Genomic DNA, 69517 nt, shown 5'->3' on the forward strand with positions numbered 1-69517 from the left:
CAGATCACTTTGGGGAGCACTGCCATCTTGCAATACTAAGGGAGGGAGGGGCAAAGCCACCTACAGACTGGGAGAACTTACTTCCAAACCACATATCTGATGAGGGATGTGTCAGTCAGCTTTCCATCACTGTGACAAAATACCTGAGAGAATCGACTCAGCAGGAGAAATGTTCATTTTGGCCCACACCTTTAGAGGTTCTCCATGACCACGTTGCCCTGTTGCCTGGCCTGTGGTACGTGGCACATCATGGTGGTAGGACCCGGGAGAAGAGGGTTGTTCACCTCATGGCAGGCAGGAAGGAGAGAGAGAGAGAGAGGAGGAGACAGAGTCCCAACACCTTCGAGGCTGCACTCCAGGGACCTGGCTCCTCCATCACTGCCCAGAGTGACACAGGGAGGGCGGGCCTTCAACACGTGGCCTCTGGGGAATTTCAGATCCAGACCCAAGGACTTGTATGTTGGGTACACAAAGAGCTCCTGAATGTGCACATACACATGAGTTTCTTGGCCACGAAGAACATTGGCGTGATCCTTTGATAGCACCTGAACAAGTTTTGCAAGTTGATCAAGATAGCAGCCTCAGTCAGTGTTGGCTTCCTGAGTGTAGTCATGGCACGGTGATTAGGAGGGAGCACGTCCTTGTTTTGGGAGATGTCTGCACTCAGCTAAGCCCATAGGAGCCTGGAGTGTGGGTGGCACCAAGAGCTGGCTATGGGACAAGGGGACAAGCCACAGTGACCCTGGCCCTTCAGTCACAGCATGGCTGCCTGTGGTCACCACTCCCAGCTCCTCCATCTGAGCTGCCCTTCTCCCAGGCAGCACAGGTGCAAGGCCACAGAACCGCTGAGCTGGCCTGTGCCAGCCTTGTGTGGGCAATGCTAGATGAATCTGCCAGACAGGAGGATGCAGTGAGGCACGACATGGGAGAGGAAGGTGTGATCCATAACTGGATCACAGACCTGCAAACCCAAAGAATCCATGGGAAAACTGCGGGCAATAAAATCAGTGTAAACTGTTATAAAATCAACCCTTGTAAATGAATAGCTTTCCAGGCAAATGGTAACATTATAGTGGAGGAGGTAATCCCATCCATCATGGTAAAGGAGACAGGAAGAGAGAAAAAGGGTAAAATCTGCAGGCCCAAACCCAGAGCAGCCCCAAGCATGGATTGTGTATGAGGAAATGAGAGACTCAGGAGGGACCCAGCCTGAGTGCAGTGAAAGTGCATGCTGTGCCCGGCCTGGCCCTCGCTCTGCCTGGCGAGGCCTGGTGCTGGCCCCAGTGCCGTGTTGGCTTCCATCTGTGGGTGGCACTGGTGCTGTCTGGGAGGTCCTATGCTGTGATTGTATTAGTGGGTGTCTCTGCAGGAGGCCAGGGGCATCCAGCCTTTCTCCCCTCCTTTCTACCAGGAGACAGCTAGACACTAGAGGTGGTCCCCAGGCACCCCATCATAGGGACCCCTGGTCCCTGCTGCCCAGCTTTGACCCTGCAGGGCCTCCACTCACCAGCCTGTGCTCACCGAGGTTCAGAATCCAGGCAGGGAGTGAGGGACAGGTATCAGCCTCCAGCCAGAGCCCCTGCTTCCTGGCCACAGAGTGGAAGGTGACCCCTCATGGGGACATTCTCCTAGGAAGCAAAGAGGACACCTACCCACAGCCCTGGCCAAGGGTCTGGCCACAGAGCTGCATTCGTGGTGGCCAGCAGGGTGAGAGGATGACACCGCCATCTCACAAGGTCACTGGTGAGAACCCAGGGCCCCAGAAGGCCCGTCCCTCCCCCATGCCTGACCCTGGTCCCAGGCTGGAGAGCCCACGAGTGGGCGCTCAGACATCAGGTGCCCACCTGACTCAGAAAGCATCCCCCCATCCTTGGGGTTCCAGCGTGGCCAGCAACTAGAGCACTGGGTGTCCCCACGGTCCAGGGGGCAGGACGCTGTGGGAAGTCCCAGGGCGACTCTCCCCGCTGCAGCTGCTCTGGCCTCAAGCTGCAGGTGGGCCTTGGAGTGGCCGGTGACCCAGAGCTGAGGCTGCTCACCATTCTGTGTCTCTGGGCTGAGCCTGCGGACCGCTGGCCTAGTGGCCTTCCAGATGACATGCACTCTGATGACCCGCAGGGCATGTCACAAACCCATCCCTGTGGAAGCCTCAGCCTGTGCTCTCCTGGACGCGAGTGGGTTCAGGCACTGGGCCGCCAGTGAGGGCTGAGGGAGGTGACCTGGTCCCCATGCCCAAGGGCCTCCGTATGGTCTGGTGCAATCCCCCAGGCAGGCAGAAGAGGGCACCCCAGGCCTGCAGCTCAGCCTGATTTCTGAAGGAGCAGGGGTATGGGGAGAAGAGGACACTGGGGTGGGGAAAGAGAGCCCACAGCTATGTGGGCAAACAGAGAATGGGGACCCCCCGCTCATCTTGCCCCATGCCCTTCGGTGACCCCTGAATGCCCCAACCCGTGCTAGGCCCCCAGTGGACCTTTGCTGGTGGCCGTATCCCTGGGAGTCCCAAATCCTGCCCCCCACTAACCCCAACGCCACCATCAAGGTCCCACCCCATCACTGCAGGGGGTGCCTCCCAAGCTGGGCCTGGACAGCAGGATCCCTGCCCTGCCCTGCCCCCAAGAGTTTCTCGCCTCCTGCCCCAGCTCAGCTTGTAGGCCCTGTGGTGCTGTGTCTCAGGAAGCAGCCCTGAGGTCCTCAGGCTGAGCCCTGGGGCCTCTGCCTCCCTGCCGCTGGGGGCACTGAGGCCTGGTGCCTGGGAGGCCTCCCTCTGGGCCTCCAGCAGGCTGTACCAGCACCCCAGTGACTTCAGATTTGTCCAGAATCAAGGTGACTGTGCCTGGCTTCCTACATGTCCCAGTCCCAGGGAACCCAGGGAGGCATCCATGATACTCAAAAAAAAGGTTTTATGCTGGGTGTGGTGGTACCTGCCTGTAATCTCAGCACTCTGGGAGGCTGAGGCAGGACAACTGTAAGCTTGAGTCCAGCCTGGGCAACTTAGCAACTTAGCAAGACTGTGTCTTAAAATAAATTAAAAGGGGGCTGGATATTTAGCTAAGCGGCAAAAGCGCCTGCCTGGCAAGCGCAAGGTCGTGAGTTCGGTTCCTGGTACCGGAGAAAAACCAAAAAAAAAAATTAAAAGGACTAGAGGCATGGTGGTGCAAAGGTCCTGGGTTCAATCTCCAGTACCCCAAAAAATTCTAGTGGAGGGTCTTGAAGCAGCCCTGGCTACCCAGAAGCCTCACTGCTTTTCCAGGAGTGCTGTGTTCTTCCCAGACTCTCTGGGATGTGATAAGGTGGCAGAGGGAAGGGCAGTGTGGGCTGGGGAAGGTCCCCGAGGACACACAGGGATGGGAGCCGTGTGTCCACACTGAGGCTAAGGTGGGCAGGTCCTTGGCCTCCAGGGGGAGCTGCACCACACACCACCTCCAGTCCTGCCAGTGAGTGGGATTCTTCTGGACACCTTGAGAGACTGGAGCTCCCAGGAGAATGTCCCTGGCCTGGAGTCACACAACAGGATGACGCTCGCTGCCCTGGTGCCGCCAGCCTGGGTGCAGCAGCCGGGTGCCACGGCTTCTCCGCCAGAGCCCCAGGCCTGAGCCATCTGCCCCTACAGACACAGCATGCTGGGCAGAACTATCTGCCCATCTGAGGGGCTGGCACAGTGGCCGGGACCTGGGTGGCTGTGCTCGGCTCCTTGCTGGAGATAGGGTGCCCCCTTCTCTCTGGCACCCGAAGGGGCAAGGGTACCTCTGATATGGGGGCCCTCTCCCCAGGAACTGAGGGGATGGCAGGCATGGGGCGCACCTGTGCCCCACTACTCCAGGGCTGCTGCAGGGGGGTGGCAAGTGGGGGTCAGCAGGCCGCTTAGCAAGACCCTGTCTCAGGATGTGGAAGTAAAACTAAAGAAGGCTGGGGGCGAAGCTGCCGGCTGAGCACACACAAGGCCCTGGGTCCAATCCTGCATCGCAGAGAGTGGAGGTGAGCAGGGTGCACAGGGCCGTGGAGCCCTCAGCCCGTGGCCATGTCCATGAGCAAGCACCAGAGGGGTTCAGCACACAGCCCCGGGCTGAGCACGTGCTCGCCTCGGAGCCCCTGCCTCGAGCAGGAAGCTGCGTCCGGCGGCCGCCCTGGGAATGAGCAGCAAGTGGGCCAGAGGAGGTGGGGCCAGGGCGCACCCGGGGCCTGGACGTCCAGACTGTCCAGCTCCATGCTCACGTCCAGCTCTGTCCCCACGTCCGGCCCCAGCCCTGCTCCACCCACTGCCCCCCCAGGTCGGCAAGGCAGGAAGTGACTCATTGCCAGGAATGCTGGGCGCCTCCCAAACCCTCGGGGCCCTCGGCTGGGCTCTGGGTGTCCAGGTATCCAGCTGATCATGGCTGTCACTTCCTGGGGAGCCCCCTCTTCCACCCTCCCTTCCCCACCGTCACCCCACCCCCCTGGCTGTGTCCTCCTCGTCCAGCTTGGCTCTGTGGAGAGGAGCCAAGCTGCTCCCCAGGCCCAGCAGTGAGAATGCTGCTGCCAGATGTTTGCTCTTTCCGAGGAAACAGAGGCCAGTGTGAGGTAACGGGAACATTAACCCCTCCAGCTCCATGCCCTCCAGGCCTGTGCAGGGCAGGTCTCCTGATGAGCCCTGGGGGCGCGAGCCAAATGTTTTTTTTGGTATCGGGAATCGAACTCAGGACCTTGTGCTTGCGAGGCAGGGGCTTGTGCTGGTGAGCTGTATCCCCAGTCCAGAGGCTGGGACGTGAGGATGACCCTGCCCAGCCATCTTGCTTCCAGGTGCCTTGTCCCCACCCTGGGCTTTCCTGGGGGCCCTGCATTCCCGGCCCCTCTCCCTGAGTCAGGTTCTCAACTCCTCTGGCTATCTCGGGCCACACCCCGGCCTGTCCTTCATGAGACCCTGCCCACCCAGGACAAGGAAGTGGGTGTCATCCCTCCAGGACTGTAGCAATGTATGAGGGGCCTTCGGTAGGAAGGTGTGGCCAGTCCCACCCACCCCACATGGTTTCTCCCCAAGGGCCTAGCAGTGACCATGGCCACCCCTGCAGCCTGTCACCTGCCCTGGACATTGTGTGTCCCCTGACATCTGTAGAGAGGACCAGGAAGGGTGCTCCAGGCCAGGCCCCTGCATGCAAGAGCACTTAAAGCCTCTGTCTGTGACCACCATGTTTACAGTGCCAGCTCCCGGGTGGGATGCCCCAGTGAGTGTGTGTGTCCTGCCTCAGTCTGAGGAGATGACAGGATCATGCTCCCGGGACGATGTGGGCAGTGGGCTCTGAGCTGAGCTGAGCTCCCCCAGGGCCTTAGGGAGGTGCTCGAGCCCATGGCTACATTGAGGGGGTTCTGGGGGAGCCTTCCTTCCTTGCTTAGGAAAAGGAAGGTGCTGGCCCAGTTGGTTCTGGTTCCAAATGCCAGCAGTGCTCCCAAGATCTCTGCTCCTCAGACACATGGACCCCGACCAGCCTGTCAGTCTTGGAGTCTGGGGGTGGAGCAACCATCATGAGGCTGGAGGGCTGTTCCCCACCACAGATTCCGAGGGTCCCTGGGCACCCTGTGCACAAATGCAGCTATTTCCCAGCCAGTCTCCATGTCCGAGTCTCACTGGAAATTAAAACCCTGAGCTTTCAGTCAACAGAACAAAGGGAATCAGGCTAATCTGAGGCCCAGGAAGCTGCCTGCCGGATCGGATCCCACAGCCTGTCAGGCTGAGCCGGGAGGCAGTGGCTGCTGACATCTCCACCGCAGTGCATGAGAGTGACTGGACAGTGAGCACCAGCCCGTGGAGGGCGTCCTGCCACCAGGACCCAGAGATGCCCCCACACAAGCCAACCTTGTTCCTGCACACCTCCCTACTGGCGTCCTCGGCAGGGTATGGCGCAGCCTCAGGCCCTGTGCTTCAGGGAGCCTGGGGCCCCAGGATGGTTGCACAGCCTGGGATGAGAAGCCCCCTGGTGTGAGCCTCTGGGCATCACAGATAATGCTTGAAGAACTTGAATCTGCCACCTGGCACAGGATGGGGAGGCCCTCCTGGCAGGGAACCTGCACACTGACCAGCACGGTCCAGTCCCCTCCCATGCAGTCTGGGTCCTTGTGCTGCCTGGACCTGCACCGGCACCCACAGCAGGCGCCAGGGCCCGGGGCCCTTTCCCCACTGCAGGCAGAGGGCTGGGCTCCAAGACCCCTGCCTCCAGCCAGTCCTGTTGATACAGGAAAATAAAAACTCCCAACCTGAATGATATCTGGGACAAGTTCGTGTTCTCTAAAATCGACGAATGAATTTTAGGAACAGCAGAGGTTAAGAGCAGAATATATTTATTGAGGGAAAGAAAAGAAAGCTTCTGTCCAAGAGAGGGACAGAAGGGGGGCCCGAGTGGGTTACCCGGCGACTCTGTCTTTTCTGGGGACTTTTATAGAGCAAAACTACAAGGTGAGGTGGGTCCAAGGTAGGGGAAAAAATGGACAAAACTATGGTCAGCCAACAAGAATTGTTCAGGTAAAATTGATTAAATTGGGATCAAATGGGGAAGCAAGTCACGTAGCAAGGGGCATGAATATAGAACAGGGGCTTTTCCTGTAAGGGGTTGGGTCAGGGACTCTTTAAGGCGATTGCTACCTATTTAGAATATCAATCCCTGATGTCCATCCCTAGGGAGGTCTGTGGGTGCATTTGTTTAGTCCTTTGTCTTGAGGTCTGGCCCACAGCAAATACGCACCTTTCCTGTTGGCTGCTTCGAGGGCCTGGCCCTGTCTGACCGCCTGTAATATTTCTATCTAACTCAGCTGCCTACAACACTGTGAGCCCCTCCTTCGGTCACCGCTGTCCCTGGCTCTGCTTTTGTTACTAATACGGCGGCTCGTTGCCAGCTAAGAACACGTGGGAGGCCCCTGCAGATGCCGTGGCTTGGATGGACCCAGCTGACAGCGTTAAGGCCACCCACACCCACGCCCTGTGCTACCATCCTGGTCACTGCAGCCTTTGGGTCAGTGGCTCTGGCAGCCCAGGCGGCGGCCCTGCCCGACCCCAGAAGTGGGTCAATGCTTGGCTGCTCCTCAGCAGGTGACTCACTTTTGCAGACTGCAAAAGGGGCAGGGAGACAGGAGCTTCTCTGTCTCCCGTGCCCGGCAGACCTTGGCCAAGCCTGGCCCTGGGCCAGACCACAGGGACCCAAGGAGTGGACCATGGAGACAGATGCCTGGGAGGGAAGACTCCCGCAGCGAGAGGCCGGAGGCCAGGCCGCGCCCTGGCTGGCAGTGTCTGCGCCAGCCCTAACGTCTGAGGGGAGGTCACCATGGAGACTGTGTGCAGCCCCGGGAAAACATTACCTTCCTTAATGAATCATGTTCTCAGTGGGGAAGAAATCCACTCCGCACTCAGGCAGTAAAAAGACATCCAAAATGTCTTTGTCCATCAATGCGAGGAGGACCCGACCTTTGGGTAAGGACGGTGCCTTCCCTACCCATGTCCAAGGAGGAGTAAATGCTCCGGAATCACTGCAGACAAGGATGGGCTCCTCAGCCATCACCACACCCTCTTGGAAGACCCGGAAATTCCCGGGACATCTCTCTTCCCAGCCCCAAGAATGGGAACAAACACCTATCCAGGGCAAGCTGCTCACAGTGAGAGAGCAGCAGGAGGATGACTGGGAGGGGCCTGAGCCCGCCCGCAGGAGGAGGTGTGTGTGGGCCAGAGGCTCCTGGGGTGCACCTGAGGGGGACCAAGGGGACGGCTCGGCCAGGGCTGCGCGTATCAGGAGCCTGGGCCTGCCTGCTTGGGCTGCACCTCAGCCACGCACCTCTGAGCACACTGACCTGACACAGTTTCCCCATCTGGGCTGGGGGTGAGATCCACCTCAGACCTTGGACCCAGACAAGCCCCAGGATGGCTCTGGGGACTCACGCCCCAGCCCAGACTCCAGCCATGCCACAGCTTCCCTGTAGGGTTCAGAGTGAGGCTCTGCGCGGTGGCCAGGCAGGCGATCAGAGCACACGGAGTACGCTCCAACGGGCTCTTGAGCCACTCAGAAGAGCGGGAGGACCAGGCAGGTCTGGGAGGGTCATGGGCACCATCCTGCTGTCAGCCCCCAAGTCCCGGTGCCACACAGGGCTCAGGGGGAATCTCTGGACAGCGCTGAGGCCTTAGGACAGGGAGGGAGCCTTGGCCTGGCTTGGGAACCACACCTAAAGCAGGAGCTCTGGGTCCTGCCCCAGGGCAGATGGGCTCCGTGTGGCCAGGACGTGAGACCTGGCAGTGTCCCTACTGTCCTGTGCAAACTACTTCCTTCCTCAGTGAAGGCCCCTGGTACCCTGGAGAGGACCCAGACATGGATCTGCCTGGCAGAACCTGCACCAGCCTCCCCAAGAGCCATCAGGGTTCTTAGCGCACGGGCGGTGCGGGGGTTCTCTTTTAGAAATGATTTTAACTGATTCATAAAACAAAGCCGCCAACCTTTCAGTGCGGCACACACTGCAACTCTGAGTCAGGCCAACCAGCTCCTCACTCTGTCCTTCCCCGCTTGGAAGAAAACCGCCTCCCTCCAAAAACGCTGGGAAAGGAGGAGGGAAGGGGAGGAAGAGGACCAGGAGACTGGGGGGAGGGGGAGGGGTAGGAGAAAGCGAGAGGGGGCAAGCGGGCACAGAGGAGGAGAGGCGGGGTGCGGCAGCTGCCCCAAAGCTGGCAGTCAGTCCTAGGGGGCCCATCAGTCCTATCCGCTGTGTGCTCAGGGACCGGGGAGGTAGGAGTCCTTCCCTTCCTTTGCGTTCAAGCAGGTTGGGGTCCACCAAAGGGTCTGGGTTTCCTTCCTGCCACGCCCTGGGATCAGGAACCAGAGTGGAGGGTTAGGCCCCGCCCCCGCAGGCCCCGTCCTCCCACAGGCCCCGCCCCGGAGGCTGTGCCTGCTGTGCAGCACCCGGGCCCCCGCTGCGCCCGGACCAGATGGGTTCCCAGCCTTCTCTCTACAGAGGCGTCAGGGATGACAAGCCCTGGTCACGGGTCGCAAGAGCACAGCGGGCTTGCAGCTTCTCCTTCCCCGGATACACACAGACACACGCAGGGACACACATGCACACAAGGACCCAGGCACACCTGTGCACACGCAGGCTGGGCTGCAGGGCTTTCTCACACGCACCCCAGCCCTCTTCTCCAGTGGCCGCTCCCAGGGGCCGAGGTCTCCCTACACTGAGACTCAAGCCTGGGGCTGAGCACAATAGGGATGTGAGTGGGGCCCAGGGGCCCAAATATTGCACCAGAGACCACTGGGCCCGCCCAGCGGGCCCTGAAGTGCTGGGGGCAGCAATGAGGGAGGGAGGGAGGTTAGAAAGACAGAGGCAGAGCAGCCAGCCGGCAGCAGGGGGCGCTCACGCACAGGGTGGCAAGACAGCACCCCAGGGGGTGGGGAGGACTCTGGTCCTCTGTGTTCTCTCCAGCCCAGCCACATCCCCAGAGAGCCCGGAGCGCATGGGAGCAGTGGGGCCTTCAGGTGCCTGCAGCCCACAGGGTGCCCCGGGTTTTGGTTCAGGGAGCTCCAGGCCACAGCTCTGTCTGCTCCAGGGAGTGTGTCCCACTCCACACACTCCAGGGGCACAGACCTCGCTGACCCAGAAGCCTGTCCCTGACGCCCAGAGACGAAAGCCAAGGTGAAGCAAGCAGCCACGTGTGCCCATGGGTGTGTGTAGATGGGCCAAGGCACTGCCCACACACAGTCCTCCCTGGGCACCTGCCGAAGCCTCACCCCTCTTGGGCACACGGAGCAGACCAGGAGGCCCCCTTGCTGCCTCCGCTGCACATCATATGCCATGCCACACTCCCTGGGCTGAGGACCTTGCCTGCCCTCGGGTCCCCATCGCACCCCAACCTTGGGCGCAGGATCACTGCCACCTGCAGATGAGACAGGCTTGGCCAGGGAGGCCACATTGGTGGCTCCAAATCCAGGTGTGAGTGGAAGGCCGCAGTGGCTGGCACTGTGGAAGCAGAAGCAGAAGCAGGAAGACAGGGGCCTTTGCGACCACCTGTAAGGCAGGAGTGGGGAGTCGGGCAAGCCTGGGCCACTGTGGGGCGCGCGGGTGAGTGCGGCTTCTGAAGGCTCCTTTAATAGCAACCATATTGACATTTTCACGCTGCTTTTGAACAGTTTATGAAATTTTTGGCTGATACTGGGCAAGCGTCCACAGCTGTGGTGCTTTTCTGGAATCTTCTGCGGGGCAGGGAGGTGGCTGTCTTCTTCTGCTCTCCCCACCACTGGATTCTGCACACACGCACACATATACACAAGCATGTACACATACTCGTATGCACACGCACTGCCATCCAGTGTGGGACAACTCGTGTCCCCGCAGTAACATCCAAAAGTGATCTTTTGCACCTCTGTGCTTGACTCAGCTGTGAAGAAATATTCCCAGGAAAAGTACTGGGCATCTGAGAGTCCAAAGGGTGTGAAGGCAGCTAGTAGCTGGGGACGGGTTTTGGAGAGAAACAGCCAAAACTGCTGCACAGAGCTTCGAGTCACGAGTCCCTTTCCAGGCATCTTGCTGTCTCCCACTTTGGGCCGGAGCTGTGGTCCACAGAGTCCCCGCAAAGCCCTGGGCGGCAGAGCCCTCAGCGGGGCGCCTCGCTGGGCAGAGGGGCTTCTGATTTCAGAGGCCAGGGAGGGGACGCTGCAGTGACTCAGCGGCTGGGCGCTGCCCGCCCCCCGCCCCGCCCTCCCCGCCTCCCGCCGGCCTGGCTGCAACTGCAGTGAGTGAGCGGCGGAGACAGCCTCGCTCTGCGCTCCCTCCGGCCTCCTCGACGGTGACCCGGGCGGGCCTGCAACATGAGGCTGGCAGGCGTCCTGCTGTCCCTGCTGCTGCAGGCCTGCTGGGCGGCCGCACAGAACGTCCAGGGGGCCTCCAAAGCCGTCACTTTCCAAGGTGAGTGCCGGGCTGCTGCTCCACTCTGCTTTCGGGCCGGGAGGAAACTGGGGCAGGACACAGCCCAGGGCCAGCATGGGGCGTCCCCTCGCCCCTGTCTCCGCCAGGCCTGTGCTCCCGTCACCTCTTGCTGCCAGGGGCCGCCAGGCCGGGAGACTTGGGAGGGACCCTGTGAGGGGACCGATCGCTATGGGCCGGGCCACTTTCCCGTGCTCCGCAGACTGAGTGATGGGCAGACGCTCATTTCCCGGCTCCTCGCCAGGCTAGAAGCGGGCTGACCTTTGCGTCCACCTTGCTGAAGGCCGTGCTTTGGGGGCTTTGCACCCAGCTTGGACACGGAAGGAGAAGGGATCTATGGTCTCCCCCCGTCTGGTCCCGGGATGCTGTTCTCCAGGGTGGGGGCTGGGGTTCGCAGGCCGGGTGGGGCCTCAGCACAGGGCTGTGCTGGCCTCCGGGGTAGGGCCTCTGTCTCAGCCCCTGTCTCAGTCTTCTCGCTGTCCAGCTGTGGTCACCTTTCATACATCTGGGTGCTGGGCTGTGGGGCTGGTTGGAGCCCCACGGGGGAGCTGGGCGAGGGGCCTCACGCAGCCAGGAGGTGCGGCTCACAGAACCGCTTGGCCCAGACTGCCCAGTGGACCTGTTCTTCGTGCTGGACACCTCTGAGAGCGTGGCCTTGCGGCTGAAGCCCTACGGGGCCCTGGTGGACAAGGTCAAGGGCTTCACCAAGCGCTTCATCGACAACCTGAGAGACAGGTAGGGACCCAGCCTGGCAGGCAGAGAGGCTGCCAGGGCCCAGGGACCAGTGGGCAGAGAGGCTACTCAACCTCCACCCACATCCACAAGGGAGAGGCCAGGGGAGGCGGAGGGTGAGGCAGCAGGTTCCTGGTGCCGCCTGGCCAAGGAGCAGGGGGCAATGTGGAGGTGGACGCATGAGCCCCACACAGGGACACTGTGCCCCTCAGCACTCTGGGGCTTGGGAAGTTGGGCCCAGCTGCCGCTGTGCGCAGGGCCTGGGGCCCTCACAGCCTGATGCCCACACGGGTATCAGGGCCTCTGCTGAGACCAGAGCCCCTGTCCCTGACATCCGCAGCCCAGGGCCTAGTAGCCCCAGCCACCTCCATGTTTGGGACCACCAAACATGGTGCGTGTGGGCGAAGTCCCTGGGCCTCCCACCCGCCATGCACCTGTCTGCAGATTCTCTGCACTGGATCCCAGGGAGGGCTGGGATGGGACCTGGAAGGGTCAGGCAGGAGGCCTCTGGGCCCATGTCTCCTCTGTGGTGGGTGGGGGATGGGCTCTGCCAGCACAGGCCCCTCCCCTGGTCCCCCCACCCTGCTGGTCCCCTCTCCCCACTGGCCAGCCTACCCAGGCCAAGCCTCCTGCCCACCAGAAGGGGCCGTGGGATCCAAGGGCACATGTGAGACCAGCATGAACCGTTCACCCTGGGCTGGGCAGCCCCAGGTCCATGGGGAGGAGGAGGGCGATGTGAACAGAGCCTGGGGGAGGAGTACCTGGACAGCTGTGTGGCCTGCGCCCCCTCAGGGTATCCTCCTTCGCTCAAGCTCCTGTGCCACAGTTTCCCACCTGTGAAATGGGGCACAGCCGCCTGCTGTACCAGCCCTGTAGACGCCCAGGGCTGGGCTGGGACACCCCAGCCCGGCAGAGCCACTGGACCCACCCTGGGGGCCCAGGTCCCTTTGGACCTGGCTTCCTGCCCCTGGCTCAAGCTCCTAACGGCCCAGGATGCCCAGGGCTGTGCTGGCCTCCGGGCAGGGCCGCTGTCTCAGCCACAGCCCGGGCTGGGCCTCTGCCCACGTGAGCGCTTGGTGGTCAGCACGTGCTCACAAGCACTCCCCGGCCGGTCTCCACAGATATTACCGCTGCGACCGCAACCTGGTGTGGAACGCGGGCGCCCTGCACTACAGCGATGAGGTGGAGATCATCCAGGGACTCACGCGCATGCCTGCCGGCCGCGACGAGCTCAAGGCCAGGGTGGATGCCATCAAGTACTTCGGCAAGGGCACCTACACAGACTGTGCCATCAAGAAGGGGCTGGAGCAGCTGCTGGTGGGGTGAGCGGCCCCGTCCTCACCCGTCTCCCTCACCCTTCCGCAACACACACTCGAGCACCTTACCTCCTATGAGTACTCAGGTCAAGCGGGGAAATGCTCGCCTGTGTGGCAGAGAGGCCGGCACTGTCCTGAGCTGGCCTGGGTCCCCCTCGGGCCCCCTCGCCTCTGCGGGTCTTTGTGCTGCCAGGCCCCGGGGGAGTCGTAGGGAGGGCCTCACACTGCTGCTCCCCCAGGGGCTCCCACCTCAAGGAGAACAAGTACCTGATCGTGGTGACTGACGGGCACCCCCTGGAGGGCTACAAGGAGCCATGCGGGGGCCTGGAGGACGCTGTAAACGAGGCCAAGCACCTGGGCATCAAGGTCTTCTCTGTGGCCATCACGCCCGACCACCTGGTGAGCGCCACCCTCCCCTGCCCGGGGTGCAGGCTGACCCTGGCCCAGGGGAAGGGGTATCACTGCCCTGGCCCCCCTCACCTGCCACCCCACACCCCAGGAGCCACGCCTCAGCATCATCGCCACTGACCACACATACCGGCGCAACTTCACGGCGGCAGACTGGGGGCAGAGTCCCGGCGCTGAGCAGACCATCACCCAGACCATCGAGACCATCGTGGACATGATTGTGAGCACCACTGCGGGGCGGGGCGGGGCGGGGCGGCCGCAAGGGCCGCGGCTCAGTCTTCCCTCTCATTTCAGAAAAGCAATGTGGAGCAGGTGGTAAGACCCCTCACCTGCCTCTGGGCCTGTGGGGGTGCGGGGCAGGCACTGACTGAGGGCATGCACGTCTGGCTGCACACACACGTGGGAGCATGTCCAGGCACATGTCCTGTGTTCAGCACACGTCCTGTGCATGTATGTGGAAGTGTGTCTGGGCATGTGTCCTGTGTACATGTGTGGGAAAGTATCTGGGCACATGTCCTATATGTGCCTCTGGCAGTTAGTCCAGGTGCATGTCCTAATGCATGCATGTAAAAGCACACGTGTGCAAGCATGTTGGGCATGTGTCACAGAGCACACATGGAAAGCATCATGTCTAGGCACTTGCCCTGTGCACACGTGTAGGAGCATGTCCCAGCATGTGTCCTGTGCCTGTGTGTGGGAGAGGGCCCTGGTACATGCATGTGGGAGCACTTCAGGCATGTGTCCCATGCGCACACGTGGGAGCACGTCTGGGCACCTGTCCTGTGCACGCGTGTGGGAGCGTGTCCAGGCGTGTCCAGACCCCTACCTTCCACTCTGACCGTCTCCTGTGCCCCCCATAGTGCTGCTCCTTTGAGTGCCAGGTGAGTGTGGCCACTGCCCCACCCACCCCAGCCCCGCCCCCCGCCCGGGTCAGGGCTGACGTCCCCCACGTCTTGCAGGCTGCCAGAGGACCTCCAGGGCCCCGGGGCGACCCTGGTTACGAGGTGAGTAGCCGTCCCTGCTCTGTTCGTGGGGACACGTGGGCTCCAGCCTGCAAGCTGGGCATCCTGAGTCCAGCAGAAAGTCCCAGCAGTGGCCGGGGCTGTGGCCTGGCCTGGGTCTGGGACTCCAAGGCCCAGCAGGCTGCCCAGGAACCATGGTCCCCGCAAGGCCCAAGCTCTCCCTGGCGCCTGCTCGGATCTGGGGAGTGGACAGCCTGGCGGGGGCATCAGCTCCCACAGGATGATGGGGGTGGAGCAGAGTCTCCAGATCCTGGTGGCAGAGCTGTGTGCTCCTGAGGATCCGGGCCAGAGGAGTGCTCTGGTCTGAGGGGGACCAAGTGGTCCCCGGGTGAGGACGCTGGCTGGGAACGTGCAGGTGAGAGCTCCAGCACCCAGGACGGGCCTGGAGCCACAGGCGCTGCACATCTGGGCCCCTGCATGAGCAGGGTCCCCGTTCCTCCTTTCTGGAAGTGGACAGAATTGCCCCTGACCTGTCTGCTCTGCCCTGCAGGGAGAACGTGGAAAGCCAGGCCTCCCCGGAGAGAAGGGGGAAGCTGGAGACCCCGTGAGTGCCCAGTGCCCAGAGGGGGTGCTGAGAAACTTCCAGAGCCGTGGCTGGGTGCCAAGGTCCCCTGGCCATGCCTTCAGTGGGGGAGGGGCTGGACCAGGCTCGGACCTCTGCTTTGGACCTGGGCCAGACCCCCCCAAACCTCCTCCCTGCTGCCCCTACCCCCTCTAGCTGCCAGTCCCCTCCCCAGGTGCCGTCTTCTGCCGCTCCTGTCCCCTGTACCCCTCTTTGGACCACCTCTGGGACCCTTGCAGCAGGCCACACTGTGTCCCTCCAGCCAACCAGGCCTGGCCACGGCGACGGAGGCTGGAGGGGGTGTGGGTGTCTGACCATCCCCTCCTCTGTTCCAGGGACGACCTGGGGACCTCGGGCCCGTCGGGTACCAGGGCATGAAGGTGTGTGTCCCCTGCTCCAGGGCAGCCTGTGGGGGGTCCACGAGGTGGGCGCACAGCGCCACAGCCGTGACGCCCTCTCCCGATCTGTTCTGTTTGCAGGGAGAGAAGGGGAGCCGCGGGGAGAAGGTGCGCTTCTCCTCCCTGGACGCTGCTGGGGCAACCGTCTGGGGAATGTGGCCGGGCAGACCCCTCACCGCCACCTCTTACCCTGGAGAACAAGGCTGACCCAGGGATGGGCCCTGGGGCCACTGGGGGCTGGCATGGCACTGTCGCTCCCACAGGGATGCCCCGAGGGCTAAGGGCGCCCTCAACTCAGCAAAGCCTGTACCCTACACCTAGTCCAGACCCCCGGCAGGGGTGGGCACCCTTGGATTTGGGGCAGCTTTGTGTCCATGGGGGCCCTAGCCAGGTGGGCCCTGTCTCACCTTGCTGCTGGGCAGCACAGCTGTGGGGCGGGACCGGGACCAGCCCCTGCCCCAACCCTCACCCTCCTTTCCTGTCTCCATAGGGCTCCAGGGGACCCAAGGGCTACAAGGTGAGTGTGGGACGTGGAGTCCCCGCAGTACTGCCTGACCTTCGTCTGACCTTGGTCTGACCCTTCCGTTTGTCTTGGTGCCTCACAGGGAGAGAAGGGCAAGCGTGGCATCGATGGGGTGGACGGCATGAAGGTAACCCTGGGTGGCTGGTGTGCCGGCCGGGGGCGGCTCGGTGGGCATAGCAGTGACACGGCAGTGTCAAGAAGATGGGCCAGGTCTGATGTCTCCCGCGGGAACTCACTGCTCAGCCCCAGGTCCTCAGCGGGCCCCAGTGGGCCCCAAGCCACCCAGTTGAGCTCCAGGTTCCTGGACGTGGCTTCCCATAAGGGTGTGTGGGTAGAGCTGGGGACTGGCGGCTGCCCGCCTTCTGCCGCCCCGGCCACCCAGTCCTGTCCTTCTCTTCCAGGGGGAGACGGGGTACCCAGGCCTGCCAGGCTGCAAGGGTTCTCCGGGATTCGACGTAAGTCACTTCCGTTCCTGGTTTGGGCGCCGTGGTTTTCAGGAATGTGGCTCTGGCTGTCCCTGTCTGCCAGGCAGTGACTCCGGGGAGGCCCTGGGGACCTCTGCCCACAGTGACCTGACACCGAGTCTTCTCACCAGGGCGTCCAAGGACCCCCTGGGCCCAAAGGAGACGCTGGTGCCTTTGGACTGAAGGGAGAAAAGGTGAGTGGTGCGCAGCTCGAGAGCAGGGGCTTCGCATGCACGGGTCCAAGCGCAGGTGCTCCTGGGGGCCAGGTCTCCACTGCAGGTCCCATGGGGCAGGCTGGGAGTGTCCAGGTCTGGGGCTGCATGCCACCATGGACCCCTGCCACTCGCTGGTCAGAGCTGGGACTGAGCAGCCGCTGACACCCCACAGCCAGGCCTCCACCTGATCCCTGTCCCTGGACCAGGACCCGAGGGAGCAGGAGGCCCTCGTAGCTGCCAGCAGGCAGGGGTCTTTGAGTCCAGCCTGTGGCCATGGCTTCCACTGTGTTTTTCTGGGACTTCTGGGGGCCGGCAGGGAGTGCCGGGCAGGAGGAGTCGGGCTCTGACCCCACAGAGCTGTGGGAGATCCGGCCCTGGGCTTCAGGCCCTGTCCTCAGGCCTGCACCTCACCTCTGGACTTGACTCAGTGGGGCTTCGGGGTTCAGCCTTCCGGGTTTGGGCTGAGGTGCTCCGGGCAGTTTTTGTGCAGTTAAGGGTGGTGGGGGTCCAAGGAGGCCTGGGATTCACACAGCTGTGTCAGAGTGGCCTGAGGCCTGGCGAGGGCTGTGGATACTGGGTCCCTGGACCCCAGGATGACCTCATGGCTGACTACAGCCTCTGAGATCCTGACCTTCCCCAGGGCACAGCTGGAGCCATTGGGGAGCCTGGAAGGCCTGGGAGCTCGGGGCCACCGGGAGACGAGGTGAGGCCAGGTGGGTGGGGGCTCTGAGCACGCGGGGCTTGGTGGGGGCTGCATGGTGATTCTGCCCTTGCTGCCCGCAGGGCGAGCCTGGAGAGCCAGGACCCCCAGGAGAGAAAGGAGAGGCTGGCGACGAGGTGAGTGGGGCTCCATCCCCACCGGGCCCACAGGTCGGTGCACACACTGTGACAGCAGTGACAGCATCTGTCACTCTTCCAGGGGAACGCGGGACCCGACGGCCCTCCAGGAGAGAGGGTGAGTGGGGCAGTGGTATTGTCTCCACCCAGAGCCACAAGGGGGGCTGCCTGGCCTGGGCTGGGCCTCTGGGCTGTGGGTGGCACCTGCGGGTAGGGAGGCCCGACTTCCACCATGATGCCTGGAGGCCCAGCGCGATTCCTGCTTGGCTCCGAGTTCCCGCAAGCCGGCATCACACGGATCCTCTCCACGCAGGGCGGCCCTGGAGAGAGAGGACCCCGGGGGACCCCAGGCGTGCGGGGGCCAAGAGGGGACCCGGTGAGTCTGTCCTGATGCTGGGTGGAGGCAGGGTCAGGACAGGTCAGGCGTCGGGGTCGCGGGCCATGCCATGCAGCGCCCTTGGGTCTGGGCTTCAGCGCCCGCAGCCCCCCAGCACAGCCCAGCAGAGCCCAAGCCCTGGTTCTTGGCCCATCCGCCCTTATAACCCGGACAAGGAGAGCAAAGCCCTGGTCCCCTCCTCCCCTGCTCACCAGGACCAAGGGTTTGGCCTCTCCTACCCTGGCGGCTTTGTCCCTACCTACACACTTTGGTGGCATCCCCAGCAACCTGCCCCGGGCACCCCTGCTCCTGGCCACCTCTGCAGCCACACTGAACTATGGCTCCCTGACCCGATCTACCTGACCATCCCTCACCAGCTGCCATGAGGCCACCTTCCACCCTTAGCAAGGCTCCTCCTTGGAGAAATTTCCAGAGCCAGGACGTTGGGTCGACCTTGGAAGGGGAAGACCTGGGGCAGGCTCCTCAGGGAACCTTGAGGCAGAGACCCCTGCACCTCAACAGGGCCTGTTTGCCTCCCTGCCCAGTCTGTGGGGATGTGGGGATGCTGGGCTTTCTGTCCCCTGACCTGACAGGGAGGTTTTGCTGGACTGGCGGGTGGCTGATGAGGGAAGGAGGTCTGAGCACGCCTGGTGCCTCCTCACACCCCAGCCAGCATCCCAGCTGCCGCCACCTCATGTCCCAGCAAACTCACCCTGGTCTCTCTTGCTGTAGCCAGAGATTCTCCGAATCGGGGCTGGAAGAAGGCCAGGGGCAGCAGGAGTGGCTCTGGCCTCATGATGAGTTCAGCCTGCTCTGTGTGGCCTCTGAGGACAGGGCTGTTCTGGAGGTTGAAACCATGGGCCTCACCTGGCCAGGCCAGGAGTGGGCAGGTTGGAGGGAGGGAAGGATGAGGAGTAGCCTGGTGCCCACAGAAGACAATGGTTCTGCCCGGCCCTGGCCCACCAACTACCTTGCCCACCCACCACAGGCCGCTGTCCGTCCACTCCAGGGAGCATGGAGGGGGCCGTCCTGTGACCTGATCTCTACTCAACGGCTTGTCTCCCCCAGGGCGAAGCTGGACCCCAAGGTGACCAGGGGCGAGAAGGCCCAGTCGGCGTCCCTGGAGACCCGGTAGGGTGCCCTCCATGCTGGGCGAGTCTCTGGCCTGGCAGCTCTCACACAACTCAGAGACACATCGGCCGGCTGCAGTCTTGGGGCCACTTCCCATGGGACACCTCCCACAAGGGCTGCCCCCAGGACACTGGAGTCCTCACGAGAGGACTCTGAGATAAGTGCGCAGACCCTGGCCACCTGAGCTTGGACTCTCAGTCCTGGGTGGAGGGTGCCTGGGGCAGGTGGTAGAGATGAGCGATGCTGGGTGGCCTTGGTCCTGGGGTGAGGCTGCTGGGGGAGATTTGGGAGTCTGCTTTGGAAGGCTGCAAGATTGGGGGTGCAGGCGAGGCCTTCCAGCAACCGCCCCGGGGAGCGGAGGAGAGGCGCCTGGTTCCGAGCAGGGTCGCAGGGGCAGGAGGGTCCCGTGTGGGGGTCCGGGAGCGGGTGGCAGGACGGAGCAGCATGACCTCTGAGAGACTCCGGGGAAGCAGGGGCTTCCGACAACAGCGGGAGGAAGGCAAGAGCCACACAGCGGACTTCCTGGGCCTCCTGAGACTGCAGGTGGGCGGGACGGCCCACCCTGGGATGCGCGTGGCCCAGCTTCAAGACTACGGGCAGCCAGTGGCCTGTCCCCTCAGTGGCCCATGTGGGAGGCTGTGAGGCCTCTGTGCAGCCGGGTGCAGGGCCTGGTAGGCCTGTGAGGGTGGAGGCAGCGTTGGCCATGGGGTGGGGGTGGCCATGCGGCTTCACCCAGCACGGGGGTGGTGTCAGCGAAGAAGCAGCCCTGTGTGGGAGCCCCGCAGCCCACAGCATGGCATCTGGGGACACAGAGGTCCCTCCCTGCCGCAGGCTTCGGCCTTCAGTGTCCCTAGGTTGGCTTCCTTCTGCAGTCTTCCTAGAAGTGCTCCATGAGTGCGTGTGCATGTGCAGCGTGCGTGTGTGAGTGCGTGTGAGGTATGCCTGTGCACAGTGCGTGTGCGGAGTGCGTGTGCGGTGTATGGTGTGCATGTGTGGTGTGTGTGTGCAGAGTGCATGTGTGAGTGCGTGTGAGGTATGCATGTGCAGAGTGCGTGTGTGGAGTGTGGTGTGCGTGTGCAGAATGCATGTGCAGTGTGCATGTGCAGAGTGCGTGTGCGGTGTGTGTGCGGAGCGCGTGTGCAGAATGCATGTGCGAGTGCGTGTGCGGTATGCGTGTGCAGAGTGCGTGTGCCCATCATTCACAGACCACGTCGAGCTGTGACACTCAGTGGGCAGCATGGCAGTGCCTTGCGCGCCGGGCCTCCTGCTCAGTGTCCTGGCACTGTTGAAGGGGGTTCTGAGCACACCTCACCAGGTGCACGAGAACTGTCCTGTGTTCACCTCACAGAAGAGAATCCTGTAAGAGACACTGAGGTCTGTCCCCCACCCACATGTCTGTCCAACACCCGCTTGCCTCACACCTGTCACCACTAGCATCCATCATCGTCTCCCCGTCCACCCACCACCTACCTGTCACCCACAGATCCAGGTCCACCCACCTGCCCACCCCCACCACCCACGACACATCCATGGCTGCACCCCGAGGTCAACTCTCAGCGGCAGCATTTTGTGCAAGGGTGTGTGTGCCTGTGTGTGTGCACGTGAGTGTGCATGTGTGTGTGTTGTGCGTGTGTTGATATCCACCAAATAATTCCACAAGAATGTAGCCCCAGCCTCCTCCCCTCTCCCCAAGAGTGTGAGACACATTTCGCCGCTGACGCAGGATGTCAAGATTTCCAGAGCGCTCCAGGCGCAGCCATGCCCCGTGGGGCTGGCACACCCATCAGGGAGAGCCAGGTGCCAGGCGTGGGCCCTGGATTCTGGGCCCTGGATGTTCCCTAGTGGTCCATTGCATGGTTTGAGGTCTGCCCGTTTTCCGCTGGCCCATTTCTCGGGGTGAAGATCTCAGCCCTGGGTCACACGGCCACACGAGCCGCCCTCCACTTGTCTGTGTGCATCTGGAGTGGATGTCACAGGCAAGAGCGAGGTGAAGCCCGGCCTGCTGCTCAGGAGCTGCAAGCCAGCACTCTGTCCTGCGTCTGGGACTCGCTGCGAGCCCCACCTTCCTGCCCTCCCACCCAGTTCCGGCGACTCTGAGAGCCGTGTCACTGCCACCCGCTCAAAGGGCAGGGAAGCCCAGGGTGTCCCCCGTGGCCAGTGGTCGGCTCTGTGGACGGCTGGGCCTCGCTGCCCGGCACTGGCTGGGCTTGCTGTGCACCCGGTTGTACAGCAGCCGCCCAGGCACTGGCCGCACTGCCAGGGGCCTGGAGCCACAGCACGGGCGATGCCACGTTCCTAAACAGCCCCCACAGCCGTTACCAAGGGGGAGGACATTCCTGGGAAGTGTACGCTCTTTCAAATCCTGCAAAAAAGCAGCTGGGGGGGCCAGGAAGCACAGTGGGGCACAGGCCGCCGCCTCCCCGCAGAGGAAGCTTCGAGTCTCACCCAGCTCTCAGGCCCAGGCTACGGACACCCGCTGGACTCACCTGGCCATGGCACTCAGGCCCCTCTGTCTTCCCCATCCCCCTCTCATGCCTCACACCTGCCCAGGCCCAGGCTGGGAGGGATGCCAGCACAAAGGCTGGCAAGCATGCAGGCCTGGTGGTGTGCGAGTCGGAGGAAGCCCTGGCCCAGGAGCCGGCTGCCTGCGTGTTCTGAGCAGGGACACTGACGTGACCAGCACCTCGTGGCCGGCAGAAGCGGCAGGGCTGGGCTGGTTAGGGGACGGGGTGTTAAGGGCAGGCTGGAAACACTGTGAGAGGGGTGGCCAAGCATGGCCTTCTTGGGACGTGTGCCCGGTGCCAGGCCCCGGGAACAGATATCTGGTCTGGTCACAGCTGGAGGGCACAGGGCCCAGCAGTGATGTGAAGGTGCGCCAGCTCCTCCCTGGGCCCACGGCTGTTGTGTGCTGAGGACTCAGCCACGGGCTGGGCGTGGGGGCTGCAAAGTGGGGGCAGCGCCAGAGGCCAGGGGCTTGGGGACTGTCCGCAGGGGTGCAGCAGCCTTGTGGGACATGAGGGGGCCTCAGCACGCCCAGCCAGGGCCACAGCAGGAGCAGGGGCTGCTGTGAGGGGGCCAGGCAATGGCCTGTCCGCTCCTGGGGTGGTCTCATCCCTGTGTGGCCGAGGGTCTGTGAGGAGGGGCTGAAGGCTCAGGCAGGTAGGCTCCCAGCATGGGGTCCAGGACGGTCTTCGCTCCTGGAGGGACCCTGGGGATGGCACGTGGAGCTCCCACCTGGCCCTGGCACCCAGTGCTGTATGGGGCAGCCCAGCAAGGCCTGCTGGGGACAGCGATCTCCACCTGTGCCCCAGTCCTGGGGACAGGGGGTGGGACAGTGTGGGGACTCTCAGCTCAGGCCTGGGCAGTAGGGAGGGCTGAGCCTAGGGCAGCGAGGCTGGGGGTCCCACTGCATCTCCATCCCTCAGGGTGAGGCCGGCCCCATTGGACCTAAAGGATACCGAGGTGATGAGGGTCCCCCAGGGTCTGAGGTAAGTGCTGCCCCCGCCCCGCCCGTCTGGCCCAGAGGAGTGCACTGGCCGAGGCCCCGGCCAGCACTTCCCTACCCAGAAGGCTCTGTGCCCTACCCCAAACTGCGTGGGACTTGGCTATCACCCTCCCTGTCCTTAGGGTGTCAGAGGAGCCCCAGGACCCGCCGGGCCCCCTGGAGACCCCGGGCTGATGGGCGAGAGGGTGAGTGCGGGGGCACCGCTGTCTTCTGGGAGGGTCTGTGGGCCCAGGGCTGCACAGCAGCGGGGAGTTCCCGAGGGTGAGCACACTTCCGGCAAGCCAAGCCCGGAGGGGAACAGGGCACTGGGGAGGGGGCCGGGTGTGCCCACTGGCTCCTGGTGACAGCACCCCTGCTCTGCTCCCAGGGTGAAGACGGCCCCCCTGGAAATGGCACTGAGGGCTTCCCTGGCTTTCCCGTGAGTGCTTCCAGGCCTCCCTGTGCCCCACATACCCCCGCCACCCCCACCCCGGCCACCTGGCACTCAGCCCTAGACCTGGCGATGCAGCCTCGGCCAGAGTCCGCCAGGCCCCGATGTGACTGGCCCCTGTCCTCCACAGGGCTATCCCGGCAGCAGGGGCCCCCCGGGGCTGAACGTGAGTACACCCCACCTCCCTCTGCCCTGCCACGCTGTGCAACACACACGCGTGCATATGCACGTTGACATTTACACACGCACACGTGTGCCCACACAGTGCTCACACACATGCACGTGTGCAGTCACACACGTGTCGACACTCATACGTGAGCATGGTGTGTGGCATGCAGCACACATGCCCACGTGTCCACAGCGCCCAGCCGTGTGCACAGCGCCTTCTCCCTACCTCCACCCCCCAGACGCCATCACCTGTTCTGTCACCCATAGGGCACGAAAGGCTACCCTGGCCTCAAGGGGGATGAGGGCGAAGCCGGGGATCCCGGAGAGGATGTAAGTGGGATGCAATGGGGTGAGAGGGGGAGCCGTGGTGACGCGGAGCCAGCGGGCTCCCTGGGCAGGGTGCGGCTGCGGCTGGGGGGCAGACGGCGTGCTGAGGACGCGTGACCCTGCACCGTTTCCCTGCAGAACAACGACATCTCACCCCGAGGAGCCAAAGGGGCAAAAGGCTACCGCGGCCCAGAAGGCCCCCAGGTGGGTGGACCCCGAGACCACACAGGGTGGGGGGCTGGTGGGAACTTGGTGGGCTCCAGGGCGTGGAGGGAAGCACCACACCTTGTGGACTGCCATGGAAGGGAGGTCACCAGAGCAAGGGTGACCTCTGCGGGCAGCAAAGCCAGGCCCAGGGTGGCTGCAAGACCCTGGGCCAGCATTCTTATCTGCCATCAGACTGGGCAGCGCTCTGCCCAAGCAGTGGTCATGGCCCCCATGGAGGGAGACAACCAACCTAGGCTGGACAGGTCACTGACCCACAGCGACACCCCCCTCAGCCTCGTCTGTCTTTGCCCTGACAGGGTCCCCCAGGACACGTAGGACCACCTGGACCAGATGTAAGTGTTGTCTGCAGATGTCTCCTGGGATGACCACAGGGCCCTGGCCCATGAGGGGCTCACCTCAGGACAGCTGGGGGGGCCTGGGGACCCCAGGGCATGAGGTGACAACAGGACATGGAATGGTAATGGAGAACATGGCCACGGAGACATAAGATGACCACAAGGACACGGGATGGCCACAGGGCACAGGACAGCCACGGGGACATGGGCTGGTCACAGGGCACTGGATGGCCATGGGGACATGGGCTGGCCACAGGAGACACAGAGGACTGTGGGGCATGGGGTGGCTGTTGGGGACACCGCAGTGGGGACGGGGTGAGCCGTGCATGGGGCTCTGCCCAGTGGCAGGCTCTGGCGGCAGACGCGGTCCGCACACCCTGGGACATGAGATGCCCCTCGGAACCCCAGTCCATGGAGGCCCCAGGGTGACAGGGAGCCCCCGCCCCGAGCCTGCTGACTTCCTGTGTCCCCTACCCAGGAATGTGAGATCTTGGATATCATCATGAAGATGTGCTGTGAGTGTCTCACTGGGAGGACAGGCCCCTGCCAGCCCCTCCCTGCACCCCACAAGGACTTCTGGTCTCCCTGGGACAGGCGGGCGGGCGGGTGGGCGGGCAGGACCCTGGCCCCGGTGCCTTACACAGGGGAGCACTGGGCCACACAGTCCACTGAGCCTGCTGAGCCCGACGATGGGCAGAGCCTGGGGTGGGTAACCGTGAGCAGCCGGCCGCACTGAAGCCCCTCTCTCCCCTCCTGTCCAGCCTGCTGTGGTGAGTGTCCCCGGGGTCTGGGCCCCCTGTACTTCAGACCTTCACGCAGAGGACCCTGAGATGAAGGGAAGTCCGGGCCGTGCGGGAGCAGATCAGCACCGACTCCACACTGCACTGACTCCTGAGCCCACCGGCAAATGCCCCCTTGGGCCGTGGCCTGCGTGGCCTGGGGCACCGTCCCCGCTGTCCTCTTTCCACAGCAGCGCAAAGAGCCACCTCACAGGGCAGGAGCAGTGGTGCTGCCCCGTCTGCTGGCCTCAGGGATCAGCACTGGGACCGGGGTGGGCGTGAAGCAGCTGCCCCGTGTCCTCGGGCGGTGTGCGCCTGGGGCCAGGGCTGACCCTGCCGCCGCCCGCAGAGTGCAAGTGCGGCCCCATCGACCTCCTCTTCGTGCTGGACAGCTCCGAGAGCATCGGCCTGCAGAACTTTGAGATCGCCAAGGACTTCATCATCAAGGTCATCGACCGGCTGAGCAAGGACGAGCTGGTCAAGGTGAGGACACAGCCACTGCACCGGGCCGAGCGCCCAGGCTCCCCACTCAGCTGTCACACTGTCCGTCCGTGCGGCTCTGGGGCTCGTTCTGGGTGGGGACCCCGGCTGCACTGGGAGCCTGAGGCAAGGCTGAGTGGGGGCCCAGGGACCTCAGCTCCGGAGCTGAGCATGTCTCTCCCCGCAGTTCGAGCCAGGACAGTCGCACGCAGGTGTGGTGCAGTACAGCCACAACCAGATGCAGGAGCACGTGGACCTGCGCAGCCCTAACATCCGGAATGCCCAGGATTTCAAGGAGTGAGTGGGTGCTGCCTGCAGCCCCCTGGGACGGAGTGGTGTGCCCTGGCCTCTGGCCTCACCTGGCCCCTCTGCTCACAGAGCTGTGAAGAAGCTGCAGTGGATGGCAGGCGGCACGTTCACGGGCGAGGCGCTGCAGTACACGCGGGACCGGCTGCTGCCGCCCACCCAGAACGACCGCATCGCCCTGGTCATCACCGATGGGCGCTCGGACACCCAGCGGGACACCACCCCCCTCAACGTGCTCTGCGGCCCCAACATCCAGGTGGGCAGCCGTGTGGCCCCAGACGCAGGGGCTTCTCCCCCAGGACAGGCGCAGTCACGGGCCACACCGACAGCTCCCACCGTCCTCCACAGGTGGTGTCCGTGGGCATCAAGGACGTGTTTGGCTTCGTCGCGGGCTCTGACCAGCTCAATGTCATCTCCTGCCAAGGCCTGTCACCCCAGGACCGGCCGGGCATCTCCCTGGTGAAGGAGAACTACGCAGAGCTGCTGGAGGACGCCTTCCTGAAGAACATCACGGCCCAGATCTGCATAGGTGAGCCAGGCGGATACCGCCCGAGACACCACGGCACCCCTCCTACTCAGGAGCCCTGCTTCAGGGGGCACTGTCACTGTGCCACCCCACACTGCATTGCTCAGTGCCCCTGGGCACCTGTGGCTCCTCCCTAGGCCTTGGGCCTGTGCTCAGGTGATGGGCACATGGTAAGCAGCGTGGCCGGCGCAGCAGGCCTTCAGGCGGCCCTCCTCCTCCAAGCCTCCGGTTCCCCATTCTCAAAGTGGCTGAGGCTCTGCCCCACCCCGGGGGTCAGGAGCGGGGCAGAAAGCAGTGCCTGGGGTGTGGGGCACTGCTGTGTGGGGTGCAGAGGTTCACACCCAGGTCTTCTCCTTGCAGACAAGAAGTGTCCGGACTACACCTGCCCAAGTGAGTGGTGGGCTGCTGCGGGGCGGTACCCACAGGGGCAGGGTGGGGCGGCCTCTGGCTGGCTGCCTCTGCTCTGGGGGTGGCCTGGCACTCACAGCTGCCCACCCTGCCCCGCAGTCACGTTTTCCTCCCCGGCCGACATCACCATCATGCTGGATGGCTCAGCTAGCGTGGGAAGCCACAACTTCGAAGTTACCAAACGCTTTGCCAAGCGCCTGGCCGAGCGCTTCCTGTCAGCAGGCCGGGAGGACCCCACGGCGGACGTGCGCGTGGCGGTGGTGCAGTACAGCGGCCCAGGCCAGCAGCGGCCCGGGCGGCCGGCCTTGCAGTTCCTGCAGAACTACACAGTGCTGGCCAGCACCGTTGACAGCATGGACTTCTTCAACGACGCCACCGATGTCAACAACGCCCTGAGCTTCGTGACGCGCTTCTACCGCGAGGCCTCCTCGGGCGCTGCCAAGAAGAGGGTGCTGCTGTTCTCCGACGGCAACTCGCAGGGGGCCACGGCGGCGGCCATCGAGAACGCGGTGCAGGAGGCACAGCGGGCGGGCATCGAGATCTTCGTGGTGGTGGTGGGCCGCCAGGTGAACGAGCCCCACATCCGGGTGCTGGTCACCGGCAAGACGGCAGAGTACGATGTGGCCTTTGGTGAGCGCCACCTGTTCCGCGTGCCTGACTACCAGGCCCTGCTCCGCGGGGTCTTCTACCAGACGGTCTCCAGGAAGGTGGCTCTGGGCTAGGGCCAGGGGCACTCGCCACCCCAGGATGAGCCTCCCAACCCTGCCCATCAGGACTAAACAGAAAATGTGACCCAAGTTTTCCAGACTAGCTAGATGTTTTCAAAGGGAAGATTAGAAATCCACACAGACACAAACCTCCCCCTCAGCTTGCAGAGCTGATGTCTGCGTCCCCCTCCCTCATCGGGACTCGCCTGCCTCTCGGCCACCTCTCAGACCTCCCTCTGCTCCTGGCTGCGAGGGTCCCTGCTGTCTCCCTAACTCCCTGCTGCCCTCCTCAGGGCTGGCTTCCTTATCAGTCCTGCAGAACCCTCCTTATTGTTTGTCCCCACTAATAGTCAAAGCAGACCCTGCTGCTAGTTCAGGTGAGATGCTGGGCTGGTTTCATTTTTGGAAAACCAAGGTCAAGGTCAAGAGGATTTTTTCAAACACAAAGCATGAGGGGTCAGGTCCTCCCACCAGGCGCTCGCCAGTGGCCCAGTGGACCCTGGTCCCAGGCCTCAGACTTCCGTGGCTCAGGATGGAGGACACTGGCTCTGACCTTGGTTCTCCCAGCCCTAGAGCAAAGGTGCTGCCTATGAGGGCCCCACATTGATGCAGAGGCCTGGTCTGGATCAGACGGCCAAAGCATCCTCAGAAACAACTCGAAACTTTCTCCTCCAGATAGTGGCTAGTCTTGTGTTTCACTGAAGATTCTTTTTATGTCTATTTTATTCCTACTCCTCCTGTGTTTTTTATCAGTCCTGTTCATGTCAATGATCTCTGCTAATAAAAGTTCCCAATTCTCTCTGCGGCTCTTCCCTGCCACCTAACCAGCCATGCACCATTCCTGAGAAGCTGATTGCAGGCGTGACTGTCCCTGCCCCAGCTGGGGAGGTGCTGCCTCTGTGTGTTGGTCAGCTCCTTGTCTCTGGGACGAAACACCTCCATGTACAATGTGAAGGAGAAGAGATTTATTGGCTCGTGGTTTCAGAGGTTGCATAGTCTGCTGGTTCAAAGGCAGAAATATCTGGGGGAAGGATGTGGTGGAAGAGAGCTGCCCACCTCATAATGGCCGGGAAGCAGAGCGAGCAGCACAAGAGACCCGGAGAGAAAGTGAGCAGGGAAAGATGGCCTCGTCCAGGTCTCAGCTCATGACCTCCTTCCTCTGCTTTCTAAGAGCATGTTCAGCTATGCACGCACCAATAGACTAATCCACCAGTGAGGTTATTATCCCTGATGCAACCACTTTCCAAAAGCCTCACCTTTGAACTCACGAGACTCGGGGCATTTGGATCCATACCATAAGACCGTGGCTGGACACTGCCCAACAACATCCTGGAAGTAGACACAGTGACACAAAGACCTCACCACACCTGCAGGCAAAGGTGTAGGGAGCACCCAGCACCTCAGGCCACAGAATTAGAACCCAACCAGGTTAAACTCCAAAGGATTAGAGTTGTCAATATCTTGACACTGAAACACCATAGGAGTTGAGAAGGCGAGTCAGGGTCCATAGGCCTTGAGGGAAGATACTAGGGAGGGCGGACTGGCCCTAGAGCAAGTTGACAGTTGGCCTTTGGGACCAGGCCTTGGGCGTGGCCAAGAGGTGGCTTCTGGCCTTGGAAGGGCTGCACAACAAGGGACAGGCACATGGAAGCAGGTCTGGACAGTATTAGAGAGAGAAGTTTATAGCCATTAGACTCCAGGATTCCTGCTGCTCAGCCTCCCCAAGGAGGAGGGCATTAGGGGAGAAGGAGAGGGCAGGGGACCAGTTAATGAGGACATGAAGCCTAGGGACATGGGGCAGGGCATGGGGATACCCCTCACTTGAGTGCCACCATAGCAAGACCTTGGGAGCCCAGCCCCCAGAATGCCAGGACTCATTCTGCCTAGGTAAGGAGCAAGCACCCTCAGTAGAAATGGGGAAGGATAGAGGGACACACACATAACAGAGCAGCGCCTCCTCTGGGGCTGTCCCCACCCCGGGTCATCCACAGCCCAGCCAGCAAATCCACTCCACAGCTTCTTCAACTGTAAACTGGGTTAGTGACATGGTGGTACCCACTTGAGAGAGCCATGGGTAGCCCAAGTTTCCTCCCCAAGCAGAAAGCCCTGGGCTAAGACATGGAACCACCAGGATCTACTCACCATAGCCAGCAGCCCCTCAGCCAATAGGAGCTAAGACAGAGGACACAGGCTTCCATGAGCAGCGGTCTTAGGGATGAAGAGCCTGGGCCTGGGAAGGACACACCCGCCCCTCTCTGCAGTGCTCCCTGGAGTCTGCCTTCCTCATCTTTTGGGCCCTTCCCAGTCTCCCTCAGGTTTGCACACAGGCTCCAGGTGGGCAGGAAGCTGTGGTCCACCCGTCAAACTTGGGTCTGGGATGACTTCTCCATATACCCTGTCTCTTTGGCTCCATGTCCACTGTCTCCAAATGTCCAGGTGGTCACAAGGGACCCCAGGCAGCAAAGACTGAGAGGTGACTAGGGCCCAGCCGGCACACAGACCCTGCAGGAACCCAAGGGAAGACCTGCCCTCATACGGCCCTCTACCCTAAACAGTCCCCCACCCCCAACAGTGAGTCTCCAGCCTCTCCCCTGGACCTGTCCCACTACTGGTTCCACTGCTGTGTGCCTAAAGCCAGACAGAAATATCATGGTGGAAGGACATGGTGCAGGAAAGATGTTTAGCTCCTGGCATCTGGGAGCCAGAGAGAACCAGAGGAGCCAGGGAGCCAGGGACCAGAGACAAGATAGGGTCCCCAAGGAGGCCCCCTACTCCTTTCTATTCAGTCTCACCTCCTAAGTCTTCCTCACTTCCCAATGATGTCATTGAATTACAGATCACTGTAGATTAATCCATCAATGGAGTTAGAGCCCTGGTGACCCAGTTACTCCCCAAAGCCTCACCTTTTAACAGGACGTTTTTTGGAGGACGTCTTCAATACAAACCACAACATTATGCAAAACATATTGGTCCACCTCTTCACGTACCCAAAGTCTCAACAGTTACAGCGTTTTTCAAAGTCCAAGTCCGAAGTCTCCTCTGAGACACAAGGCAAATGCTCAGCTGTGAGCCCCTGTAAAATCAAATGACAAGAGCTTGTTCCTCGGGGAAACCCCAAATAGCCAGTGGCTTCCAGGCTGCAGGCGAGGGTGCTGCAGGGGCGGGGGCACAGGACTCAAGGCGGTAGGGCCGAGGACAAGGAGAGGATTCTTGTCAGGGAGCTGGGCCAGCTGGTCAAGGACATGAAGATCAAGTCTGTGGAGGAAACTTATCTCTTCTCCTTACCCATTAAGGAGTCTGAGTTATTGACTTTCCTGGGCACATCCCTCAAGGACGAAGTTCTAAAAATCATGCCTGTGCAGAAGCAGACTCGTGCTGGCCAGCAGGCCAGGTTCAAGGCATTTGTTGCCATCGAGGACTACGACAGTCTTGTTGGTCTGGGTGTAAAGTGTTCCAAGGAGGTAGCCACTGCCATTCGTGGGGCCATCGTCCTGGCCAAGCTCTGCACTGTCCCCATGCAGAAAGGCCACTGGGGGAACAAGATCAGCAAGCCCCACACTGTCCCCTGCAAGGTGACGGGCCTCTGTGGCTCTGTGCTGGTGCATCTGTATTACGTTAATAACCCTTAGTTATTGTGGGTTGATCAGGCCCGCCATCTCCCGAATGCATGCACCACGAAGGCTTAAATAAATAAGAAACTGAAATGATTTCAGGGCTCCACAAGGGTTCAACCCTATTACAGACTTCAAGGTTCTCTGGGCTGACACCAAGACTTCTCAGAGTGGGCCCATATTTATTAGGTTTTCAAATAAAGGAGGATGATACTGAAGAAAATGCAGGAATCTGGGCAGGACTTGGGAAACCCTTTACGGAATTCTCCAAGTAATACTTATGTTAATTTAGGAGAACTATGTTTTTTCGTTTTTTTTAATTTAGATTCATGTTTTGAATAAATGTAATAAACAGATAAACCATGATGTAACAAGTAACAGGCAAATATAAAATGTAGATTTCAGATTTTTTTTTTTAAAATCTAAATTCTTGTTAATTAAGAAGAAAACACTGTTACTTTCCCAAAATACAGAATTGGATTTCAACAAAATGATTTAACAAAATAAGGCACAATGTTTAATAAGGCAAGATTTACACACAAGGTTGGTGTAAGGTTACAATGTTCTGTTATGTCCTGGGGGCTGAGGGCAAAGTACTAGAACTGAAGAAGCTTAAATACTCTTTTTAGAGCATTTACCATTATAAGGTAATATATAAATTTGATACAATAAACTAAATCTAGAAAATAAAACTTCATTGTTGAATCATACCACTGAGTTACTCATTTTACCATTAACCTTTAGTTAACTATGTATTTATAAAGATATTCCTAATTCACAGAACTTTAAATACAGAAAATTAAGATACCAGATCCTGCATAGTAATAAGAAGACAATGCATTTTCAATATCCTTTGTTGATACTTTGAAGGCTCAAACTTCATGAAAAGTTAAGATATTGAATATTTTAAAATTTTCTTCCATTATGATTTTGTTTCTTATGAACACAAAGTGGGTTCAGCACACAACTTCAGCACAAGTCTCTACGTGACTGCCATAGTCCTTTCTGGTAGCACATCAACGTTAACTACTTAAATTCATGACAGAATTCTTCCACATCAATTGCAGACAGAACCAATTTGGTAACATTTTCGCAATATTGGCAATAGTAATGTCAATCTTACCCCAGTTTTCTTCCTTTAGCTGGAATTTTGAATAAAATAATTTTATCCAATTTTATTCTCAGCCAAAGGAATAAAATATGTTCTGCTCAATGCAGATGGTCTTTCTGCCATGGCTTTCTGCCATGACAGTATAAAAACACTGTTCATTTAACTAATTGATTTAATGTGTACTAGATTTTTTTTTTTTCTTTTGTCTTTTTGAGACAGGGTCTCACTATGCAGTTCAGGCTAGCCTTGAGCTCACTTTGTAGCCCAGGCTGTTCTCAAACTCGAAATGATCCTCCTGCCTCAGCCTCCCAAATGCTGGGATTACAGGCATGTACCACCATGCCCAGCTATAGGAGAACTATGTTATCTCCAGGAAGGCCTTCACTGCAGGAGTGAGATGCCTGTAGCTACAGTCTCCTCTTAGCTAATGGGGCTTGAAGCCAAACCTCCCCAGCTATGACCTTATCTTGTCTTTTGAGGCCTCATGGCTTCACCCACCATTACAGGCCTCAGTAGGGACCAGTGAACATGGAAAGCCAATTGGTAAAATAAGTCCTGCTTAGAGCTGCTTTGTAGTGGTTGTCTTGGTTACTTTTCTTTCATTGCTGAGACAAAATACCTGACACCTAATATTAAGGAAGGAAGGGTTTATTTAGCTCAGTTTGTGGAGGTTTCAGTCCATACTTGGCTGGCTCCAAGGCAGGGTGGCACATGGCAGAGGGCAACAATTCATGGTGGCAGAAGATAGCAAAAGCAACAAGAGTAAAAGGGGAGGAGCAGTGGCAGGCAACCTCTTTCCCTCCCTTACATTGTATGCAAACTACCCGTCCCAGGGGCGGGTGTAGCACTCACACCCATAATCCAGCATTAGACTATGGATTGATCAAAAATCCATGACTGCATGAGGATTTGGGGGGACATGCAGACACAAACCATAACAGTGGTCTCCATCACTCTGATCCCTGCCCTCAGAGGCACTGGCATCATCTCAGCTCCTGTGCCCAAAGAGCTGCTGCTGATGGCTGGGACTCATGACTGCTACCCTTCTGCCAGGGGCTGCACTGCTACTTCGGTCAACTTTGCTAAGGCCACCTTTGATGCCGCATCCAAGACCTACAGCTACCTGACCCCTGACCTTTGGGAGGAGACTGCGTTCACCAAGTCTTCCTATCAGGAATTCACTGACCATCTTGTGAAAATCCACAGCAGAGTCGCTGTCCAGAGGACTCAAGCTCCGGCAGTAGCCACAACATAAGTGTCCTCACAGAAGAAAAATACAATCAGTAAAACCTGGAAAAAAAATCAAAAAACAAGATACAATGGCACAGAGTAAACATTCCCATTCCAAAAGGAATAGGGAAGCGACTGTAAACCGGTTAGAGACCGAGCACCCAAACTGCACCTCGAAACTCATTTATCACAAGCTGCTAACATTGCAATTAAACCTGAATACTAACGTTTTAGGTTAAGAAAAACACTTGTTATCTGGTCCTCAGTTGCTGGGGCAACTTGGCTAGTCGGCCTACAGACAGGAGTCTGTGCCTCAGCACGGGAGCTGTAGGTTCACCACGACGGGATAGGGGAATAGAAAGGAGAAGGGATCAAAGCAAGACTAAAACCCAGCAGGTCAAACATGAATCCCTGGGCTCCACGTCCAGCATCCAGGTCATGGGGTGGCAAGATGTGCGCTTCGAAGGGCTTATGCAACCCTACACCTACTGTCTTCATAGCTGCAACCCACGTGCACTCTCTCAGGCTGGCTCTGCTTGGAGCCTGCAGATTTCTTTGGGAGATGTTCCATGTTTCTGGCATCTCTAGCTTCCTGGGATTCCCACCCCAGCTCCAGCTCCGTGCGTTGCCCTCTCAAGGGCTACCCCGGGGACTCTGACTCTGCACACACTGCCCAGCCTCCTAGGCTGTCTTCTGAGGTCTGGGTAGAAGCCTCCAGGAGCCTGTAATTCTTGCATTCTACTTTCTTGTGAAACCATCACCGCATGGACAGTGACAAGGTCTCCCAGTAGCACAAGCTGCAGTCCACAACCGCAGTGCCCTCTGAAGGCCTGGCTGGCTGAGTGTGGGGAACCCTTCCCCGGTGGTGTGGAGTAAGCACAGTCCCGGAGACTCTCTGCAAAGCTGAGTCTTCCAAGGCTTACACTTGTATACCCTCAGACTTGCACCAAGCAGAGTCTGGCCAATTCCTGAGATTCCGTCAAGGTATCTTTCCTATTATCCCAGTGCAAAATACTTGGCTTCTTTTTAACATCACTAATCTCTTCAGAACACACACCTTCTTTGGCCTCAATTTTACCTATGCTTTTCTGCCCAATCTGCAAGCTTTTCTAATCTTCCTGGCCTGCTTTCTGCTCCCAATTTTCACTGTAATCTAGCTAAAAGCAGCCAGCAATATCCATGCCATGAAAGTTGTGCTCCCTTGAAATTTCTTCCACAGATTAGTCTATGTTATGGTTGAAACATTGTGTCAACTTGGGGAGTCTAGAGGTTTGGCTAAGTAACTCAGCAGGAAGGCAGGATACTTACTTTGTATACATCCTGAGCCTGTTGCAGAGGAGGGCATGGAGATTATGTGAGAGCTACATGCCCCTTAGGTGGGGGTAGTCTGTTTACAAAGTAAGGCAGGGAAAGAAGCTGCTTGCCGCCATTCCCGGGTTTGCTCTGGCTGCCTTGCTGTTCGGCTGCCATTCCCCCCTTTGCTCTTGTTGCTTTGCTACCTTCTGCCTCCGAGCCAGCCAAGTATGGACTGAAACCTCCACAAACTGTAAGCTAAATAAACCTTTCCTTCCTTCATTTTCGGTGTTGGGTATTTTGTCTCAGCAACGAGAGAAAAGTAACCAAGACAGTCTATCACCTTTAAATTCAGCCTCCTGCAAAGTATCAGCGTATGAACAAAATGTGGACAAGTTTTCTTGCCAGAATGTAACATGAATGGCTTCTAGTCCAATACCCAACACAGACTTCTTTTCATCTGAAACACTGCGAGCAGTCTTTTCTGCCCACGTTTCTATTAGTAGCTGTCTGTTGAGCTACTGCCTGAATCTCTCGCTAAGCTCACTTACAGCATTCTGTTTTGTGGGGCTTGCTTTCCCAAACTTTTCCAAACTCCTCCCACAAACCAGTTTCAAAGTCAAATGAACCACATGGTAGGCGTCGTCACAGCAGGGGTCCTACTCTGCAGGCATGTGATGCGTCCCAGAGATTCCAGCACAGAAGAAAAAGGAGTCACTTCTTCCCCTCCTTTTAACATAAACAGCACCTGCTTCCATGATCCTAAGAGAGATAACAAATAAAAGTAACAAAAGCCTAGGAGATCACCAAGGCACCAATGGGAGATTCAGTGGGACATACCTAGAGCCAGAGGTGTGTGGTCTTTCAATTCTGAAAGACTGAGTCACCAGCCTCCTTTTCTTTTTTCCTTTTTTCCTGTTGCTGCTGCTACCTTTTCCACGATCTTCAAGAAGTGTAGCTACTGTCAGGACTGGCCTGAGAGAGACCTCAGAGACTTGGGCTGCCCACTGCAAACAATGGACTCTCCCTCACTGGCAATAGCTTGCCCCTGGTGAACAAGAAGCAAGGGCAATAAAAAATGTAATGTGAGGCTAAGGTTGCCCGCAGTCCCCTGATGCCAGCTCTGTGTACCAATTTGTGCTGATTACCCCTACAGCCTTCAACTCAAATATTTTACCCAGATTCTTCAAGATTCTTTAAAATTGTACCCCCAAATATATATTCAGTTCCTCTTACAGATATTTGCTGATATTCACTCCAGTGTCAGCCTGCCTGGAGGTAAAGGAATAAAATCTGATCTTCCTCACCCTTTCAGTCTCGGGATGGTTCCTCACATGCCGTTATCACAGTTACTGACTACTTACTACTGGGTGTACACTTGGCAATCCTTTCCTCATCGTCGTACACAAGCACTTGGACTATTGTTGGTCCATTCAACTGTAACAGAAGCAGGAAAGCCGTATTTATTCTGGTTCTCAGTTTTGGAGATTTCAGTCCTCGGTTAGCTGGCTCCACGGCTAAGGGCCTGAGGTGAGCCAGATTCCGGAGGGCAGAAGAGCACGGCAGAGGAAAGCTGCTCATCTCATGATAGCTGGGAAGCAGGGAAAGAGAACAAGCCCAAGAGAAGGATGCTGGAAACAAGAGGCAGTCCCCAAGGTCACATCCCCACAACCCACGCCCTTCACCTGGACCCCATTGCCTGCGTTCATTGCCTCCCAGTAACACCATCAAATTATTCATCCATCTACTGATCAGTGCAGCTGATGGAGCCAGAGCCCTATGAACCAGTTATTTCCTAAAGCCCCACTTCTGAACATGAACTTTTGGGAGAACATCTTAGATCCAATGCCTTCTCAGGAGCTGCTTGTGAAGGGTTCAGGCAAGAGCCTAAGGAGAAAGCCAGGCCTGGTGGGACGCCTATAATCTCAGCACTCAGGAGGTAGAGGTAGGAGTATCGCTGAAAGTTCAAGGCCAGCCTGGGCTGCATAATGAGACCCTGTTTCAAAAGAAACAAACAAAAGAAACCAAGGGCAGCCAACAGCAAAGAGGACTCAGTCTTACAACTGAAAGGAACCAGATTTCACCCACAATCTCGGGCCTCAAAGGGTGGACTGCTGTTGATTTCAGTTGTGAGACCTGGGGGAAGGCCCTACCTGAACTGTGCAGAGACTTCTGACCCCAGAGACTGGCACTTCACAAAGGAAAGACCAAGCAGTAAGCGTAAGTATTCCGCCCCAGCAGTTACCAATGAAAGGAAGATTTAACTATAATGAAATACCACACTCACCCACAGGATAGCTAAGATCAACAAGATGACACCACGAGGTGGCTGCAAGGGAGGAGTGGCTATAACTGCTGTGTGTTACAGATGGAAATACAAATGGTGCATATAGTTTGGAAAATGGCTTCTTAAAAAGTTAAGCAGATACTTGTCATGTAATTCAGCAAATCCAAGCCATATAATTCCAAGAAAAATGAAAATATTAGTCTAAACCAAGACCTGCCCAGGAAAGTTTACAGTTGCTTCACTTATAAAATCCCAGACTTGGAGACAAATCCAGTCACCATTGGTGTGGAGAGGATAACCCAGCATGGCACGCTGTCATTCCAGGTAAAATAGTCCACTCAGCAGCACAGAAGAGCAAGCTCCTGCTAAATGTGACACAGCAGATGCGCCGTAGGAACGCTGCTCTGTTGAGTGACAGACCAGGCACATAAGAGTACACATGGAACGATTCCACTGAGATGCAGCTCTTAGAATAGACTAAGGTAATCTGGGATGTCGAAAGGAGTATGTGGCTGCCTGGAGTGTGGGAGGAGCCCTGGGGGGCAGAGGGACCTTCCCAGGAGGACACTACATTTCTGCTTGTGGTGGACGTTACAAGGTCTACATTTGTCAAAACTTACCTATCTATTCACTTTGAGAGGGGTCACTTTATTATGTGTAAGGTAAAGTTGATTAAAGTAAAATAACACAGAGACCATGGTCTTGATACCATACAGGAGAGACTCAGGGCCGAGAGGCATCGGGGAGGAAGGCAGCTGGCTACGCTGCTCATCACAGTCACAGCATCACAGTGATGGCTCCCCATGAGCCAGAGGCCACCCAGCAAACCACAAGGAGAGCAGGTCAGACAGAAAGGCAACTGACGCCAGGAGTCAAGACCCGGGGGACGCCAAGGCTCTGTGCAATCACAGCGTGGGCTGCAGGAGCACCCAACCCCAAAGGCAGAAAAGACACCTTTTCCAGCCTATCGTGGACATGAACACTACTACAGGCTACAATAACAATCTCAGTTCCAGAGAATAGAAGTAATGTAAATAGCACAATAAAGCTGATTTCAAAACAAACACTGTAAAATATCCCTTTGCTGTTATTGTCTAAACTTCTGTGTGGAGAAGTCAGCTGTCCTCAGAGACAATAACTAAACACAGTAAAAGTATATGAAATAGCCAGAGACGAACCAGAAAGATGGAACCCTGTAAGAAGAAAGTTCCAACCCAAAGGAGCTGAAGCAGACTTGGCTATGAAATAGCAGTACTTGGTCTCGGACAGGGAGATCTAGGAGCATGAGGACCTCCAGTGTCTCTCGTGGTTTACTCAAGTTTATTCTAAAGTCTATATGAAAAAATAAACAGGAAGAGTAGGAAAATCCTGGAAAAGATTAGCAATGGTGGGAGTGTGGAGCTATCCCCAGCAGATGTTAAAAATACATAAGTGTCTGCAGCTAAAAGTGTGGCTGGTGAATAAACAGACTAGAGACAGAACAGACTAGAAAGTCCAGCAATAGACTCACACTCACAGATGAAGTTTCTGGAAAAGGATATGCCTCAGGTTGGGAAAATATAGACTTTCCAACAATAGTGCTCAGCGTTTGGGTTACCACTGGAAAACACAGGTGGGTGCTGTGTCACACTGCCCACTGTAGGAGGGTAAACTCCAAGTGGATGAGAGACCCAAAAATAAAACATGAAATCATTTGAGCAGGAGAGAGGCGTGTGACTTTCTTCATAACCTGGACACGAGGAAACTCTTTCTAAATATCGTTCAAGATTCCGTATCAATAGAGAAGATGTTGAGAAATTAAAACACAAAATATCCCTGACCACCAAAAAAAAGAGCAAAATCAAAAGGCCAATAGCAATTTGGGAACAAACATTTGCAAGTTGTCACAAAAGGATAATCTATTTTGAATGAACAGTTTCCAGAAATGGAAGACGAAAAAGACAGAGCAAGAATGACAGAACAGGCAAGAGCTGTGAAGAGCTCTTTCTCAGGACCCCAGACACCAGGGCCCTCGACAATAAGCACATGCCCAGCCTCATCTGCAGTAGGAAAGATGTGAACCATGAGCCGAAATGCCATTTCCCAACCATCAGGTTGACCAACCCAGCCAGCCTACTTTGTTGTGAGAGGTGGGAAGCCCAGCTGTTCACAGTGGCTAGCAGCAAGTGGTCCAGGCAGGTAGGGGACTCCCTGGCCCCTGTGCAACTATAGGCCATATCCCTGGCTCTGTCCCATGATGCACCTGCACCAAAGCAGGGAACGGTGGACACCTGGCTTCTTTCTGAGCCCCAAGCACTGGGAGCACCTCACAGGGAGGCACTGCTCGGACCACAGAAGATCTGCAGCACAAAAAGCCCAGTTCTGAGAGGAGGAAAGAACACTGCACAGTGCTATCCAGCTGTTGGTGTTAAGGGAAAGAGTAGAGTGTGCATTTGTGAAAACTGGGTCCTATTTTTGTGTGTGTATAAAATGGTGTTACAAAAGAAACACTGAAAGAATTCAATGAAATGGTTCCTGCAGGGAGCACAGGAGTGGGGTTGGGACAGCTTTAACCTTTGACCTTTTGTTTTTTGGAGCCAGGTCAATGTTCTATACATTTGAACAATTAAAAAGAAATGTTCTGATACTGAAACCAAGCTGAAAAAGTACATCTGAATACACACACACACACATACACACACACACGTAACAACTCACAAAAGAAAGGTCAGCTCAACACAGCTTTACCTCCTGTCCTGGTAAGATACAGCACAAAGAGAAATGGGAGGAAGTCTTCATTTAAAATTTAGAGAACAGAAAAGAAACAGTGAAAGACAGTTCTAGAGACCTACAGCAATGTGAAAGTGGTGCTTGACGCGGTTCCGGAGCTGTTTCTAACCACGTGCTGCAGGTGCAGAGAGGAGCTCTCATTACTGGAGAGATGCACGCTCGAGTATTTCCATGTGGAATGTCATGGTGTCTGCAACTCACTCTAAAATAGTTTAGCCATGAAATCATTAAAGAAGGAAACAGCAGTAAACCTGGGAAAAGAGTTGGACAATTCCTACTCCCCGTAGGTTCGAAAAGTTTCATAAATGAACATTAAAATGATTTTTATAAAAGAACAAATAGATCTGATTTAGACAAGGGGTCTGGTGAGTGTGGGCCTCAGGCTGAGCGTAGAGGAGAGCAACTGAGCGCTGAGGAGGAAGCGACTGTTGAGAGCAAGGGCTTGGGCAGCTGACACTGCGTCCCCGCTCATTCTCTCTTCTTTACCCTGAAGAAGCACCCCTCAGAAAACCAATAAACTATTACGAGAAGCCATCCTCAGATGAAATCAGTTCTGCGTAGCCAAGTTTGAGCTGTGCCTCTTACACAAACCAGATGTTCTGTCTCCAGCCAGCAGCTTCTCTGGAAACCATAATGGGGGCCTGAGTCACACCAGCTGCTCCTCTCAGCCCCGAGGAGAAAGGAGACTGCCATTTTCAGAATCTGAAGGAAAAAAAATGCTTAAACTTTATTTGTAAAATCTTATCAATATATCATCCTTCAACCTCAAGGGGATGCATGCAGTTTGGAGACTTGAGCAGATTTTTTCAGGCTTCACTGGAAAACACAGCTCCCAGGGTGTCAAAGTCAGCCCCTGGCTGCTGTGTGTGAGGGAGGCGTGGCTCCGCCCAGCCTCCTACACCAGAAGGGCTGAGCTCAGGTGAAGCAGCTGTGGCTGTCTTGCTAACAAGGCAGTGGGCCGTGGACAGTGGGGCTGCAGGGACACAGCCCTGTGCTCCTTGGCCTGCACTTGTACTTCCCCAACAGGGGGAAAAGGCACTTTTTATGGGGGAGCTTGGCTCAGCAGGAGGTACCTCGATGGAAAGCGTGCCCTTTCTTAGTATAAACTCCTTCACACCCACTGAGGCAGGAGGCAGAGGGCTTCGCTCCCTCTCTTGTGACAGGATGAGGCCACAGGGCCGCAGAGAAGGGAGGTGATGGAGTGGGAAATGTGGGCGGGAAGAGACAATGCTAAGGGCTGTAGGGTGAGCAAGTAGACTTGAGAGGCCGAGGCACCTAAGTGTTCTTCTTCCACTCATTCCAGTCAGATAGCTTCCTCAGTGTTCTGAGGGGCCCAGGACACGCGGAGCCTTGTACCTAGGTGGACAAAGGGAAGCACTGGTGCTGAGTCTTCACAAACTGGCAAAAATCCCGAGGAAGCCGTCATCTGGGTCTCTGAAAGAGGAGCAGCACCGAATGCAGGCTTGCCGTCTTCCCAGCCTTGCGCCTGGCTGTGGTGTGAGGCGGCTCAGCACTGTGGTTAAGGGAGAGGTGTAGAGCCAGCCTGCTTTGATGCACGTCTCAGTACCTCTGCTTGCTTGCCTCTGATGTGGAGTGATAAGAACACCCACAGAGCTGCCTCGTCACCCCGTAAAGCACCAAGACGAGTACCTGGTGTAGTAAAGAGGATGGGAAGTAAACGGGGAAGCACCCATCAGTGGTCATGAGGTAGACTGACGTGGGGAGCGACAGAGCACCTCGTGCTGTGGGGGTGTGCAATACACCAGCACTGCTGCTGCACCCCATCCGCCCTCCTGCCTTCCCAGGACAGCCTTCCTGGGTTATATCCCACTACTCCTGCCTCACACTGCTTCTCTGTGAGCTCTGTCTCATGTTCTGCAGTTTGTTCATCTCCCGCCAGTTGGATCTAATGAGGTCTCCCACAGGCTTGCATTTGATCTCCCATTCTCCCAGATGGAACCCAAATGTGGCTGCAGAGGCCATGGGGCAGTTGTGATAGTGCTACCCAGACTTCCCCCTGTGGTGGGAATGGCTAGGCTGAGGACGGCTGGGCTGAACTGCTCCGAGAGACAAAGGGCACAATTCAAACAGGAAGCTCCAGACATATACCAACTGTCTATATGTCAGGCAACATCCTGCCTGCTGCAGAGATGACCCAGCAAACTCAGGCAAATTGGGACGGGGACTGGAGCAGTTGCCTACCGGTAGGCCTCAAACCCGGCCCATTTGAGCTCCCAGAGCAGAGGTTCTTCACAGCTTCACTTCTAGACCATGCTGGAGTTGGGGTGATAAAGATTTTGACGCTACACCCAGCCCAGATCAAATGATTCTGGATCTCATGGCTGGGGCCCAGGTCTGGCCAGCTCTGTTAAAAATCCAACTCATTTTAATGAGCAGCCACTGACCTGGAGGAAAAGAAGCTGAGGATGCAGTTCTAGGATGTTCACATTCCTTACATGCTCGGGAAGTACCAGAAACCAAACAAAACGCTTTGTCCAAACACCTCTTGGAGGAAGACGAGAGCCATGCCCACTGCACAGAGCATTCCTTTAGTGAGGAAGACGAGCTTCCGGGCTGGCATGTTGGAGGACTCCAGCTGGAGATATTTGCAGCGATAACAGGCTAGCCTCCCAGAACACAGCCTCCAGCACTCACCCTGGGGGAAGAAGAGCGATAACTGAGTCTCACAAACAGGAGCTCAAAGCTCCAGCTGCCTGAGGCGCATCATGATCTCAGTGGCCCTCAACCCACTCCTCTGGACTGGACTCCACTTCCGGGCCTGTTGACCAGGGTCCTGGTGGGGCTGCTTCCCCAGGGAGTTCACAAAAGAACACAGGTCACACGATATGTGAATACACACACCCCAACCTGGGCCTAGGTCATCTGGAGTCAGGAGAGGCGTCCCAGAATCCCCTAGGTTCCCCATCCTTGCAGCTCATTGGTCAGTGTGGTGTCACGTGCACATGTGTAACCCAATCCCAGGCCACGTGGCCCCGCTGGCCCCTCGTAGTGTTTTCTGTGGCAGCCATTATTACGTCCACGGCCATGGGGTGGGCAGGTCTCAGAGCAAGCGTGAGAGGACAGCGGCCACCTCGGCCCATGGCCTGAGGAGGTGCCTGCTCTCTGCCGCGCGCTGCCTGCGTGGCCCCCGCGGCCCAAGGAGGACGACGAGAGGCAGAGGCTCGCGCTGGGGAGGCCTGGTGCGCCCCGCTCGCTGCGGCCTGGTGCCTGTTGCTTCCCGGAACCCTGGTGAACTCACCTGGCCTAGGGGGACCAGGCCGGACCTGCCACGACGGTTTGGTCCATTCGTTCCTTCCTGCACTGGCAGCCGAGATGTGGGGGGATATTCCAGCTCTTGGGCCGCACGGGCTGGACGGCCAAGGACTGGATGAGCCCACGTGGGGACCAGGGTGACGGAGTCGGCGTGTCACACGCTCCACCCGCCCCGCGGCAGGGTGCCTTTCGGGATGGTTTCTGGGGCCATCCCTGATCAGTGGCCGTCGAAATGGACTCAGTCTCTCAATCTCAGGAAGTCCTAACAGGGAGCCTCCACCCCGGTCTGCATGAAGGAGGCTTTCTCCATCAGGGCAGATGGAGGGCTCCAAAAGGGAACCCTTGCGAAGGCAACTTCTCATTCCTTCTCAGCAGCCGAGACAGGGCATGTAGTCCTAGGACCATGACTGCAGGACCTGGAGTCCCTGAGAGGACCTCTGAGGTGTGTAACTTGGGGTGGTTTCTGTTGTCCTTGTCCTTGTTTGGTTGAAGTGACAGTCACTAAAACTTTTCCTGAAAGTATCCTGTTTGAAAGGTAGCCAGGAAGGAGAAAAGAGGATAATCCGTTCTGTGCATGCTGACATCAAAGGGGAAGTGGAAACTAGGGAAGGGCATTTCAACAAACAGAAGAATGAAAAGGCAGCTGAAGATGTGGCCCTGGGCTTAGCGTGGGAAAGGACTGGTATCTCCTTGACTTTCTTGTTCAAGGTGGCTATGTCAAGAGAGGAGGCAGCTTAAGGCTGGGCAGGCCGTGAAGGGCTTTACCTGGCATGCGCCTCCCACCCCCATGCCCTGCTAAGTTTTACTGTAGTGCCAAGTGAGACCTACACCAGAAATATTCGCATGTAGGCTCAACGGTGTTGGTTGAGGGTGTACAGTGAAACTGTATTTAAAAAATTAAAACTGAAGACAAAGGTGATATCTGTCAGTAGAGAAATAACTAAATAAGCTCTAGCATATTCAAACTAAAAATTACCACACAACCACTAAGAAGAATGGGAGAGCATTAGGGTAGCAAAACTTCATGAGACTCTGCCAAACACCCAACTGGAATGGCAGAAATATGAAGACTGGTAATATCAGATATTGAGAATGTGAAGTGATTTAATCTTCCGGGAAGATTAAATGGTGCCATCAGTTGGGAAAAGGGGCAGATTCTGTTAAGCCCAAATATGTGCTTGCGCTGATACAACCACTCTATCCTAAGTGAAATTCTCTACAAAGAAAGTACATGTTTTTTCATGGTAGCTTTATTCATAATAAGCCAAACACAACTCAACTGTCCACCAACTGGATACTGAATAAATACACTGTGGTATAATTCACCAAGGGAGTATTACATAGAAAAAAAGAATAAATACATGAGAATATGGATGAATCTTAGAAGTATTATTAAGCAAAAGAATCACAGACACAAGAGAGTATATGCCATGTGTGTCCATATTAAATTATATTAAATCCAAGAATAGGAAAAATCAAATCTATGGTGCTAGAAAAAAAGAATGGTTATCTCTGAGAGACAACATTGACTGGGAAGAATCTTGATAGAAATATAACTTGATGTGAGTGGTGATCACACAGTGCAAATGTGTGTGAAATTCACTGAGCTATACAATGAAGATCAAGATTTGGGTATTTGATGTGTAAATTATTTCTCAAGAAAGGAAAGCAAGAGAGGTTAACAATGGTTAACTTTTATTTTTGTGCTTTTTAATGTTTTACCAAGTTACTGAATTGGATTGAAAAAGAATTACTTTATTTTTCACAAAAGTAGAAGGCTTAAAGCTCTAAAACTATAAGGCAAACCTCTTGTGTTCTTTTTCATGACATACCATTGACTAGAAAGAGTGAGTACAGGAGATTTCTACTTCACATTGGCATGAGAAAGACCTTCATTCCCTTGAGAACAACAAGATAGACTAAGAGGAGGAGAAGACAGAACTAAACTCCAAGAAGAACAAGTATGAGTGAGAGCCTGGGCTCACAGATTCTACACTGAGGTCTCAGTAAGGCTGGCCTGCCACGAGCTAAGGGCTGTGCTTTGGATGGTAGAAGGCTGATGGGACAAATTTGAGTCCAGAAGAGACACAAAGGCACAGTTCTACTCTTACCCCAGTTTCACTATGAACTGGCCAGTGGAGCAGGGGTGTCTCCACAGAAAGAACCTACCGGCTAATGGCTTCTTATGGCTAATGAACTCCACACCCTCCTTCAGTTGAAGCTGCAGCCAGTCCTTTCCTAGCACAAACGCTGACAAGATGCGAAAGACTGTCTCAGAAGCTTACAGTTGGGCTAATTATGGTTAACTCAACCTCACTGGAGCTGCAACATCTCTGTCTCAACTAGACACGGGGAACTGAGATTGGCTCCTCACCACACTCGGAGAAGAGGGATTAGAATCTGTAAGGAGCAAATAGAACAAGACAAAAATAATTCAGTCTTTATTATTCATTTATACACAATGTAAATATTACAATAAAATATACAAAACCTTTAAGTATAAAAATGTTGTCTATACTTAAGAGAAAATACAGCTTTTAGAAAGAGATGATCAGAATAAGAAGACTAAAATAATTATGTCAAACATGAGGGAACAAATGGTTTATTTTAAAAGATGAATATAAATACTGAAAAAGAAAGATCTAAAATAATAGCCATGTAAAAGAAAAAAAATCAGTGAACAGGCTTATAGTTGTGTAATGCAGAAAGGGAAGGGATCAGTGAACTTGAAGAAAGATCAATGGAAATCGTCAAAGCTAAAAAAGGAAAAAAGACTAAAATATGAATAATAACATATAGGAGATATTTTAAAATATGAGATTATATCAAATGGCCTGATATATAAACATTTAGAGTCCAAAAATAGGAGAGAGAGAATGAGAAAATAGAAGAAAAATATTTAAAGACTTAATAGCCAAACATATTCCAGTCTAAGGAAAAATTATCAACGCCTGCATCCAGGAAGTTAATGAATCTGACATAGGATAAATGCAAAGAAAACCATCACAACTAAACAGCTGAAAACCAAATATAAAGAGAAAACCCTAAAACTAGTCAGAAAAAAATATGCATTGCCTAGGGAGAAAAATGATAATTTTTAAATGATGGCTGATTTATCATTGGAAAAGAATTCTGGGAAACGAAGCAATGGAAAGACATGTTTAAAGCACTGATAGAGAAAAAAACTTTGACCTAGAACTATAAATGGCAAAATTATTCATTAAAAAGAAAGAAGAAATATAGATTTTCAGAGAAATAAAAGTTAAAAATAGATCTTTGTAGCAATTATCTCTACAAGAAGTTTTTTCTTTTAATTTTATTGGTACATTTTAGATGTATGTAATGATCATATTAATGTGCACCCATGCTTATTACAGCACAGTTTGTAATAGCTAAATCTTGGAAACAACCCAAATGCCCATCAACCAAGGAATGGATAAAAAAAGATATGTTGTTTTAATACAGTGGAGTGCTACTCAGCCGTAAAGAATGATAAAGTTGAGACATTTCTAAATGAATGCAACTTGAGACCATACTCTTAAGTGAAATAAATCAGACTCACATGTGTAAATATCACACTGTCTCCCTAGTGTGAGAAACTGAAAGAGTAAATGAGGTCCAAAGTGTACAATACAAGAAGTTTTTAAGCTAAAGAGATATGCTGCTAAATACAAACATGGATCAACCTCAGCACTACTGATATTTAGAGCAAGATAATTCTTTGTTGGGGTTGTCCTTGCATCATACATATTTTGTAGCATCTGCCCACCAGATGCCAAGCAGCTTCTCCTCTAGTTGTGGCAACCAGAAGTGTGTTCTGGGGCAATGAATTCCACAAGAGAAAATGAAAAGCATCACAAGAGGTAACTTCATTGGTTAATACAAAAGAATATTCTCTGTATCTTTAATTTCTGAAAGTTAATCAGGTTGAAAACAAAGATAGCAAATAGAAACACACTCTTACAAGATATTTTTACAAGTTAAATGTTATATTGATTGAAAGCAGACTAATAAAATAAGTCTATGTGAATTGTATAATACAACCACTATACAGGTATAACTAAGGAAAAAGTGAATACAAAAATATATTGGATTAGTTTTTTTAGGTAGGGAAAGAGGAAAAAGAAATAAATAGAAAATAATAACAAGGCAGTAGATTTAAGCCTAACCTCATCAGTAATTATAGTAAATGAAAATGGCCTAAATCATCTAAGTAGAAGCCAGAGATTGTGAAACTGGATTGAAAAAGTAAAAGCCAACTATAGGTTGTTTGTAAAGCTATAAACAGGTAGAATTTAGAGGATGGAAAAAGATGAAGAATGAAAACAATAAAAGAACCTAGAGTGGCTGTGTTCATTTAAAAAAGGAAATCTTAACTGGAAATAAAAGTGATAGGAAGAAGAGCATTTCAAAATGATGAAAACATTATTTTAGCAAGAAAAGATCATTAAATATGTACCTACAAAAAGACATACTATTATTGGAGGTTTAACTCCTTTCTTAAACAAAAAATATCAGTAAGACTACATAATAACTGAAAAACCATCAGTGAACTTAACCTGAGTGACACTTAAAATAACACTACACCCAATGATTCAAGAATATACATTATTTTCAAGTTCCTGTTAAGCATACTACAAGATAGGCTGTATGCTGAGTTATAAAATAATGTCAGTGAAATTAATAAGATTGAGAGAAGAGTGTGTTCTCCGGCCACAGTGGAATTGATTAGAAGTCAGTAACAAAAATACATGGGGGAAATTCCCCCATATATTTGGAAATTAAATAATATAAATCTAAATAACAGAACTTGAGGAAGAAACAGGAAAATTAGAAAGTATTCTTCTGATATTTTAACAGGATATTATAACTGCAAGCCACAAGTAGTGAAAGAAAAATTAGATTTCATCAAAATTTAAAATTTTGTTCTTCAGAAGTCACTATCAAGATAGTTAAAACAACTCAAAAAAATGATATGAAATAATTATAAATCACGTATCTAATAAAAGACTGGTATCCAGAATATAAAAAGAACACTTCAAACTAAGTAATTTAAAAATTGGGAATAGACTTGAACAGACATTTTTCCAAAGAAGATATATAAATGTCTAATACAGAAAATATTGCTCAACATTATTGACCATCAGGGTAATGCAAGTCAAAACCACAGTGAGAAAGCCAGGTGTGGTGGCACACGTCTGTAATTCCAGCACTCAGGAGGCTGAGGTAGGAGGATTGCCATGAGTTTGAGGCCAGCCTGGTCTACATAGCTCAAGGGCAGCCTGAACTGCATAGTGACACCTTGTCTCAAAACAAAAACACAGTGAGATATTATTTTGCATCCATTAGGATAGCTAAAATAAAAAAAATAAAAAGTGTTAGTAAGAATGTGGAGAAATTGCAATCCCCAGCCTTTGTGGTGGGAATATAAAATGGTATAGCAATGTGCAAAACAGTTTGGGAATTCTTCAGAATGTTAAAACATAGATTGCCATATGATCCAGCATAGATTACCATTTGATCCAGTTAATCCATATCTAAGCATATACTCCCAAGAATTGAAAACATGTCCACACAAGAGCGTGTGGGTGAATGTTCAGAGCAGTAGTATTCATAATGACCAAAAAGTGGACAGAACCCAAAGATGATGAATAGATCAGGAAAAGGTAGCATCCATGCACTGGAAAGTTGCCCAGCCATGAAAAGAAACAAAGTACTGGCTTATGCTATAACATAGTTGAACATGACATTTTGCCAGGTAAATTAGATCAGCCACAGAAGACTGATTCCAGTTAAAGAAATGATCAGAATAGGCAAATCCACAGAGAAAAAATAGATTGATGCTTGCCGGGGGCTTGGAGAATGTGGGACGGAGCACGACTGCTAGTGGGGTTTCTTTTTGGGGCGATGTTAGATAATGGTGATGATTTAATAACTTTGTAAATATACTTGATTTGTGTACTTTAAAAATTGGATTTTATTTTAGATTTTATCTCAGTGAAACTACTGATAAAAAGTGGTGGAATATTATGAACCACTTCATGTTAATAAATTCAATAGCTTTGATAAAATGGATAAAATCCTTGACAGACCTTACCAAAACTGGTCCAAGAATAAATAAAATAGGAAATAGGGGTCATACTTAAAGTCTTTCCATAAAAGAAACTTCAGGTTTAGACGACTTCATTCATAAATTATGCCAGACTTTCAAGGAGTAAGTAATACTTATTCACACACTTTTCCACGAAAACACAACAGAAGAAAGAATGCTTCCCTAATCATTTTTGAAATCAGGATAATCCTGAACTCGAACCATTACAAACTAAAGAAAATTCACAAATCAGTATCTTTCATGAACACAAATGAAGAAAATAACGAAAAATTAGCAAATCCAATAGAAATACATTTTTAAAGGCACACTGTCATGACCAAGTGAAGTTTGTCTCAGTAATGTGATTGAAAATCAGTAAGTGAAATAAATCAGACCCACATGTGTAAACATCATATTGTCTCACTAGTGTGAGAAACTGAATGTGTAAATAAAGTCCAAAATGTACAATAGATGTAGTGAATTGGGAAGAAACTTTTCGAAAGAAAAGAGAAACTGTGATGATGGGGAAAAGGAAGGGAGGGAAAAAGGAAAAAATTTATTTATACACAATATAGTTATGATGGTTACACACCTAGTTTCTCTTAGTTCATTGAAAAAGGTTTGTGCTAATATTGTTTGGACAAGATATCATATCTATATTTTATACTCTGAATAACTACCGAGAAGGCAACAATACACAATGTATTAATTATTGTAACTCTCCTACTAACTTGTTTTGAAATTCTGTTTTATTGTTAATTTTTTTTTTGTTTTTCTAAAAAAGAAAATCAGTAAGTATGTTTTTTGGTTTGTTTTGGTTTGGTTTTTGAGACAGGATCTTGCTACATAGTCCAGGTAGGCCTCAAACTCACTGCATAGATTGACCTTGAATTCATAGCCTTTCTGGTTCAGTCTCCTAAATCCTGAGGTTATAAACATGTTCCACCATGCCTGGCTGCATTTCATCCTAGTAATAGATTGAAGGATAAAACTCATAAGATCATCTAAATAAATACAGTTGAAACTTTGTGACAAAATTCAGTATTCGTTCATAATTTGGGATATGGAATAGAAAGTGGCTTCTTGAATTTGTGTGAATTTATTGATAGCATTACAGATTATAGGGAGAAGCTGAATGTGTCCAATTTAAGGTTTAAAATAAGGCAAGTATATGGGCTATGGTTTTGCTGTTGTTTTGTTTATCTGTTTTTCAGTTCTAGGGATTGATCATGGAGCCTTCATACTGAGCAACATTTTTAATTTTGAGACAGGATCTCACTAAGTCACTAAATCACCCAGACAGGGCTGGAATTTATGATCCTCCTGCCTCAGCTTCACAGAGTCCTGGGATTAGATCCCCTTTCCACTGAGCTATATCCCCTGAGTCCTGGGATTAGAGGTGGGGATGTAGACTTTTACTGCTTCTGTGCTGTACTGGAGTTCCTAATGTGCAATACAGCAAGAACAATAGAACTATGATGATAAGAAAGGAAGATTTAAACCACTTTGTTCATAGAAGATCTTATTGTGTGTGTAGAAAATCCTAATAACTAATTCTAAAAATAATGAGTTGTGTTCAAGTGACATGATACAAAGTCATTATACAACAACCAAATGATCATTACACTAGCAACAGACAATTGGAAAATGAAACATTAAGTGAGAAAATACCATTAATAGCATCAAAATTAACACCTAAAATTTAATGAAGAAGAGCAAGGTCTAGGTACAGAATACTACAAAGCATTGCTAAAAGAAATAAGATACAAATAAATGAAGATATATGCCATGTTATAAATTAGAAAGGTAAAAAATTTTAAGGTATTACTTCTGCACAAATTGATATAGAGATCAAATACAACTTAAAATCTTAGATGACTTTTTTTAAACTTTTCAAGTTGATTCTAAAATTAACATGGAAATGCAAAGGACTTGGTAGCCAAAAAGTTTTTGAAAGAATAATAAAGTCAGATTTACACTACCTGATTGTAAGACTTAGCAAAGCTATAGCAATTTGGAGAGTTTTGCATTGTGTAAAGGGAAATCAGTCAAGGACTGGAATAGAAAGTGGTACAAAATGGAGCAGCACCTAGATAGTCAATTTATTTTCAGCCAAACCACCAAAGCAAGTCAAAGGGGTAAAGAAAGTCTTCTCAACATCTGTGCTTGAGCCACTTGTTAGCTGTTACAAATATATATGGATGTTGCTGTCTGTTTTACAGCATACATAAAAATTCTATATGTATCAAAAACCTAATAAAGGCTAAAAATGTAAAACATCAAAGAAAACGGAGGGCCGGGGATATAGCTCAGCGGCACAAGCACCTGCCTGGTAAGTATAAGGTCCTGAGTTCGATTCCCAGTACTAAAAAAAGAAAGAAAGGAAACATAATTGTCTTTACAACCTTGGACAGATAAGACATACAGAAAACACTAACCATGAAAGAAGAAAGTTAAAAATTTGTACTTATCAAAGTCTATTACTAAGAAAATAAGTAGGCAAGCTACAAAGTGGTATAAAATATTCATAAAACATATATCTGGAAAATTATTCATATTCATTATGAAGCCCTACAAATCAATAATAAAAAGAGATCCCAATTAAAAAGTCTTTTACTTTTTACTATCTATGGGGCATTTGGAGGTATTGGGGCAGCCCAATTAATCGGCCTCAGCCCAACTAATCTGTTCAAGACTACACAACTGTAAGTTTGGACTCAAACCCGCATCTTCCAGCTCCAAAGGTGCTTTTGTTGTTGTTCTTAACAAATACTCTGTGCTCTGTGACACTGTGTTGTCAGCAGTGGGAGAGAAGGAGGAAGAGGTGGAGAGATAGTAAAAAGGCAAAAGACTTGAATAATAGTTTTTCCAAAGCAAGAATACAAAGATATCCGGTAATCACAAAGTAGCTGATCAGCATCGTTAACCATCAAAAATCTGTCAATTGAAAGCTCAGCCAGATATCACCTCACATTAACTGTAAGGCTAAAATTTAAAAAACTGGTGAAGACTAGAGGAATTGGCTATAAATGTATCCATCATGATATCATGCAATTCACATGGGTTGTGATCAGTATGTTCTGTGTCCCCATGTTACACAAATTATTTTGAATTTTTCCTTCCTGTTGTGAACTTGCAAATTCAGCCCTAAATATGTAGTGTTTGGATGTGGTCTCAAGGCCAGATGTGACCCCCGTGGGGTTATCAGAGCTCAGGAAACATTTTCAAAGCATGATCCTGCATCTGGCATCTCTTATGAACAGCTTTCATTTCTGGGGAATCTGCTGGCTGAAGGACTGCTGGCCAGCCAGGATTTTCATGAGAGACTTGATCTTTTCCTTGGCTCTGAGCCACATGCCTCCTTTTGGTCTGTCAGTACTGACCTCTGCTGGGTTGCAGCACCAGTTTACACTCCCAGAGACCAACAGGGTCAACAGGAAGCTGAGATATGTATGTTAAATGCGTTACGCTACTGCTTTTTAGGAGAATTAATTGTCTTTTCAGAGCCCTTCACATCCTTTGTCCTGAAGGATATAAACTTAAAATATTTTTTAATAATTCACTTACCTGTTGCCTGCTTTTAAGCAATAGTAAAGCAAACAGGCACTGTTTATTTAGAAACAATCATTCATCCAGGTGCTGGAGGAAGCTCACGGATCTCCAGCAGCAGCAAATGTGGAGACTTTACTCTGGCTGCAGTGCTGATGAGGAATTTCTGGGGAACATTACTAGGAGGCTCTGGAATGAAATCACAGAGTAAGCCAGGGACTGGGGATCTGGCTTTCTTCCTTCTATAAATCTCCTCCACTCAGAGAAATAAAGGAGATAGCCAAAAACAGCAACCCTGTCCACCTGGTGCTGCAAGCAGAGCCCTGGAAGTCTCTTAGCCAGGGATGCATTAGGTCATCCGTGTGTGGAAATGCAGGGGAGTCTCTCTCCTGTCTCTGCTCCTCGGCCTCAGCCCAACAATGTCGAGTCTGAGTGGTTCTGGTTTAAGTGTTTACAGTCACATATCACTAGCTTCCACCACCCATCCAGCAGGCTTCTGCCATGTGTCTGCTGTGTGCCCCAGTACCTCCAAATGCCCCATAGATAGTAAAGTTCAGCAATGTCAACTGATCTGTTCAAGACTACACAACTGTAAGTTTGGACTCAAACCCGCATCTGCCCAGCTCCAAAGGTGCTTTTGTTGTTGTTTTTAACAAATATTCTGTGCTCTGTGACACTGTATTGTCAGCAGTGGGAGAGAAGGAGGAAGAGGTGGAGAGGGGAGGAGAATAGAGACCATGCCTTCCGCGGACGTGTATCTATTCAGAGAAGAAAAAGCATCATGGAAAGCCCCTTCGTTGTGCTTTCCTCCACTCTGCCTCAGGGCGCCAAAGACCACACTTCTGTGGCAGGGAGGCCAGGGCCATAGAGGAGCCTGAAAGAGGGCCAGAGGCCCGGGTCTCGTCTGGCTCTAGTGTCAACCTTTGTTGTGGTCCAGAGGGACTCCTCCCTTCCTTGGCCTTCCCTTGCCTCAAATATAAAGCAGAGTTCAGAATTTAAGCAGAGAAAATAGTGCCGACCCTATTCCCACCCAGGCACAGGAGTGTAACTATAGAATTTCAGGGATAAAGACCAAAGGCCTGAAAGGAACAGTTCTACTAACAGCAGACCTCTCAATATAAACAAGATCAAGAAAAAAATTGAAAAGTAGCTCCCACCAAAAACCCAGCTAAGGTTTTATTCAAGAGTGAGAGTTGAATAACAGTTGAGGTGAGTAACTACCATTTTCAGGTTGAAGTTTAGGGAAAATAATGAAATCTCAGGAGCATGTTTCTAGGCAGAAGAGCTCTCAAATCCAGAAAGGGGCTCAGGGCAAAGATAAATCCCAGAAAAGTGGAGTTTTAAGGTAAAATGAAGCCAGGGATGTGACTGAAAAAGTCTTAAGAGGTTGGTAGCTGGGAGTTGGGATGCTGCTACTGAAAAGAAAAAGAAACCTAAAACTTTGGGAGTAGGCAGCAAGCAGAAGCCTGGTGGACTTTGAAGATACTATGGCTAGCAAGGAGGGCCGGTGATGAAAACATGCCCAGAAGCTGAGCTGTTGGAGTACAGACATCGGGGACCACTGTCCCCATGAGGACATGGAAGTACATGTTGCGAAGAAGCTGTGACCTCACTGAAGAGCTTCAGGGCAGGGGATGGTAAAAGAGCTGCCCATGATAAACATGCAAGGGGAAAGAGATCAGTTAAAAGGCAAACTCTATAGCTTTAGAATAAAATTTAGAGCAATAAAATTTGGAAAGACAGCCTTACCTGCTAGTAATGTTTCTCAAAGTAAGACAGAGATTTCTAGATAAAAATCAGATCCAGGCCACTGTTTAGATAATATGGCCTCAGAGTAAAGATGAAGCCAAGAGTGTGGCTCTGAGCCCATAATTAAGGCTTCTGATGCTGTTCAGATGTGTCCCCCCGCCACCAGGGCTTACGTAGTGGGAGCTTAACCCCAGGGCGGCAGCGATGGGAGTGGGCCTCCCAGTTGGTGCCCAGTCGTGGGTCCTCTTGGGAATGGATCGTGGCCCTCATGGAAGGGCCCTCAGGTGCACTGGGCTCTCTCTTCTGCTCTTCTGCCACATGAGGACAAGGAAGGAAGGCCCACAGCAGATGCAAATACCCTGACCTTGACTTCCAGCCTCCAGAACTGTGAGAAATGAGTTGCTGTTCTTTATAAACTACCCAGTATTTGCCATTTTTGTTATAGCAGCAGGAACAAATCAAGCCCCCAGAAATACCTAAAGTAGTGCCTCAAAGACCACTTCAAGAAAATGAACAGCTTTCTAAGGACCTTACAGATATTCCTTCGAGACCTTCGTGTTACCAGCGGGGATCCCACCTATTTGAAGGTCACTCCCCACAGAAAGCACATATGGGAACTTTCCTAGGTATGGCTTTTGCCTAAGGCAGTTTGTGGGAACTGAAACCCACAATGTTTTTTAAAGGAATCATTAACTTTGTCTAAGACAACAGAGAAAATACAAAATCACAAGGGGTTCTTGAGGCCCTGCACTTCCGTGGAAAGGAAACAGGCCAAAAATCCCAGCTGCAAATGTGGGTCATTTCTTTTGGAAGATGAAGGATGACTCTCAATGAGTCCAAAGTGTTCAGAAACAGAGCAAACAGCTCAGGCTGAGGGCCGCCGGAAGACGAGAGCCACAGCCAAGGAAGCAGTGATGTCAGAATGACCACGATCTGCAGCTGCCCATGTGCCCTCAGCTAGCACACGGCAGGAAGGTGTACTGCGGCCTTCCCATCCTTGTTCCAGCACCACGAGCTATGTGTGTACACTGAGCTCCTCCTTCATAACACTTAGAACAGAAAAAGCCACCCCCAGGACCCAGCCCTGGGAGTTTATTCACACCTGGACTTGCTTAGGAGCAGAGCCTCAGTGTTTATCGTGAGATTGAAACTGATGGGAAGAAGCTGTTAGGGAGGTGCTGGGAAGAGATGAGTGCGTGTGTCTCGGGGGAATAACGTGAGCAGCTTTTGTCTAGAGGAGGCCGTAGAGACACTGTGGCGAGAAAAGAAGCCCGCCTGCAGCAGTATTTGTCTGAATTCCTGGCCCACGCATCTGGCAGTGCTAAGCAGTAGCTGTTTGCACGGCTACATCACCCTTGGTCTGTCAAAATCGACAGCAGAAAACCTAGAACGCCTGTCCTCCAAAGGCCATCACTGATGGAGCATTAAACACACTCTTCAGGGAAAGGAAAAGGAATTTGGTTTTTTGGGTTTTTTTGTTTTTTGGTTTTTGGTTTATTCCAGTACCAGGAATCGAACTCATGACCTTGCACTTGCCAGGCAGGCGCTGTGCCACTGAGCTAAATCCCCAGCCCCAAGGAAAAGGAATTTGGAGGGATGGTGTGTGTTATAAGTCAAATTGTGAAAATCAAATCAATGTAGATCAAAGACCAAGACATTCAAACAGAAACATTGTCTGCTGGAAGATAAAATAGGTAAAACTCTTGAATACATAGGCATAAGCAAGGAATTTCTGAAAAGAACCCCAGTTGCACAAGAAATAACACCAGCAATCAGCAAATTGGATTGTATCAAATTTAAAAGCTTCTGCACAACAAAGGAAGCAGAACAGACTGAAGAGACAACCTATAGAAACCTCTTCCCAGTCCTCGTCACTGTCTAAGTTATATTTGTAATCCCATGGAAAAAGTATTGGAATTCTAGTGAGTTAATTCCAATGTACCACTTCCAGAGCAACCTATGGCAAGAATAAAGACATGTATTTGAAGTTGTGGGGAGCCAAGGGGTCCTAAGTCCAGCTAGGATAATGGCTAACTGGAACAAAGGCCTTAGCCCAGGGCCGAACCCAGGTTTTATTAATTCTTGATGAGGGCAGTGGCTCGAGGATGAGTGACTGTGAGGGTGGCAGGAAATACTTGAGTGCCGTGAGCTGGGCTGGGCAGGTGGTCTGAAATCACCTCTACAATATGCAGAGAGAAGGTATGCAGAAGGAATAATTTGCATACCACAATTCAAGGCAGTATGTGATGTTTTGGGGTCAGTGCTTTAGCTCTGATGTGTAATCTTTTATGCTCTAGAAAGAGCCTCTTATCTCGATCCGAGCTCCATCCCAGCCAATGGCATGGACCACGGCTCTCCATCCCACCCTGGTTCACACGTGTTTATTTGGGAGCTAGGGGGGTGAGGAAACACTGCCCTGTCACCTTGCTTCAAAGACTACGCATCAGCACCTCAGCTGGACCAATTTGCATTGCTTAAAGTCAATGGAAGGGATAAGGAAAAGTCACAGCCAGCTCTTATACATATCAATACAAGGAAATAGGGCCAGGTTCAACCAAAATGGAGACAATTTCTCCTCCCTGAAGGAGAGTCACCCAAGTGGTCCTCCACAACAGCCTACAGAATGGAAAAATATAATATCCAGCTATTTCTTGGACAAAGAACTCAGAAGAAATTAGACCCCAAAAGTTAAAGACCCAATCAAAAAATTGGGCAATGAAAATGAATAGACACTTCTCAAAAGAAGCACAAATGGTCAGTAAGCACATGAAAAAAAATGTTCATCTTTGGCCATTAGAAAAAGCAAGTCAAAGCAACACTGAGATTTTTGTCTTACTCCAGAAAGAATGGCTATTATGGCTTATGTGTAGGTGTCCTCCCAAAGCCTCATGCACTCATAGATGGGGGTTTGGGGAATGACTGAATCTTGAGTGTGTGATGCTGAATCATGGTGTATGATACAGGGTGAATCCACTGATTGGTTTAGCATAGTTCTGGGTGTGAATGATTTACTGAAGAGGAAAGACTCACCCTTGGTTTAGGTGGCACCAACACATAAGCTTGTAGCCTGGATGGAATAAAAAGGAAAAGAAGAAGGATGTCTTGGTGTTCCTTGCCTGCCAGGCCATGAACTATTTCTTTTCTGCCATGTCCCTCTGCCATGCTGCCCATTCTTGGAGCCACCCAACTATGGACCAAAACCTCTACAAACTGAGATCTAAAATAAATCTTTCCTCCTTTAACTTGTGGTTTCTGGGTATTTTGTCCCAGCAGTGAGAAAAGTAACTAAAACAATGGCTAGCATCAAGAACTCAACAACAGATGTTAGTGAAGCTGGGGGTGGGGGGGACCTCTTTTACATTGTTGATGGGAATGTGAACTAGTGCAACCACTTTGGAACTCAGTATGGACATTCCTCAAACAACTAGATACAGAAATTCCATTTGACCCAGCTATTCCTCTTCTGATTATCTTCCAAAAGGAGTTAAAGACATCATATGTGGTGATACATACATACCCATGTTTATAGCAGCACAACTTACAATAGATAAATCTTGGAAGCAGCCTACATGCCCATCAACACATGAATACATAAAGAAAGATAAATACACCATGGAGTACTACTCAGCCATAAAGGATAAATTTTAATCACCTGTAGGAGAACAGATGCACCTTCAGATCATAAATGAAATAAATTATACGTGGAAGATTAAATATCACATGGCTTCTCTTGTGTGAGAAGCCCTAAATATAAGTAATTTTAAGAGCAAAATCCAACATAGGTGATAGGAAACAGAGGGAGACGATGGAGATGGGAAGACGATCTAGTGATGGGAGAAGACAGGCGAGTGTGGAGGGAGGGGAGGGAAAGACGAGTATGAGGCACCATGTGCGTACACCAGGTCCCCAAGATGAATGTAATTCCTGGGTATCACAAACATATACTAATAAAAATGGAAACTAAAAATAAGGTCAAATTGTGGCATAATACACTGATAATTTAAAAGTTTAGTCTTTGAAAAGGGAAAACTAAAATAAACATTAATAACAAGCATACGAGGTCCTTACATTCTAAAGGAGATAGAAATGCTGAGCAGCTTTAGACTCGTGGGAAATTTCTCGTGGACGATGGGTGATAAACCCTAAGGGTCACTTTGGAAGAATAGAGATACAAATCTTAGTTTCCAAACTAGTGAGGAAAGGGAGAAACATTAAAAACATGTCCATTTGAACTTGATAAAGAAAGGAAAAAACAGGATAAAACCACAGCAAATAGAAAACACGGGGTAAGAAGAAATGTTTGCGCATGTTGATAGTCAACTGTGAATAGATCCCACGATTTTAAAGGATGGAGATCAATATTCAGTTAATGTTGCTGACATGAGACTCAGTTGCAGTAAACCACACTGATGAACTAAAAAGGAAAAGGAAAAATACAGACCAGGCAAATACGGGCCCAACCAGATTGGTCTTTTAGTAGCAGAATTAGCTTTTAAGTCAAGAAAAAGCGAGGGAGGACAGAGCAGTTCCGTGTCCTTCCCATCTGTCTCCCAGTCTCACTTTGAGTCATCAGAGCCTGTCACGTGGAGTCTGTTACTTCTGACTGGTGAGACGGAGATGCTCTGCTGTCTTGGGAAAGCCTAACTTGCCACACGGGCAGGCCACGTGGCCCCATCGGAAACCAGAGCCTGTGGAGGACGGACATACAGGTAGCAGCATGGTTACAGTGGGAATCACGGTGCCAAGAATGACTGGCTAGATGTCCACACAGATGAAGTCTCAATGGTGTCCTGCAGACAAAAGTCAGACATGCAGCATTCCATTTCCAGAAAGGTTCAACCTACTCCCCGCTGGGCAGGGTGACCTGGGGCAGCCAGGGTGTTGGGGCCACCGTGTCCTCCGTCTGGGCGCTCAGCATCTACCATGGGGTGGAGTTCTGCTGAACGTTACTGCAGCAAATAGGGCTTCGCTGACTTTGGGTGGCCACGAGCTCTGGGAAGTCCCTGAGGCTGTGACACATGGCATCTGACCTCACTGAGGGGCCTGAGATGCAGTCACTCAATGGAGGGGCCCCTAGCTGAATCCTTGTTGAGAGAGAGGAGGGACCTGAGGCACAGGAGGCTGAGAAATGCAAAGTGACCCCATTGCTCCCCACCATGCCACAGGATGGGCAGGGCAGATGGGGCTTCCTGGAGATGAAGCAGGGGGAGCAGGGCCCAGCCAGCAGTGAGGTGGCCAGAGTACCGCCAGGAGCCATCACCTTATGATGCTGGGAAACAGAGCGCAGAGCCAAGTCTGTCCAACACTGACAGAGCCCTCTCCCCCATTGCCCCAATTCTGTCATCACCTTACTAATCCAAGGTCTGAAGTCCCTTCACGGTGGGTGTTTGGGTTCATCTTGGTCAGAGGCGCTAGAAGATGCCATGGAAAGAAACACCCCCGGGCCCTCACTGGCTACAACAGCCAAGTGGTGAGCTCTTTTCTTGCTCACTCTGCATGTGGGTCCCAGCGGGGCACCTACATCTGATGCCTGGCAAGGGAAAGTAGGGTGGTAACTCTCAGGAGCTTCACTAACATTCTGACTTTACCTTATGTCTCGGGACACAAGGAGCCCAGGCTGGACGGGCAGCTCAGGAGCCATGTAGGACATCTGGCAGTGGCCCACCACGTCCCTGTGCCTGTGGACAAGTGAACATCATCACTAAGGGTCCCACTTAGGCAGCCCAAGTCCGTGGGATGAGCAGCATAAGCTGTGCCCCAATCTCGCATCCCCCAGCACCGAGTCCAGTCTCCACCCCACTGGGAAGCAAGATTCTTTCTGATGCCTTGCTCGGTCCAGAGCCAGGGCCTGCTGCAAGTCATCTGTTCCTAGGACATGTCAGCAGAATCCAAACAAACGTGGGTGAGGCACATCTGCGAAGTCCTGTGGATGGTAGGGCTGCTGCTCCTTCCCTAGGAGGACAGCTGTGTGCCCTGAAGCCAGCCATCCAGAGTCCCCAGGTCCTGCCTTGGCTCTTAGAGACTCCCCAGGAGGATCTCAGAAGGACTTTTACCCCTGACTAACAAGGGGCTACAGCTGTGGGCAGGCAGTGCCTCTTTGGATGGAGTGGGGGGGTCAGAGACCACCTGCCCTCCGTCAAGCCTGGGAAGGTACAGGCCCCTCACCACATACATGTGCAGGCTCCTGGGACAGCCACACAAAGCCAAGATCTAGGGAGGAGTCTCTCCCCTTAATGACTGCCATCCCCCCCTGCCCTGGCATAAATGCCCCGTACGGGCTCCCTGCACACTGCCACATAGCACCCTGTGCTATCGCCACACCCTAATCTGCATTTCCCAAAGCTGGGCAGCCGTGGGCATCCTGTGGCCAAATGCACGAGTTGAGTTTTGGCTGAGCCTTGGCCAGGGATGATGAGGGCTGCCCAGGAGGCAGGATGGGGTCCCCAGCCTGATAGGATGGGCTACAGGTGGTTCCAGCACCTGGCAGGGTTCCAGGCTGTCCACAGCGTAAAATCCACAGACACTCCTACAGCTTTCAGGCGTCTGCAAGGATTCAGGGATCACCAAAGGGCTCCTGAGACCCAGATAATGCAGCAACATTCCTGAGGTCAGCGACAATCCTGACCTCACGGGTGACGACCGGTGCCCAGTGAGGAGATGGCCATGCCTGCGGGCACACTGTCCATATATTCTCAATCTCTCTGCCTCAGTGGCTCTGCCTATGTGGACATGTGCACGCTCACACACATGGACACTTACAAAAGCCCAAGTCATTTAGAGGGTTTCTCACCCTCCTAAGCGGAGGCGGAAGTTCACCTGGGGGTGCTCTCAAGGACAGTCCCCACGTGTGGAATGTGGCTGAGCTGCACTGAAGCTCGTAAATACTCAGGTTCTCAGCCTCCTTTGGTGAGAATCTCCCCAGGATTCTCCTGGCTGTGGACGTGGGCTGGCACTCAGGCTCACACTCCCATGATCCTTTGTTTCTTTTGGTAACGTTTTACCTCATAACAGATGAAGACCAGTGTTTCTCCTCACAGCGCACTCTGCACTGTGAGCAGGCCCCTCCTCCTCTTCACCCACTAGCCTGGGCAGTGGCCATCCTGGTTCTGGGCACCTCCCACCCTCTGTGCCCCACAGGCATTGGCCGCTGAGCTGCCCCTTCTGGATGTCCCCTGGCCCTCTGCAGTCGGAGGAAAGCCAAGCACCCCTGATATATGGCTTGCTATACTGAATATTTTTAAGCAGCAAAATATATCTATTGCAGTGAAATAACTTACATTGTACTGACACATGGGAGAAAAGTTACAAACAGAGTCCCACTTTTCCAAAGAAGTCATGTGTAGCAGTCTGCCCCATGGAATGGGCTGCGAGTAGCATTGGCGGGGCTCATATGCGATGTGGAGTTTACTTTTCATACTTCAGAGTTGGCTTATCTACATTGGGGGATGTGGAACTTCTTTTTCTTTTCAAAATCAGGAGTATTTTTTATTGATATCTAATTCATACACCATGAAACCCACTATTTGAAAGTACACAAAACAATAATGTTTGGTGTGTGCAGAAAGATGAGCACTGTGGCATCATATACTCCCAGATTCCTCCTTTGCTGCAGAGAGAACCCCATGCCCACACACAGTCACTTCTTGTCTACTCTCTGTCTCTGGATTTGCCTGTTTTGGACACTTCATGCAGATGGAATAGAATAACGTGCAGCTCTCTATGACTGGCTTCACTCAGTTGGCATAATATTCTCATGGCCTATGTGTCCTAGGCTTAGTGTCTCATTCCTTGTCATTGCTGCATGATACTCCACCCTGTGAATATATTGAAGCCTATTTATCCATCAGCACTTCTTTTGAGAAACTTTGGGTTGCTTCCACTGTTCACCTGTCACAAGCAATGCTGCTGGGATCTGTGTGCACTTTTACGTGGATGCTGTTTTCAGTTCTCCAGGGCTAGTACCTAGATGTGGACCTCCTGGGCCTTATTTATTCTTGCCATCTTAGTGGGTGTGAAGTGATACCGAGTGTTTTTTATTTACATTCTCTGATGACTTCATGTTTCAAGTATTTCTTCATGTACTTTGGAGAAATATTTCCATCTTCTTTGGAGAAATATCTGATCTAGTCTTTTGTCCAGTTTTCATTGGGTTATTTCTTTCTAATTTTGAGTGTTAGAATTCTGTATATATTCTGAAGATTAGGTATGGATATCAAAGGTATGGTTTGCAAGTCTTTCCAGCCATTCTGTGTGTTCTAATTTTAATATTTCCTTTGAAACACAAAAAAATGTTTAGTTTCAACGAAGTCTGATTTAACTAGTTTTCATTGCTTAATCCTATGAAGCCTGGGCTTTTGATAGCTGTTTCTTTTCTAAAAGGTTTACAGTTTTAATGCTCATATGTAAGTCTTTGGTCCATTTTCAGTTTATTTTTGTACATGGCATGAGGTAGGCCTACCCCTTCCTTTTGCATGTGGATGACCTGTTGATCATTTGCTGTAAAGGTATTTCCTCCATTGAGTGGTTGGGGTTCTTGAAAGCCAACTGACTGTGAACGGAAAGGTTAATCTCCGGGTTTTTGTTCTCTCTTCCATTTCACTAGTCTGTATGTTGATCCTTATGCCAGAACCACATTGTTTTTCTTACTTTAGCTTCATAGTAAGTCTTGAATTGGGAAGTATTGGTGCGCCAGGTTGGTTCTTACTTTCTGAAATTGTTCTGGCAATTTTGATCCCTCAAGTTTCCATATGAATTTTTTAATCAACCTGTCAATTTCAGCAAAAAAAGCCAGATTAGATTTTTCTAGGGATTGAATTGAATCTGTAGATCAGTGTGAAGTGTATTTTCATCTTAACAATATTAAGTCTTGTAATTCATAAACACAAAATATCTTTCCATTTATTTGGGTGTGTACTTCCCTTCAGGAATGTTTTGTAATTTTCAGTGTATAAAGAGTGTATTTCTTTTGTTTATTTCCAAGCTTGTTATTCTTTTTGATGCTGTTATAACTGTAGCGGTGTTCTTAGTTTCACTTCAAATTATTCACTACCATAGAGAAATACAGTGAATGTCTTGCATATTGATTTTTTTTTTGTCTCTTTGAGACAAGGTCTTGCTATCCAGTTTTAAGGCTGACCTTGAGCTCACTTTGTAGCCCAGGCTGATCTCGAACTCGCAACAATCCTCCTGCCTCAGCCTCCCGAGTGCTGGGATTACAGGCGTGCACCACCATGCCTGGCTTGCATATTGGTCTTGTATCCTGAAACTTTGCTAAACTAATTCATTAATTCTAATAGTTTTTGTGGTTTATCTGGAATTTTCTATACAAAAAATATGTCATTTTCAAATAGAGATCAGTATACTTCTATGTACTGTCCACAGAAATGCACTTCAAATATCATTCAGGCCTGTTGAAAGTACAAGGGTGGGAAAGGATACACAATGAAACATCAGAGAAGAGAGTGGCTGTTCGGGCTTCAGGTAAAGTAGACTTCAAAAAAGTCAGTGACAGAAAGGCATGGTGCAATGATAATGAGGCCCGTATCAGTCAGTGCTTACTAGAGAAACAGATTTATTGCAAGATGCACAATTATACAAGAATTTATAAGATAGCCTTACAGTGGCTGCCCACACAGTCAGGTGTGGAAGAGTGCAGAAGGTCTCTTTGTATGCTGTAGATCTGAAGGATCCAGTCAGAGGCCCAGAGTTTAGTGTGGTCTCCCCGTGCAAGTCGATATCAGGAGGCTGATGGATCTGAGATGGAAGTCAGGTTACAGTGTTTCGGGTGAAGATGAAGACTGGAGCACCTCCGAAGGAGCAGAAGTGACCCTTCCTGCTTCGTTTCCCTTTTATACCATCTGGTGACCGTCCTCCTGAGGGTGGGTCTTCACTCCTAAAACTGTGCTCAGCCAACTTAGTTGGGTGTTTCTTATTCAAGTTGATACGATCAGTTATCAGAACCCCAAATGTCTATGCATAATACAATATAGCTGCAAAATAGGGAAAGCAAAACTCAGGCAGGAGAGAGAGACAAATCCACAATGCTAACTGGCTACTCCAAACGCTCCTGTTTTTTCATTGTAGCAAATTGTTACAAAGTTAGTGACCTTGAATAACACCAGTCTATTTTTTCACAGTTCCGGAGGTCAGAAGTCAGAAACAGATCACCTGGGACTCACGGAAAGGGGTGGGCAAGGCTGGCTTCTCTGGAGGTGCCAGGAGAGTTCGCTTCCTGCCTTTTCTGCCTTTGGGGATCCCACTTTCCTTGACTATTTACCCCTCTGCCGTCTTCAAAACTAGTGGTCTGTTCCTGTCACTCCCTGACTCTGATCCTTCTGCCTTCCTCTTCCCACTTAAGGACCTTGAGATGACTCTGGGCGCATGTTAGCAATCAAAGAGAATCTCCCTATTTTAGAGGTGAAGGTGGAAGTAAGGCTGCTGAGCCTTGTGATGGGTGATTTTGTTGGATCATCCAATGTATGTGTAAGATCCCTGAAATTGAAAGAGCAAAGCAGAAAGGAGCAGAGTAACATAGTGAAAAGATGAAACCTGTCAGTGTTGGCCTTGCAGATGGAAGACAGCAACGAGTCTCTCTTGGCCGTGGGGCTGGAGGAGGGGCTACATATCACTGTTGGACTGAAGGAGGGAGGTCCTGTGCCACTGCTGACACTGGAGGAGGAAGGGACTGCACACCACTGCTGCTCGTGGAAGGGGAAAAAGGAGTCACAAATCAAGGAACATAGGCAGCTAAGGAGGCTGGAGAAGGCATGGAAATTATCCTCGAGCTCAGAAGTGGGCTGCCCTGCTAATGGATCTTTTGCCCACATTCAGCGTTTGCCATTAGGAATGATGCTGCTCTGAATCCTTGTGTTCGAGTCCTTGTGTGGACATAAGCATTGATTCGAGTTCGTAAGAAGACCAGCAAGACCAACCTTGGGGTTTTTGTTACAGAAGTACAAGAAGATAGATCTCTTAGCTCTTACCTTCACTTCTTAACCTCTTTGGACAGTGAAGACGTCATCCACACACCTCACGATCATCTCTAAGATGCAGGGTAGTATCTTCAGTATCCACTGGACACCTACTGAAATGATTACAGTTAGACCAGCCGTCAGCACCACGTGCCGGGCAGATGTGGACCCAGCAACCGTGGCCTGTGCTGATGGGACTGGAAGAGTCCAGTCAGCTCAGAAAACCCTGTGGAACCTGCCAGGGCTGAGCACCCGCTCTGCTGCGCACCGTGGGCCTGTGCATGTGCTGCAGACACAAGTGCCACAGCCACGCAAGGCCAGTCCACGAGTGCCAGTCCACGAGTGCTGTTCATGACAGCCCCGAACTCGGTCACCCCGTGTGTCAGTGCAGAGGTAAACACGGGACAGCCACGCGGTAGGGCCTCACAAACCAGACTTCCACTGCGCACAGCATGACGGGATGACGGCAGGAGCACAGCCTGTGCGCTCCACTGATGAGAACGGGCTGAGCAAGCCAAGTTCAGGGGGCGGACGTGAGTGCCAGTGGGGCAGCTGTGGGGCTGCACAATCCGGATTTGCGCCTCCTCCTATTGGAAATTATACCTGTTTAAAAATAGGCACAAACGTCCACAAAAATGTTTATTCCCTTAGCTTCCAGTAACTCTTTTTAGGAATATTTACCAATGAATTAGTCTGAAATGTAAATATTTACTCAGTTTCTGGAAGCCGTATAAATGTCCAACATTATAGGAATCTTTCTTGGGGCCAAGACACAGGGTTTGTGAGGAGGGTTGGCTCTACTGCAAGCCAGGGATGGCAAGGGGCTTCAGGGCCCAGCCCCCACCCCAGCTCCCTGACAGGGAAGCCTCCAGATCCCGAGCCAGGTGGGCAAGGCCTTCAGGAGTGCAGGACCCACCCTGAGGTCACCGTGTGTGAGGTTGGAGGACAGCAGTGGAGCAGGAGGAGCCCTGCTCATCCCTGGAGCTGCTGCCAGGCCAGGTGCCCTCTGCTGATGCTGGGTGGGGACATACACCCTGGGTGGAGACTCAGACCTTCCAGGAGCCCTGCCATCCCTGCCCTCGTGTTCCTGTCTCTACTTGGAGAACTGGATGTCTGATGGAGGTGAAGACACAGATCATCGAGGAAGGATCTTCATTTAAGAAAGTGGTGCTGGGAATCATCACTCTTCAGCCTCGGCCTCACACAGACACGGAGTGGACCCAACATCCAACCGCAATGCAAACTTCTACAACTATTAGGGGAAAACCTTCGTGACCCCCTGTACACACCAGGCAGCAAGTCTGAGAAACATCCAGAGCTTTGCCCTCTGCAGGACACTCTTAAGAGAATGAAGACTAGACCCAGAGAGGGAGAAAATAATTGTAAAGCTCCTATCTGACAAAGGAAACAGCCAGAATATGGGGAGAACTCCTAAAACTCAACAAGAGGATAGGAAATGACATTTTCAAAAAGAAGCACAAGTTTTTTTAAAAATATATTGCCAAAGAATAAATATGTATGGCAGACAAACGTGTGAAAAGAAGTCCAACATTATTAATCACCAGGGAAGCACAAATGGAAACCACACGAGATTCCACCACTCACATCAGCATGGCTAAAATTAAATTTTAAGAAAGCTCTGGCAGTAGCAAATGCCCACAAGGACCAGAGCAGCTGGCCGCCCCCGCGGCTGGTGAGATGCAGGCTGGGAAGTATTTTCCGCTTCTGGAAACAGGCTGGCAGTTTGTTACACAGGGAGAACACGGTGCCCATGTGACCCACATCCCAGTCAGGGGTGGATGTGCCCAGAGAAACGCAAACCACCGTCCACAGCAAGGCCTCAGGGGCAGGAGTTCTCAGCAGCACTTCCATCTCCCAGGCAGCCTGGTTGCCCTTCCACAGGGACGCAGCATGGAGACCAGGCTGTGGAGTCTCCCTGTCCAGCAAGACGTGGGGGTGGGTCTGGATCTGGGGGCCAGGCTTGACCACTGAGGGCTGCACCAGTGACTTTACAGTGAGGAAACTACTACCCGTCTGTCATGGGGGTTGCACACCTTTATGAGTTTGTTCATTGTATGAAAAATTTAAAATAATGTTTTACAAATGCAATTAAGGGGTGGGAGTGTAGCTCAGTGGCAGAGCACATGCCTAGCATACATGAGGTCCTAGGTTCCAAATAATTAAATACTTGGCTTTTAAAAAAACACAATATTTAAAAAAAAAGAAGCCCATTTGGAACCTAGCCTGAGGCTCTCCCTACAGAGTTGGGTACTCAGTGTCTCCTCAAAAACAAGGGCCTTGGTGTCTGTGTGGCTTCAGGTCCAGCACAGGTCTCTCTCAGGAGTTGGAGCACAATCTTATACCCAGTCATTTGTGACGATTTCCACCAAGTGGACCAGGAAGGGACACGGGAGGCTCTGTGGTAGAGGTGGGCCCTGGCGGACACAGCAGAAGCCCCACTCTGCACTCCGTTGTCAATGTGCACAATCAGCTCCCTCCCAAAAGCCTGCTGACTTCACTGCAGAGCTGTGGACAGGATTGCTCCGGGCCCTCCTGGCAGGCGTCATCCCCACCCTGTCCTGCCCGCCGCGTGTCTGGGCGCTTCCAGATGTAACGTCTGAGCTTCGGAGTGATGCTGAGAAACCATGCAGCCTCCTAGGGTTGTCAGGCAGAATCCCCTGTCCCAAAGTATGGCCAGGAGCGGAGAGCTGCATCCCCCAGCCAGCTCCCTGGGCTGGAGAAATGAGTGAGAGGCCAGTGGCCATGGGGCTGGTGACTGGCTGGGGCTCAGACCTCAGAGGAAACTGGGCGAAGCCTGGCTCCCACCCAGGACTCCCGCCTCTGCCTCACAGGCCCCACAGGACCCGCAGAGAGCTGTTCCCAAGCCCTCCTCCAACACGGCCATCCCTGGAGACATCGCCCACACAGGCCTGCGGTTTCTGGTGTGTGGCTGCCAGCTCAGTGGGGCTCAGCACTCGCTGGGTCCCTCAGATGCCAAGTGCGGGGGGTGAGTGGCCACCCTGTGAGTCAGGAGGAGGGGCTGAGTCAGAGCCTGGCCAGCCCCCCTTGCGGGGCCCTGGCTTCTCCGCCACAGTGGGGGCCCGCAGATGCTGGGCTCCACACAGCCCTCATTTAAAAGTATATAAACCTACAATTCAAGTAGATGCTATTGAAACGTAACTGGCCTCAAGAACACCTTCCTGCTTCCTGATTATGTCACCAAGCTCTCCAAGGCCTGCGCTCAGAGGTGCCTCACGACGCAGCCTACGTCCAGACCACCCGCCCCACACAGGACCTTGACGCCGCAGAGACCCCACGCCCTGCTGCAGAGACCCTACAGCCCGCTGAGCTCCACTGCTTCTCAGAGCCACTGAACCTCCCCTCGAGCACCATTCACCCCAGCCCTTGCTGTCCTGTGGGGCCCGCTCAGCCCCAGAGCTCATGCTAAGCAAGATCCACACTTACTCCTGCCTCCAGCTTCAGTCCCAGGTGTCTCTAAGACACCCAGTCACCACCCCACATCCATTGGCAGCACTTGGGAAGGCACCTGACAGTGGCTCATGCACTGTCCTGGGAGCACCCCCAGCCTCCCCGTGGGTCCCAGGCTTCCTCCTGGACATTTATGTGTGCTCACAGTCCCTCCCAGACCTGGGTCTCCCAGGGAGCTCTGTTCTGGAGATCTTCACCCAGGGGACCCTCTGAACACCCCTCTCCTCCCACCTGGTGGCCTCTTCTGACTCCAACAGGATGTGGCCCCTAAGGCCCAGGCCAACTCCCAGGCCTGCCTCAATCCCCAGGGCCAAGAAGGACAGGCTGGGTGGGATGGGAGGGCCTGTGGGACCCAGAGCAGAGGTTCTGGGATGCCTCTTGAAAGACCATGTGGCTCATCATTTCCACACTCCCCTGCAACCAGCCCCACTTCAGCTGCCCCTGTGTCCCTCCCCAGATCTCGGGATGTTGCCCAAACAGCCAGAGTGGTGTAGAGCTGTCTTTTCCATCACTCTCAGGCTGTTCTAGCCTCCTGTCCCTCTCTGCATCCCCATAGCAGGGTTTCCAAGCCCCCTCCTGGCACACACCCAACCCAGCCCCACTCGTTCTCAGGCATGGGCTGTGCACTCCTCACGCATCAGCCACACCAACAGTGACCAGGGGCATCCAGACCCTGTGCTCAGTCCACCACTTGTGGTTCCAGTGGTCAGGAAACAAAGCCCCTCCCCCGTCAAGCTAGAGTGTGTGCCCAGACCCTGGGCTTTCTGATGCACGTTCTTTTAAGTGTTGAAAGAAAGAACTATCAATTCAGCAAAAATATTCCTCAGAAATGAAGGTGAAACAAAGACATTCTCAGAAGGTGGAAAACTGTCTATGGCCATACCACCCTGAAAGCACCTGATCTTGTCTGATCTCAGAAGCTAAGCAGGGCTGGCCCAGTTAGTACTTGGATGGGAAAAGATGGAAAACTAAGAGAATTTGCTGCCAGCAGATAGATC

The 69517-nt window shown here is 52.7% G+C and overlaps 2 protein-coding genes and 3 long non-coding RNA genes across 6 annotated transcripts in view; 2 read left to right on the forward strand and 3 right to left on the reverse strand.

The window, feature by feature from the left end:
* Positions 1-10684: 10684 nt before the first annotated feature.
* Col6a1 (collagen, type VI, alpha 1) lies at positions 10685-27896 on the forward strand. The gene is made up of 35 exons (XM_005375923.2): positions 10685-10896; positions 11520-11649; positions 12768-12968; positions 13202-13361; positions 13462-13590; positions 13665-13685; positions 14231-14251; positions 14330-14374; positions 14883-14936; positions 15290-15334; positions 15434-15460; positions 15843-15869; positions 15958-16002; positions 16277-16330; positions 16471-16533; positions 17195-17257; positions 17338-17391; positions 17474-17509; positions 17705-17767; positions 18836-18898; positions 22324-22386; positions 22526-22588; positions 22771-22821; positions 22964-22999; positions 23269-23331; positions 23467-23532; positions 23853-23888; positions 24370-24406; positions 24653-24661; positions 25020-25153; positions 25338-25447; positions 25529-25712; positions 25805-25985; positions 26343-26372; positions 26490-27896. Exons 1-35 carry the CDS (start codon positions 10800-10802, stop codon positions 27110-27112), a joined length of 3084 nt encoding a protein of 1027 aa, XP_005375980.1. The 5' UTR covers positions 10685-10799; the 3' UTR covers positions 27113-27896.
* A 2330-nt stretch (positions 27897-30226) lies between these two features.
* On the forward strand, positions 30227-34215 carry LOC102015807 (40S ribosomal protein S2-like). The gene is made up of 2 exons (XM_005375924.2): positions 30227-30701; positions 32774-34215. Exons 1-2 carry the CDS (start codon positions 30340-30342, stop codon positions 33072-33074), a joined length of 663 nt encoding a protein of 220 aa, XP_005375981.1. The 5' UTR covers positions 30227-30339; the 3' UTR covers positions 33075-34215.
* Positions 34216-34906: 691 nt separating this feature from the next.
* LOC106146885 lies at positions 34907-40087 on the reverse strand. The gene is made up of 4 exons (XR_001231505.1): positions 39984-40087; positions 35707-35779; positions 35183-35390; positions 34907-35104 (listed from the first exon to the last, which is right to left on the reverse strand). It is a non-coding gene; the product is annotated as an uncharacterized LOC106146885 (long non-coding RNA).
* Positions 40088-40123: 36 nt separating this feature from the next.
* On the reverse strand, positions 40124-42325 carry LOC102016131. Of its 2 annotated transcripts, none has more exons than XR_259641.2 (3): positions 42261-42325; positions 41804-42054; positions 40124-41048 (listed from the first exon to the last, which is right to left on the reverse strand). It is a non-coding gene; the product is annotated as an uncharacterized LOC102016131 (long non-coding RNA). The 2 variants fall into 2 exon arrangements; XR_259640.2 differs by having other exon boundaries at positions 42150-42314.
* A 21307-nt stretch (positions 42326-63632) lies between these two features.
* Positions 63633-69517, reverse strand: part of LOC106146888 — a 39065-nt gene continuing 33180 nt past the window's right edge. The window contains exons 2-3 of the long non-coding RNA XR_001231507.1: positions 65043-65140; positions 63633-64049 (exon numbers count right to left, since the gene is read on the reverse strand). This is a non-coding gene — a long non-coding RNA (uncharacterized LOC106146888). The remainder of the gene's footprint in view (positions 64050-65042; positions 65141-69517) is intronic.

The sequence above is a fragment of the Chinchilla lanigera genome, unplaced genomic scaffold (assembly GCF_000276665.1).
Source record: "Chinchilla lanigera isolate Chin_1 unplaced genomic scaffold, ChiLan1.0 scaffold00006, whole genome shotgun sequence".
In the NCBI taxonomy this organism is placed as follows: Eukaryota; Metazoa; Chordata; class Mammalia; order Rodentia; family Chinchillidae; genus Chinchilla; species Chinchilla lanigera.

What these genes read in the sequence shown, in the direction of transcription:
- LOC102015807 (XM_005375924.2), top strand. Translation starts at nt 30,340, where the DNA reads ATGAAGATCAAGTCTGTGGAGGAAACTTATCTCTTCTCCTTACCCATT. An exon ending in TGTGGCTCTGTGCTGGTGCA is followed by an intron (nt 30,702 to 32,773) that starts TCTGTATTACGT and finishes GGTCTCCATCAC; the next exon opens with TCTGATCCCTGCCCTCAGAG.
- Col6a1 (XM_005375923.2), top strand. Translation starts at nt 10,800, where the DNA reads ATGAGGCTGGCAGGCGTCCTGCTGTCCCTGCTGCTGCAGGCCTGCTGG. An exon ending in AGGGTTCTCCGGGATTCGAC is followed by an intron (nt 16,331 to 16,470) that starts GTAAGTCACTTC and finishes TCTTCTCACCAG; the next exon opens with GGCGTCCAAGGACCCCCTGG. An exon ending in CGGGGCCACCGGGAGACGAG is followed by an intron (nt 17,258 to 17,337) that starts GTGAGGCCAGGT and finishes TGCTGCCCGCAG; the next exon opens with GGCGAGCCTGGAGAGCCAGG.